Below are 72,089 nucleotides of genomic sequence, written 5' to 3' on the forward strand. Positions count from 1 at the left end.
ACTCTCTATGATGGTTCTAAAATCAATTTCCAACACCGACAATAAATTTTGAAACTAAAAAAACTCCTATCGATCTTGTGAATCTTTGAACGCTTTTTTTTAGGGAGAAAGAGATGGTCTAGATAATTTATTAAAATGCACACTATTTTCTAGGTTTGAATTTTTTATTTTTTATTTTTAACAACCATAATGATCAAGTCAAGATAATCAATGTAAAGGTTTCTCAATGCTTGAATTACGATTTTCAATGATAGGTGAAGTTTTTGTCGTGTCTCTACACTGTTTTATTTTTAATATTTTTTAATATAAATTATTTTCATACCAAATTTTGGACGTCCAATCCTCTATTAATAACGCACTTGTAAAAAATATTAAAATAATATTCCCAATAAAATAAAATAAAATTTTCAAAAGGTTTTTTGGTCATTATATTTTATTAAAAAATTGTTTTAATATCTTTTTATAGTTGCGCGGCAATGAGAAGAGGATACATACCCTATTTTATATTCATACAATTTGTATAAATAAATTAAAAACAAAATACTCTAAAAAGTTGGATATAACATGACACATAGAGTAGCTTACTTGATCAAAATTAAACTGCTGGAGGGTAGGGAAAGCATAGATCTTCTATGCTCGAGGGGAAATATAGAAACTTTTCCCATGAGATTAAACGTATCTGAAAAATTACGTCTAAATTCCATCTTAAAAATTGATCAAGAAGAGGGGCTGCATATCTACATATGAGTATCAGGACTCCTAGAAACCTTGTCCTTCAAAAAACCAGAAATATCGCGATCTTCCTATGATTTCCCTCCTTAGTGCAGACCAGTGATGGCCTTCTACTCTAATTTCAATTCCTTGTTATCCATTTCAGTTCCTTATTCAGGTTTCTCTCTCTACAAAGAATCATTTCTCACTCCACATCCAACTTTCTCTCTATACAAAACCCCGTTTCTCTGCAACTCCATTTCCACCTTCTACCTGCGTAACATCTCTGTTGATAAGACACCAGTTCTCTGTAATTCACTTTCCCTTTTCAATACCTCAAAATGCTCTCTCAAAGAACGATTTTATAAACAAAAGCCTGATAAAAGAGCATATGAGCTGAATTCTGAGGTCTCTCCTCATAGAGCAGGTAGCTTAAATTCTTTGTTTACACTTAATTTATTTCTCTCTGTTCTAGTTCATTGATACTCGTTGTAACTCACTTGTTTCTCGAGTTGGTTTGCTCTCTCTTTCTCTATCTCTGCATTCTATGATTGTTTCTCTCTATCATTTCTTCTATAGTTTCAGCGGTGAGGTTGTTAAGGATAGAGGAAGGGGGTGCTTTTGCAGACCAGTTGGGTTGGAGAGAGAATGAGATGGTGTATGTTGAGAGAACTTTAGGGTTTCGTGTTCGCGAACTTGATGATAGGAACATAAGACTGGTAAAAGAAAATTACTTTCTTTTTCACTGATATGTTTTTAGCTAAATTAAACTTGTACTATTTTTATTGAATCTATCTGGTCATGTAAGAAGACGAAAGCTTTTTGCACCATGTATATAATATGGATTATGTGTAGATTTGTGTGAGAAAGAACACAAATGCACCATTTCTTCTTCTGAAGCTGTTTTGTTCATCTTTTAAATGTAATTTTCAATTTTTTATTTGCAATATTGGACTTTTACCATGGCCTCTGGTCTTCGAAATGAATCACAAATATACGTGCTATTTAAATTTAGATAATCATTATTATTTATGCCTCCTATTTTATTTCTGTTCATTTGGTACAACGAAATTGTCACCTTGTACATTATATAGACATAAACCTTCTTAATGCATAAGCTTGTGTTTCTATCACATGATCCCTTGTAGTGCTTATAAGTGATGCAATCACCAACATATGATTGTTTATAGGTAACTGAAATAGTTGGGGGTGCTGTTAGATGGAGACGCTATTTAGATTTTTTGATAGGTTCGCTGTGCAGCAATGCTGAAACATTTAGAGGGATGGAACCTCTTCTTTTGCAGGTATTTTTACTTCATTCCCCTTTTCTATTAATGGTTTTAGCTTTTAAAAATGAAGTCCAGTAGTTTATCAAGTACCACAATTGTATCATAATTATGTATTTCTTTGTACGCATGTATATACATGCATGCATGCATGCATGCATGCATTTATGGACATATATATATATCTATGCATATGCATGTATCTACGTATGTGCGTGTTTGTGATCAAAGTATAGCAAATTCCTTCGTGTAAACTCTACCCAAGGAAAATAAGTCATTGTTTGTATATCATGGAATATTAGTTTGTTGCGCTTACGCGCTTAGTATTTATGTAGCAGTAAATGAACAAGAAGTTTGGGATAACTTTATGATTGCCCTCAATTTTGTTTGGTTAACCTACAAGAAGTCTTGTTTGTGGTTTTAGATTCTTCGGATCGGTGTGTATGAGATTGTCAAGCTGGAGATGCCACCTTATGCTGTTGTGGATGAGGTAACGACTCCTCAGTGATGAATGACTATTAAAATTTACCTTAGTAATGCAGGGTTTAGACTTTAGAAAAACAAAGGAAGTTATGATTTGATTTCTAACAATTTCATCCTTGGTCTTTTGTTAAGTAGTTGCTGACGTTACTAGATAAAGAACAGTACTAAAATAATTGTGTTTTGCATGCTTTCTATCAGGGATGCTTTTTTCCAGAAAAGACCATGATAACTTTTATTGTGAGAGGTCTAAATCTCTTGTAGTTCTAAACACTGTTTGCCAAATCTTTTCCATTGTATGTTATGTATTTTTTCTATTTCTTTCTTTATTGTTTTTCTTAGTTTCTCAATTATACATGGTATCAACTCCAAAAGTGACAAAACTCCAAAAAATCTCATTTTTTCCTTAGAAACATGCAACTTAGGGGGCTTATCTGTCGTTGACATAGTATCCATGCATAAATTATACACTAAGGACAACAATAGATTGTAACAAATCTGGATTGCCATCTCTAGTGGTACACTCTATCTACTTTTAAACATTCTTGTAAGAATCTTGCTTTGTGGCTTTTTGGGTGTGCTTCAAATGTTTTTCCATTTTTTATGGGTAAGTGTGAAATGGTAATCCATATTCTAGTTTTTTCTGAAACCACTTGTTCCTACCTCCCCGGTTGTCTTGTTAATTATTGGCCTCATGATCGTTTCTTTTTATCGTGCGGATTTTTTCACCATGGCAGAATGTCACTCTGGCAAAGAATGCTCTTAGGCCAGGTGCAGGGAATTTTGTGAATGCTATTCTTCGCAAGCTACTTTCACAAAAGGTTCAAAACTCCGCTATAACATTTCATCAGTTTGCTTTTATTAAGGATCAAATTAAATTGTTCGTCAAAGGTGCATTGTCATTTTTTGTCTTACGATGCAGGAAAGAAATTTACTTCCTGTACCTGAAATTGAAGGTACCGAACGTACTCAAGCACGTGCTCTTGCAACTTTGTATTCCCATCCTGTTGTAAGTTCTTCCCTGCCTTTTAATGGATTCTTTTCAATTAATTTAAGCGAGTTAAGTGGCTAGCAGTAATTATCTGATTGTAATAGTATCATTCTGTTCTTATAATGCAAAAGGAAAATGTCAGGACAATACCTGGAATGCATGATACTTGTCCAGAAACTTGAAATATCAGTGCAGTGCCCATGTTTTTTCCTTTTTTCACGATGATTATTTTACATTCTGATTTTTCCTTTTTGTCCCCATTAAAAATTAGCTAAACCATTCTAAAAATAAAATAAAATAAAATGAAATTTTAAAATGATTTAATGATTCTTGGTACTGTCTTGATATTTCAAGTGGCACCCGCATTATCTATGCAAGTGTTTCAGTTACGGTCCTGATATTTTTCCTGCTGAAACTGGGATGCTCTTTCAAATACTTTCAGACATTAGTTGAATACAATGATCAAGGGGCATCAAAGATATAGCTTGATGATAGTGGAGGCTTAGAGGCTACACTTTAAGCATGATAATCATTATTGATCATTTCGTGAATAGCCTTCACTTTGTTTCATCAGAGCTTAACTTCTATACAATCAATATGGTAGATGATAATGATCAATAAACATCAGTGTTTTTGGTTTTTGTTGTTTTTTGCACCAGTGGATGGTAAGGCGTTGGATAAATCACTTTGGAAAAGAAGAAGCTGTTAGGCTGATGAATTGGAATAACAGTGAACCCAGTTTTAGCCTCAGGTTGTAATTCCCAGTATATTTATATTATACAGTGAGACATGATGGTGTTCTGTATGGATAATTTGTTTCTTATGCTACTCTGTTATCAGAGCCAATGGAAGGAAAGGCATTACAAGGACTGACCTTGTTTTGCGACTTGAAACTTTGAAGGTACGTACTGAAAAAAAAATTGCAGTTACTTCTGTTTGTTCACTTTGTGATCGTGATTCATAAATTTCACGTAAAACTTGCTGATAGCTAACCCAATGAGGGCACATACCTCATTTGTTGTTCACATAGCCCAGTTGTAAAATTCAATCAAGAAAAGCCTAGCAGCAGTTTCAGGGATGTCTCCCAAAAAAGCTTAATATATTCTTTTGGAATTGAACTTTGCCCTTCTAATCTAGAGCAAGATGCTCTTAGGGTTTGGATGGCTTACTGCCTTACCCAATATCTATATTGGTCCTTTCAAGGCCTTTAGATACACTTCTGGAAACAATTTGCTATAGAATAATTACGTGTTCTTGGCAATCCTACATTATTTTTTGATATTACTTCCTAAATTGTTTGCTTTCAGTTGTTTTATGGTAGTGTTTCTGCCTTATGTTCCTCCTTAAATCTGTCTCTCTCATATCTTTGATATCTTTAAATGAGTTTGCCTCCATGCCAGCATCAGTCATTGCCATCACTACTCAAAGCTGTAAATATCGCTACCTCAAACTAGCATTGGCTAATCACATGCATTTAATTCTTCTGCAGGATTTCCTCTTAAAATTTGTTGCCATGTACTACATGTTATCCTAAGGGGCTTTGGATGTGCTTGTTATCATTGATAATTTACTGTTAGGATTAAAATTACTCTTGATAACAAGTTATTTATTGTTTGGTAGAGTCTTCTATAAAATTATTTGAGATAAAGTTGTAGTTGGTTTTACATATCAGTTGATCTTTTTTAAAAGCTATTTTTACATTACTCCTGATAAGTTTATCCAATTGGGGGCCTTTTGTTTTAGTGGATAGTGAAGGAAAAGGTCTCTCTCTCTCTCTCTCAGCCGTACCTGCAATTCTCATGGCTTCTGCGCATCCACAGAAGGAGACAAATATGGCTAGTGAGGATATGATTCTGCTATGGCAACCATTAAAGTGAAGGTTGAAGGTAGCTTGAGATCTAAAAATGGCAAGCATTAACAAAGTTAGTTTTCACCATTAAAGGGAGCTTCACGCTCCATTCACAGTCAAATCAGTGAGAAATTATCCATCAATGAAGAAATCTGCCACCACAATTGCGCGGATTGCGCACCATGAAACTTGAGCTTAAAGCTTCATTCACCTTTCTAAAGAAATCTGCCTTCGCCACATATCAGTCTAAAATCAGGGCAGTCTCCATGTCTCTCTTGCCGGGGGCATACACCATTAGATAGCATGGAGCCTCGATGATTTTTCTCTCTAGTGAATCTATCATTGCTTTTCTCTCTCCAGTTTCTCTCTCTTTTGGAATTTCTCTCTCTAGAAAGTAACTGATGGATGGAGTTTCTCTCTCTGTAAATTAACCATGTTGGCTATCAGTCCAAGTCTCCAAGAAGTGTTTTAAAAATTAGTTATAACATGTGATGATCGAGTAAAAAAAAAAAGATAGGGTTTTGATTGGATTTGTGGCTTTGACATATCACTGTGCTTCTATAGATTTTCTGCTCTGAATGATCATCTGATATGTTATGGAAAGGCAATTACAAAGCTGTTTCAGTGGATTTGGGGTTCCGATTAATCCTTAATTTCTTTACGGAAAGGGAAATTAGGATTGTAGGCTTTTGTATTTCAGAGTTTTCAAATATTATTACTGTGGCAGGCAGGCGAAGGCCGAAGGTAAAACCTAGAGAGAAGAATAACAGAGTGATCTTATGTGATTTCAATTCATGGGTGATAGGTTCCAAAATTATTCAGATGATCAATATCAGAAATTCATATGGTGGCTGCAACCTCAAGCGCTGTTACCTACTCTCAAAGAATTGAGGCTATACCTAGCCAAGAAAAAAGAAAGAAAAGAAAAGAAAAGGAGGAACAAGAAGAAGAGGAAGAAGAGGAAGAGAAACCTGTAGAGGAAGAAGAAGAAGGGGAAGAGGAAGAAGAAGGGGAAGAGGAAGAAGAGGAGAAAGAAGGAGAGAAGGAGAAGAAGAAGAAGAAGGGGAAGAGGAAGAAGAGGAAGAAGAAGGAGAGAAGAAGAAGAAGAAAGTACTAATAAGAAGAAGAAGAAGAAGAAGTAGAAGAAGAAGGATAAGAGGAAGAAGGGCACTCATCAAACACCTAATATCCAGAGTATCTTATTTTAGATAAGATAATTTATTATGAGTAAATTATATGTCATCAAAACTGACCTTAAGTAGTTGAAGGATGGCTAATAGTGGAAATGAAGATCTCTGCATATTTGCAGCCAAATTAGAAATGCTAATCTCGTGACTCTATCTATGTCAAATTTGTTTTTCATGCATAAACCATTAAGCCAATAACTTTATCATAAAAATCTTTACCCCGCCGCCAACTCTTCCTCCAACCCACTTACGGTATCTGCATATTTTCATTGTTGTAGCAAGAAGATTACCTACTTAGTCTGTAACTACGTTTTTTGCTTTTCAGGTGCCACATGAGCCATCTTTGCATATGGATGACTTTGTCCAGGTCAAAACTGGTATGCAGGTATGTATTTTTCCTATATTTCACCATGATAGTTAACGTACTTCTTACTTCTCTTAGCTAAAAATTCTTTTTTATGCTCTTATTATCAGCATATGGATCATATGATCCATTATCTATGCATTACAACATAAATTCTTATTGTTACATAAATCATTTAATTGTTTGGTGCGTAAAACTACCATTCAAGCAGACCAGCATACCAATCCTTCTTATTTTTGGTTCTGAACAGATAGTGATACAAAAAGGATTACTAAAAGATGGTCTTTGTGCTGTTCAGGATGAGAGTGCAGGTCAGTTCTTGTCTGCTAAGGCATGCCAACTATAGACCTAGTTTTAGAAGTGGAATGCTCTTCTTTAAAGAAAGGAAAAAAAAAAATGCTTTGTGCTATATGTGTGTATGTGTGTGTGTGTGTGTGCATATATTTGTTTGTATGTACGTGTCTTTATATGTGTAAATATGCGTTCATAAAGTCAAACTTGGTGGCCATCTTGATCCCTACAAAACCGAGTTAACTTGTCTCTAGTTAAACTAGTTGGATTGAAAAAGCTGGGGGAGTTTTTCAATTTTTCGTAAAGAGTTGATACAAAAAAACATATCCCCTATAGATATGTATCCAGTTTGTTTCCAATTCAAGACCACATCACTACAAATTCAGAAGATATTTAGATTAAAAGATGACACAAACAATTTTATATTGAAAAACTATTTCATAAAGCTGTCACTTTATACATGCGCACCTCAAATCTCGTGGGAGAATGCATTTCCGGAGCAGGAAAAGCTGCAAATCATTCATCTCTATTTCGACAATCATGGATTTGAAAGAAAAAATGGATTTCAAGCCCTAAAAATAGCCTATATTGCTACGCATTTTCTGAACCTTGTATTTCAAGTATTCATAGATGCGCTAGATCTGCTTCACTTGTGGAGTTTTGAATTCAAATTCATGTTGGAAATAGATTTAAAGCTCATCACAAGGTCTTCGGTTGCCATATTTGGTTTTCCGTAGGGTTTCTAAGATGCAGCCCTGCCAAATTCTGTAAAGTTGTGGTTTTACCAAAACCTGGCACGTACACACATAAAATCTAGCACCTACCAAGCTTTTAAATTTCAAAGCTTAGTCAATGGATGAGTCAAGTTGAGTCGGTGAGTTCTTCTTAGTTGAAAATGAGTTTTTATTCACTGGTGTATATATATACACAAAGTCACCAGCACACATGAAATTTACATAATACTTCTCTAAAAGGAAGGCCCAAAAGGACATGGATGGAAGTAGTGAGAAGAGATATGATGATTTGTAGTCTGACTGAGGGTATGGCCTTAGAGCAGAATGATGGGACATGATTTGTGTAGCAGACCTCAAATAATGGGGATAACTTTCGGATGATGATGATTATTTCTCCAAGAGAAAGCCATTTAGAAGGAATCATACATTAAATAGTGAAGAGCATTCTCTTCTCTCTGAGAATATCATCAAGCAGAATTGGTCGCTTTTTCTATTAAAGTATAGGAATCCTTTTACTAACTTTTCAGTTTTTTTGTTTTTATCACACTAATCCTTGGCCATCATCACTATTTCTTAATATTTCTTGATTTTTTTTTTGTTTGGCGAAGTAAGTCTATGGGATCAATATGACAAATTATGATCTTGACATTCATTGTTAAAATTTAATTTTAATCGATGCTTTAATTATAGGTCATTATTAGTATCTTGTTTCTTGACAAATTGCAAAAAATGCAGGATAGAACTAATTGCACAGATTCATTGCCTTCAAAAATCATGTGGTATTTCTGATGCTTTTTCTTTAAGGTTTTCTTAGTCATTTCTACATGCCTTTTGCATTAAGGACTTTGTATTGAATGAACTCCCTATGATTCTAGGACTAGAAAGGACTTCCAGGAGTGTTATGTTATGCAAATGTGACCACATGTATTTGAGCGTTTACTTTTGTGTACCATCTAAATAGCAAAAGTGATGGTTATGTTCTTTGATATTTGCATTTTGGTATCTCAAATAATATGAAACTATAAAGCAGAAGTGGTGCTTCCATTCTGGGGCCTGTCACCTGTTTGTTCTTCTACACTATTGTCTTTCTGGTATCCATCCTTTTGTGGATGTCCCTGCAGGTTTGGTGGTTTCTGTTGTGGATCCTAAACCAGGAGAATCCATTGTGGATTGTTGTGCTGCACCTGGAGGGAAGGCTCTTTTCATGGCATCCTATTTGCAAGGCCAAGGTATCCATGTTGCCTAGTTTTATTGCTTGAAAGGCATGCATTATAGCTATATTAGCAGAATTTCCTCATGTCTTGAACAATTACACCTCAGAAACCAACAAAAAGATAGAAAAATAAAAGAAAGAAAAGCCTTTACAAACAATAGGAAATGATAAGAGAAAAGTTAAAACTTAGAGAGACTCGGAAAGGGCAAACCATAGGAGTCTCATTCCAGTTAGCCAGGCCTTGAGAAAAAAGGATGTAATCTTTAACTTTACATGGTAGTGTGACCGGCATAAAGATCAACTTGTGAGAAGCATGGGCTGCTTGGACAGAACCATGAGCATGAACATTGGGGAGGGGAGATAAACAGGTTTTTGAGGATTGTTTGGTTCAGGAAGGTTGAGCTTTGGTTTCTAAACTCCTTATGTTGTCTTCTCATAGGGATTTGCTTGATAACTTTATTGTTTTCATGGGTCCAGGTTGGAGTTGTCTGGGACTCTCCTGGTTTGAATTCATACTCCAAATATCGGACCTTTCTTTTCTTCTTAATCGATAAGCTCTCATATTGAGATTGTTAGGGTTATGTATGTCAAGGTGGAGAACTGAGTTAGAAATTGGTTTGAAGGTCCTCAATTCATCTAAATCTTGCATGCCTAATCTATGTCAGATGGGCGTGGACTGTACCTGGCGAAGATAAGGTTGATTCCTTCTTATAATCTTAGCTCTTTTTGTTGTGGTTGACCTTGAGTTGGGGAAATGATCATGTGGATCAGAAGTTTATGAATGATATGCCTCGCTATGTTGTATTGTGTAGAGGTGGAAGTGGAACTTTAGTACCATGGGCATCTGTTAAATTTCTGAGATTTGTGAATGTTGATTAGGCTGGTGACTAGAATGGGAAATTAGCATTTTCTTTTTGTTTATTGATATTTAATGGAAAATCCCTTCTAAAACTTGCTTGTTTTCTAGGATGAAGAGGATCATGAAATTTCAAATGCCTACTTCCCCTTTTTAAATGACTTAACAGAACCTAAACTTATTCTAAAAGTTGTTGAACGTCTTTCGCTTCTTTTGCCCTTCTTGATTGTTGGTTGCCTTTTTCTATGGGTAGTTTAGTGGTAGGATTCGAACTTGAGAAGGGTTAAACCGTTGCAGCTTTTCGTCTCCTTAACCAGTCAAGCCCAAGCCTGAATACTTGATTGTTGGTTGCCTTCTTTTCTTATTTTTTATTCACCGCTCTTGAGTTGCCATCTTTGCATGCTAAATTCAACACGCTGACCATCTTTTTAAGCAATCAGCATATTTTCAGTATTTGGTTGTTTAGCATGAAATTTTCAACCAACATCAGAATATGCCATGGACTATCCAAAATTAACTGTAACATTTGCTGAAACAGTGACATTTGCTGATTGTGTGCACCCAGTTAAATGGCTTGACTATCTTATTAAATTTTTTATTGTCTTTCTATGTGGTATAGATTTCTAGGTCTCAATCTCAATTGAAAAGTTGACTATTTTGAAGTTTAATGGATGACCAATGGATGACAGGTAAGGTTATTGCAATCGATATAAACAAAGGCCGCTTGCAAGTTCTATGGGAGGCCGCAAAGTTGCAAGATGTTGATGATGTTATCAGAACTGTTCATGCAGATTTGCGTGACTTTGCTGTGAGTCATTCCCTTTAACAAAACAGAGTTCAGTATGATGATAAGTTGTGTACTCGTTCTTGGATTAAGAAACTGTTATCTTTTATCTGCAGTAGTTTATATTACTTTGTCAATTGAATATTGAATGACATTTTTTATTTGCTTCGTACCGAGTGAAGTTTTTGAATTTGAACAGGCTGAAAATTCTCTCAAGGCTGATAAAGTGCTGTTGGATGCTCCATGTTCTGGACTTGGGGTCCTCTCAAAGGTATTTATTTCCCTGGATACTAATCTACTATAATCCAATGGACTATGGGAAAACCAAACAATAATCCAACATATTATCATCGTCCATTCGAAAATGGTTGGTGATGGAGAGAGCGGCACCCACCATTGGTGTCATGGTATGAGTCATCTTCTATAGAGTCGCATTCTCTCTTAACATCATTATCCATCATTTGGATGGACAGTAAGGACACAATGGACTGTGTTTTCTCCACAATCCATTGGAATGTACTGCTACTTATTTCCATGAATACTTTTCATGGATGTGGCTTAGCAATATTGTGAAAGCATTCCTGATTAACTGGGAGATGAGTGATGCAAACAGAATGCTCTGATGAAGGAAATACTTTCTTTGAATTCTAGCCATGTTTTTTTGTATCCACAAAAGTCAAAATGTATTGCTTACAGCAATGCAAAAATAGCAATGATCCTTCTAGAAACACTATGGCACAAGAAACAAATAATATATTCACAAAATTTACAAATCAACAGATTCTTATTCTACAATTCATATAATGAAAGGAATCCATTTTATTTTGCGAAGAAACTCTGCACAGTTAAGATTTTGTTTATGCTGTTTGATTTGGAGGAATTGGTTTTGCTGAGCAATTCCAATCTCTCTCTCTCTCTCTCTTTCTCTCTCTCGCGCACACACACACACACACATACACACACAAACACACGCACACACAGATACACATGTACACACACATACACCTATACACACGCAAGGCAATGAACTAAGCGATGCAATAAACGTAAAAAGAACCACTGGGTGATCAGACCCCACAAAACTCTACTCGGAGCACACAATCTGATGACATTCCCTGAACACCTCGTTAATTTTATTTCATGCAAAAGCATGAATTACTTGGGATCATTCCACTAAGTACATCATTCTTATGACTTACCCTCTCATTGGCAAACCAATCTTGTAATCCATTCATTACAATAGTTTCATTTTATTTATAGATAACTTATGTGCTGAAAATTGTTGCAATGATATATCTATATATATATATATATATATATATATATATATAGGAAAACGCTTGGGTGAGCCCACTAGCTCACAGGAAAAAATGAGCCCAATGGCCCATATTGAATCTGGGCTGATTTGACAATCACGGATGTTCTGTAGTGTTTGAATTTTAATTTTTTTTTCTACAAATCCAAATCACTTGAAATTTTAGGCGTGTGTTTTTCTCATTAAGACTCACCTGATAAAAATATAAAAAATATAATTCGAGAATTTTTTTTGGCCAAAATACCCTAGAAACTTTTTGGGGGTATTTTGATCAATTTATTTTAATGTAAAATATTTTTTTGATATTTTTCGAAAATTCACCTATTTTTGATGTACACACACTCCAAATTTCAAGTGATTTGGGTTTGTAAAAAAGAAAATTCAAATTCAAACAGAACCGGACATCCGTGATCGTCAGATCGCCCCAGATTCAATCTGGGCCATTGGACTCATTTTTTCCTGTGAGCTAGTGGGCTCACCCTAGCATCTTCCATATATATATATATATATGGGAAAAGATGTTGTGCGCCAAGGTGCGTGGTGCTACAGCCCACGGCCCAGATTGAATCTGGGCCGATCTGACAATCACGGATGTCCGATAGTGTTTGAATTATAATTTTTTTTCTACAAATCCAAATAATTTGAAATTTTAAGCATGTGTTCTTCAAAAATAGGTGAATTTATGAAAAATATCAAAATTTTTTTTTACATAAAATAAATTGATCAAAATACCCTCAAAAAGTTTTGGGAAGTATTTTAGTCAATTGTTTTTTGGTGAATTATTATTTTTTATATTTTTATTAGGTGTGCATTGATGGCAAGAACACACGGCTATAATTTTAAGTGATTTGGATTTGTAGAAAAAAAAATAAAATTTAAACACGATCGGACATTTATGAGCATCAGATCGGCCACAGAATGGCCCAGATTCAATCTGGGCCATTCGCGTATGGGCTTACAACAGTGGCTCCCTATATATATATATATATATATATATATATATATATATATATATATATATATATATATATATATATATATATTACGATAGTCACAGAGGACTGTCTAGATAATACTCAACCGCAACCTAATAATGGAAAAATTTATTAAGAATCTATCAGATAAAGTAAGTAGTTCCACTAATAGTACTCTAAGAGTTAAAATAAAGAAGAAATTATTATAAATGATATAGAAACCCAAATTCAAAATTGGAACATACCAAAGGTTCCAATATCTGATGTATATAAAAAAGGTAAATTTGATCTAAAAATAGGATATGCTATCAAAACAGTCGAACAAACTCTAGCTGTTACAAGTAACCAAGAAGATTTCCAATTATTATCAAATAAAATATTACAAGTCCATAAAACAAACAATTATAAATATCTTCACATAGGATTAATGCAAATCGCAGTTAAACCTTTAACTCGCCTAGGACTTAACAATTCTATCTTAGTATGTTTACGTGATACTAGACATAATAGATTTTCCGACTCATTACTCGGAATGGTTGAATCAAGTTTATGTAGCGGACCTATTTATTTTAATTGTTTTTCTAATTATTCTGTATCACTTACAGATCCAAATATTCTAAACGTCTTATCATTAAACTTGAAAACTCAAGGATTTGATATGCTAATAGGTTCCCAAAATATAGCCATAGTATATCGTCTGTACTACAAAGTAATGAATACTTTATGTCCCAATGTACTGCAAGTAGACACACGAGGACAAACGATATTCTTCCAAACCAATATGGAAAAATCAAATACCATCATCCCAAAGACAATATCTTGGTCAGATATTATCTTACCACAAACATGGTCCATTCATAATGAAAACCAACCATCACAAACATCTATCCAAAACATTCCGGATAAAATTATTGAACATACAGATGGAAATATTGAAATCCAATTCACAAATAATAGATCTTTTCAACCTATAGATGATTCATCCATCTCTAGTATTTCAAGTACTTCTTTCAGGAAACCAGAACCAGCAAGAAAATCTGTTACTACATACAACAGAATTCCTCCAATCATAACCACTCCATCAACGCCTACTACGCTTAGACCACAAATTGATGGACTAATGCGAACAATCAGATAATATTATTATTCCTCAATATAAACAAGCTCAGGAAGAACCTGATGAAGCGGAATTTATTCAAGTCTTACTACTAGAAGAAACATTAGATAATAAATTCATAATCAATGATTATTTATCTCAAGAAAATAAACATATCAGAGAATGGTATGTAGATACTTTTGATCCCAAACTCATTTCTTTATTCCATAAAAAATTCAACAAATGGAGAAAACAAGGCAACAAAAGTACATGTTTCTTTGATTGGTTAAAAGATATCTTACACCAAAAACAAATTCCTATCCCCGATTTTGAAATAAATACACTTGAAACTCAGTATACCATATTCAATACTACAGAAAGAAAAACAATCAAAGCTATACATCCTCCTGAACAAAGTCTTAAAGTATAAGGAATGTCTGATAAAGCCACTACAGGTCCAGACAATAACACTGATGAAACAAATCCTTCAACCCAAATAGTAGTATACGAAACATTAGCTACACCTTATAAATTAAATAACGCTAATCTATCTCGCATGGAATTACTCCCACATATAATTGAACAAAACAATTATACGAGTCTCTATCTTCAAACTATTGGAAAACAAACTATTCGAATAGAAAATTTATTACTTCCTTCCATATCATATAAGGAACCAAAGCAATTATTCTTTAAACCTCCTCCTGAATTAAATAAAGAAAAATTCCATATCGGAGATGATAATAAAACACTCATGGATCAATTAATTTTCAAATTATCCAAATTAGAACTAAAAGAACCCAAAAAGAAACTCTTTATACCCGAAACCAATAGAGGGAAAACAAAAATCCTAGAGCATGATAATATGACTCTCCAAAAAGAAACGATGTTTCAAGAAAATAAAAATATTGAACCTCCAATAAGAAACACAATAACAAATATTCAAAAAGCTTTTTCTGAAGATACTATAAATCGGGTCAATTATAGTAAAAATTGGCAGCCAATAAATGCTCGACCATATTATAAGAGACCAACTCCAGTTGATATCCAATTAGAAGAAGACCTTACAAGTCATACATCTACATACACTGGTCGAACTATTATAGATTGGAACATTGATGGAATTTTCGACCATCGCATACTAGATACATTGAAACATATGACGATGTATGCTTCAGCATGTAAAATGGCTGGTAGCCATGATTAGGAAATTGCAAAAGCCATCGTTTCAGGATTTACTAGATGGCTAAGAGGATGGTGGGATTCCCATCTGAATGATCAAACAAAACAACAAATATTAACAAATACGCGTCAATGGACAGCAAAAAATGAACAAAATCAAGATGTTTTATATACTGAAAGTGATGCTGTCAATTCACTTATTTATACAATTGCCCTTCATTTCATCGGAAATACTGCCATACTCGCAGCACGAACTGCTGATCTTTTATCGAATTTACGTTGTCCCACATTATCCCATTATAAGTGGTATAAAGACGTGTTTTTCTCTCATTTACTTACATGAGAAGATAGTCACCTTGACCATTAGAAAGAAAAATTCGTAGCAGGTCTACCATATCTGTTCGCCGAAAAAGTCAAAGAACGTCTGAAAAATAAACATGGTGGTACAATCAATTACTCTCAATATACGTTAGGCGAATTATCCTCTAAAATATGTGCCGAAGGCCTAGCCTTATACACAGACATGAAACTCAAAAAACAACTCGATAAACAAAACATAAGTGGTAAAAAACAATTAGGTGATTTTTCTGAACAATTTGGCTATCATATTGATAAGAATAAACCACATAAAATACATAAATTCCATAAAAGGAGAAAACATCGAATTGATCGATCTGAGAAAACACCTCAGTCTTCTCCAACCAAATATAAGAAATCTAAGAAGTTTACTAAAAGATTTGCTTCTAAGAAATTCCATCAAAAAGGTAAAAAATTACCTGTTTGCTATAAATGTGGAAAAGTTAGCCATTATAAAAGCCAATGCAAAGTCAAACAAAAATTAGAAGCCATTACATTAGATGAGCAAATCAGAAATAAAATATATGATATCATTCAAATCTATGATTCATCTACTAGGTCAGATACGGACACTACTTCAAGTAGTGACACATCTTTTATAGGAACAATTCATAATGATGATTTTTATTGGTCAACTACAAGTTCTGACACTGATGACGAAATATGTAAATGTCCTATTACAACTTCTAGTATTCATACTCTAACAAACGAAGATAATCTTATTTTAGATTTAATAGAGAAAATTTCTGACCCTGATGAAAAACGATAAATAATTACTCAGTTTATTAATTTGACAAAAACAAAACATATGCCATTAATAAAACCCCCTGATACTTATAACTTTTCTGATATTATGAAGCGTGTAAATCAGCATGAAGCTGCACAAAAAGAGCCTACTATTGCTGAACTCAAAGTCGAAGTAAATACAGTCAAGCTAGAAGTAGCTCAATTAAAAAATAGAATTCAAATTCTTGAACTCCATAACAGAACTTCAGAAATAGACACTGATTCAGATTCCATTGAATTTGATCACTTGCTCAAATCATATCATCCCAATGATTACAAAAATCAAGGCGAATCATCTACTACTAAATCAGTAAATGTATTAAATAAAGTAATCACACAAAAATGGTTTGTTTTAGTAACTATCGTAATAAGCGATGAATACGAATTTCAAACGCTAGCCTTAATTGATTCAGGTGTTGATTTGAATTGCCTTAATGAAGGATTAGTTCCGACAAAATACTTTGATAAAACTACTATAATTCTCAACACTGTTGATGGAAGTAGACTGTTTATTAAATATAAATTATCAAATGCTAAAACTTGTAATGAAGGTCATTGTTTTCCTACTACATTTATTATGGTTAAAGGACTCAGTCAAGCTGTGATCCTTAGTGTACCATTCCTCACTCTGTTATATCCAATTACTATTTTCCATACCGGTATTGAAACAAATATCCATTGTACCCCGATTAAATTTGAATTCCTTGATAAACCAAAACTCAAAGAAATTAATACTGTCAAACATAGTATCAAACAAAAAGAAGATTTTTTAGGATCACTACAACTTGAGATCAAACACAAGATTGTTAGTGAAAAACTTCAAAACAATGATATGATACAAAAAATACAACAACTTAAAAGACTTATTGAAACCGAAATATGTAATGGATTACCAACGGCTTTTTGGAATAGAAAACAACATATTGTTGGATTACCATATGAACCAAATTTTTGTGAAACAAAAATACCAACAAAAGCTAGACCCATTCAAATGAATACGGAATTACTACAAACATGTCATAATGAAATTAAAGATTTACTTCATAAGAAACTCATACGTCTCAGTTTATCTCCCTGGAGCTGCTCTGCGTTTTATGTCAATATAAACGCCGAACAAGAACGAGGAGTTCCACGATTGGTTATCAATTATAAACCTCTAAATAAGGTTTTAGAATGGATTCGATATCCAATTCCAAATAAGAAAGATTTACTCGATAGACTATTACATGCAGTCATCTCCAAATTTGATTTAAAATCTGGCTTTTGGCAAATACAGATAAAAGAAGAAGATAAGTATAAAACAACATTTAATGTCCCCTTTGGACAATATGAATGGAATGTCATGCCTTTTGGTCTTAAAAATGCGCCATCAGAATTCCAGAAAATAATGAACGATGTATTCAACCCTTTTTATAAATTCATGATAGTTTATATTGATGATGTTCTAGTATTCTCTGAATCTCTAGATCAACATTTTAAACATCTTTATACTTTCATACATACAGTTAAAAATGCTGGATTAGTTGTCTCTGCTAAAAAGCTAAACCTTTTCCAAATAAAAATTCGATTTTTAGGACGTAATATACATCAAGGAATAATTCTCCCAATTGATAGATCTATTCTATTTGCTGACAAATTTTCTGATAAAATTTTAGATAAAACGAATTACAACGATTCTTAGGATGCCTTAATTATATAAGTGATTTTTACCAGAATCTAGCTATTGATGCTAAACCCTTATATGACAGGTTAAAAAAGAATCCGCCCCCGTGGACAGAAATCCATATTGTCGCAGTACAGAGGCTTAAAGTAAAAGCCAAGGAATTACCATGTCTAACCTTACCTAATCCTACAGCTTTTAAAATAATCGAATGTGATGCTTCTGAATTAGGTCTTGGTGGTATATTAAAACAATCCGTTGATTGCAAAGAACAATTAATTCGTTTTACTTCTAAAGCTTGGAATCCTACACAACAAAACTATTCTACTGTTAAAAAAGAATTACTTGCTATTATTCATTGTGTTTGTAAATTTCAAAGTGATATTTTTAACCAACACTTTCTTATTCGCACCGATTGTAAAGCCGCCAAAGATATTCTGCAAAAAGATGTTCAAAATCTTGTTTCCAAACAAATCTTTGCCCGTTGGCAGGCGATTTTATCTGCTTTTGATTTCTCTATTGAGCATCTTCACGGTTCTGCTAATTCTTTACCTGACTTTCTTACCCTTGAATTTTTGCAGGGGGACCGTACCTTACCACTACTTCCTAAGAACAATACCATTCCATACGGTTTGCAATTATTTCTTGTTAATAAAAATATCAATATGAATAATCCTCCAAATAAATCTAGAGAGAAACAACCCATGGACTTAGTACCTTATAATATGCTTGGGCCTTTTATGCTCAGCTATCCCTCGTTGACTCTGACACCTATGTCACCTCTCAGATCCACAAACATACCTGAATACTTTATACAAACTCTTCCTCCAAGTCCAATACAAATTGACCTAGATGACTTTCATCTATATTTCATGGCCATTTACCAAATACCTTGGATACTCAAATGGGATTATACCATTTTTGAGAATAATAAGCATAACTATGAGTACATCCCTAAACTTGGCCAAACTATCAAAATTAAATGGTGGGACATCTTCAGTACTGATCCTGCCTCCATTTGCTTTGAAACGAGTACCTCCTTCGAGTAATATACTTCACCCACAAAAACATAATAATACAGTCAGGCTGCCCACATTTTCTGCATACTTGAAAAAAATGAGACTAGCACACTCCAATGCTACTCTCGAAGAATTAGAACAAAATCTTCTCAATATCTTTTCCCTTGATAATACAGCACCTGCCACCTCAGACGAAACGGTACAGTCCGGCAACCCACTGACGGAAGACTTTAGTCAGCGACCCGACCAATAGCCTGACAGTCCGATTCTTCGACAACAAAAGTATAATCAGACCTCACCACAACAAAAAGCATCATAGACATGACTACACCTCCATAAGACGACAACATACCACGATAAAAAGATTCTCTCCTCTTGGATTTGACTCAGTGATGCCATATCAGCCGCATAGTACAGATTCCTTTTGAATACGTGTCACCACTTATCCTTCACACGTATGAGACCTTCACCATCACCGCCACAACCCACCTACCACGTCCTTTTCCTTTGGGACCCTCATGTCCCCTGAATGACCCTTCGTCAGTCGAATATTCTACGGAACCAATATCTGCCAGTCACGTCGTACTCACTCAAGCCCTTCGTCAGTCGAATCTTCTACGGAACTACTATCAGTCAGCTACGTTGCATTCCACTCATCCTACACCGTCACTTCATGACAGCTTCCTCCTGACAGTTGCCTTATCTCCTCGAAGCCAATCGCATCGCTTCTTTCATCACCAAGGCACCTCTTCCTCCAACTATAAATAACCTCTCCTACTTGATGCAAATCAGGCTTTCACAAGGAACTCCTTCAGATCAAGAAGCTCAGCTCAGACTTCTCTCTCTCTTCTTTCTCTTACTCTCTTCTTTCTTTTGCTCTCTTGCTTTCTTTCTATTTCGCTCTTATGACAGTAGCTTAGTACTGTTTAAAACTCTGTAAAGTACCACATCTCAAGTCGGTAACCTCTGCTACTCTTTGCTTTATCTTCATATATGTGTGATTGTAATTTGTCTACTCTGCCTTCTTACTGTCCTCACGAATGACAGTCATTTTCTAGCCTATGTATTTGTAATAATCCGTAAGTGTGTAATTTCTTCAATCAATATATATGTGATTATTATGTTTATCAGAAATGCGATTTAAGATAGTATTTAGCATCAAAATTCGTAATTATACTCATACTTCTTGGATAGTTATAGACATATCCATTATTGCTGCCATCTTTATCATCATAGCATTCTTATACTATGTCAGTATATTACAACAAGTAATAGCTTACCATAGTTTAATCTTTCAGTTCTTAAGATAATAAATGCCGCAAGATCACCCTCTCTAGCACTATCTTAACTTATCTTAAGAACTGGAAGATTAAACTATGGTAAGTTATTACTTGTTGTAATATACTGACATAGTATAAGAATGCTATGATGTTAAAGATGGCCGCAATAATGTATATGTCTATAACTATCCAAGTATGAGTATAATTACGAATTTTGATGCTAAATACTATCTTAAATTGCATTTCTGAGAAACATAATAATCACATATATATTGATTTAGTGGATAAAAGTGCACAATAGAAACAGAACCGGTTTCCATGAGAATGGATTCTTACCATTCTCGAGTCTTAACTCCATGTGATGGATTTAAGTGGTTTACAAAGTAAAGGGGAGCAAGTTTATTTGGGTCAATTTGCACATGATTGTCAGAAATGGGTATATCAGACAAGAATGTTGTTTCAATATAAACGAATTTAGTAGTAGTGGAGGTTTGCTTATTTGGGTATGTTGCCGGTGAGAATGCCGGACTTGGAGTTTGTATTGGACTTGGAGGAGAAGTTTGTATAAAATATTCAGGTAGGTTTGTGGATTTGAGAGGTGACATAGGTGTCAGAGTCAACGAGGGATAGCTGGGCATAAGAGGCCCAGGCATATTACAAGGTACTAAGTCCATGGGTTGTTTCCCTCTAGATTTATTTGGAGGATTATTCATATTGATATTTTTATTAGCAAGAAATAATTGCAAACCGTATGGAATGGTATCGTTCTCAGGAAGTAGTGGTAAGGTACGGTCCCCTTGCAAAAATTCACGGGTAAGAAAGTCAGGTAAAGAATTAGCAGAACCGTGAAGATGCTCAATAGAGAAATCAAAAGCAGATAAAATCGCCTACCAACGGGCAAAGATTTGTTTGGAAACAAGGTTTTGAACATCTTTTTGCAGAATATCTTTGGCGGCTTTACAATCAGTGCAAATAAGAAAGTGTGGTTAAGAATATCATTTTGAAATTTACAAACACAATGAATAATAACAAGTAATTCTTTTTTAACAGTAGAATAGTTTTGTTGTGTAGGATTCCAAGCTTTGGAAGTAAAACGAATTAATTTTTCTTTGGAATCAACGGATTGTTTTAATATGCCACCAAGACCTAATTCAGAAGCATCACATTCGATTATTTTAAAAGCTGTAGGATTAGGTAAGGTTAGACATGGTAATTCCTTGGCTTTTACTTTAAGCCTCTGTACTTCGACAGTATGGATTTCTGTCCATGGGGGCGGATTCTTTTTTAACCTGTCATATAAGGGTTTAGCATCCATAGCTAGATTCTGGTAAAAATCACTTATATAATTAAGGCATCTTAAGAATCGTTGTAATTCCGTTTTATCTAAAATTTTATCAGGAAATTTGTCAGCAAATAGAATAGATCTATCAATTGGGATAAATTTTCCTTGATGTATATTATGGCCTAAAAATCGAATTTTTATTTGGAAAAGGTTTAGCTTTTTAGCGGAGACTACTAATGCAGCATTTTTAACTGTATGTATGAAAGTATAAAGATGTTTAAAATGTTGATCTAGAGATTCAGAGAATACTAGAACATCATCAATATAAACTATCATGAATTTATAAAAAGGGTTGAATACATCGTTCATTATTTTCTGGAATTCTGATGGCGCATTTTTAAGACCAAAAGGCATGACATTCCATTCATATTGTCCAAAGGGGACATTAAATGTTGTTTTATACTTATCTTCTTCTTTTATCTGTATTTGCCAAAAGCCAGATTTTAAATCAAATTTGGAGAAGATGACTGCATGTAATAGTCTATCGAGTAAATCTTTTTTATTTGGAATTGGATATCGAATCCATTTTAAAACCTTATTTAGGGGTTTATAATTGATAACTAATCGTGGAACTCCTCGTTCTTGTTCGGCATTTATATTGACATAAAACGCAGAGCAGCTCCAGGGAGCTAAACTGAGACGTATGAGTTTCTTATGAAGTAAATCTTTAATTTCATTATGATATGTTTGTAGTAATTTCGTATTCATTTGAATGGGTCTAGCTTTTGTTGGTATTTTTGTTTCACTAAAATTTGGTTCATATGGTAATCCAACAATATGTTGTTTTCTATTCCAAAAAGCCGTTGGTAATCCATTACATATTTCGGTTTCAATAAGTCTTTTAAGTTGTTGTATTTTTTGTATCATATCATTGTTTTGAAGTTTTTCACTAACAATCTTGTGTTTGATCTCAAGTTGTAGTGATCATAAAAAATCTTCTTTTTGTTTGATACTATGTTTGACAGTATTAATTTCTTTGAGTTTTGGTTTATCAAGGAATTCAAATTTAATCGGGGTACCATGGATATTTGTTTCAATACCGGTATGAAAAATAGTAATTGGATATAACAGAGTGAGGAATGGTACACCAAGGATCACAGCTTGGCTGAGTCCTTTAACCATAATAAATGTAGTAGGAAAACAATGACCTTCATTACAAGTTTTAGCATTTGATAATTTATATTTAATAAACAGTCTATTTCCATCAACAGTGTTGAGAATTTGAGTAGTTTCATTAAAGTATTTTGTAGGAACTAATCCTTCATTAAGGCAATTCAGATCAACACCTGAATCAACTAAGGCTAGCGTTTGAAATTCGTATTCATCGCTTATTACGATAGTTACTAAAACAAACCATTTTTATGTGATTACTTTATTTAATACATTTACTGATTTAGTAGTAGATGTTTCGCCTTGATTTTTGTAATCATTGGGATGATATGATTTGAGCAAGTGATCAAATTCAATGGAAACTGAATCAGTGTCTATTTCTGAAGTTCTGTTATGGAGTTCAAGAATTTGAATTCTATTTTTTAATTGAGCTACTTCTAGCTTGACTGTATTTACTTCGACTTTGAGTTCAGCAATAGTAGGCTCTTTTTGTGCAGCTTCATGCTGATTTACACGCTTCATAATATCAGAAAAGTTATAAGTATCAGGGGGTTTTATTAATGGCATATGTTTTGTTTTTGTCAAATTAATAAACTGAGTAATTATTTCTCGTTTTTCATCAGGGTCAGAAATTTTCTCTATTAAATCTAAAATAAGATTATCTTCTTTTGTTAGAGTATGAATACCAGAAGTTGTAATAGGACATTTACATATTTCGTCATCAGTGTCAGAACTTGTAGTTGACCAATAAAAATCATCATTATGAATTGTTCCTATAAAAGATGTGTCACTACTTGAAGTAGTGTCCGTATCTGCGCTAGTAGATGAATCATAGATTTGAATGATATCATATATTTTATTTCTGATTTGCTCATCTAATGTAATGGCTTCTAATTTTTGTTTGACTTTGCATTGGCTTTTATAATGGCCAACTTTTCCACATTTATAGCAAACTGGTAATTTTTGACCTTTTTGATGGAATTTCTTAGAAGCAAATCTTTTAGTGAACTTCTTAGATTTCTTATATTTGGTTGGAGAAGATTGAGGTGTTTTCTCAGATCGATCAATTCGATGATTTCTCCTTTTATGGAATTTATGTATTTTATGTGGTTTATTCTTATCAATATGATAGCCAAATTGTTCACAGAAATCACCTAATTCGTTTTTACCACTTATGTTTTGTTTATCGAGTTGTTTTTTGAGTTTCATGTCTGTGCATAAGGCTAGGCCTTCGGCACATATTTCAGAGGATATATATATATGGAAAAAGCTAACAATAGCTGGCCAGCTATAATGAATAGTAATATAGGTGGAATGGGAGCTGTCAGATCTTCATCATGCAGTTCAGAATGTATTTCACTATTTTAATTTTAATTATTTTTCTATAAATCGGATCATAATGAAATTTTAGACATGTGTACTAAAAAATAATGCGCACAAATAAAAAATATTTCTCAAAATATAAAATGATTGAAATACCCTTAAAAAATAACGGGGGTAGTTTGGTCTTTTTAAATTATTGAAAATAATTTTTTTATATTTTTATATGGTGCGCAATAGTGTTAGGTATAAGCAATCAAAATTTCATATTGTCAGATTTACATAAAAAACATTAAAATTAAAATACTGATGTGCATTCTGAACTGCATGATAAAGATATGATGGCTCCTATTCCACCTATATGCTATTCATTAAAGCTGGCCGGCTACTGTAAGGTTTATCATATATATATATATATATATATATATATATATATATATATATAGGGTTTGTCTAGAGTTAACAACCCCTCAAAATACAAAGGTTAAAGTTAGAAGAGGTTGTGATGGGTGTATTTATCAAAAAGATGATTACTTTTTGTTTAAAAAATTATTTTAATAGGTAACTTAACCATTAAGCAAGGACAAGTTTGAAATTTTTACAAAAGTACAATGGCATTTTGGAAGTTAGTGTCTTGCAATTTGATTTGTAGAGTGCCATTGTCTTTTAGTAAAAATTTCAACTTTGCCCTTTATGGAGATGACAAAAGTACCCCTTGTCTTGTCGTGATATTTTACAAAATTGTCCTTATTTAAAGATGAAGATATCACAAAAATAACTTTTTTAAAAAAATAGATTACAAAATTAATAAATCCACCCTTCACAACTCCCTCTATCTTTAACCTTTGTAATTTGAAGGGTTGTGAAGTTTAGATTATCATATATATATATATATATATATATATATACTCCCACACCCATGTGTGTAGGACCCCAAAGGATCACCATTAAATTTGGCACGGATATCTAAAAAAGTCAAGTCCCACATCCATGTGATAACTTTTCTAGAGATCTGTGCTAAATTCAATGGTGATCCTTTGGGGTCCAGCACACATGGGTGTGGGAGGGTCTCATAGGATCATTACTCATATATATATATATATATATATATATATATATAGGAGGAGACTAGAAAACGCCTATGGGGAAAATGAACAGTATTTTCGCCCATAGGCTCAATGCCATCCAGTTTTTTCAAACAGATGGATTAAAGACCGTTACGGACTTAGTATGTCTGTGGTGGTGCGTCATGGACATAGCAAGTCCATGACGGGGTTTTTTTCACGCAAATTTGACGTAAAAAATATGAGGGGACAGCCACGGCTCCTGTAGGTCTGTGGCGGTTTTTAGGCAAAACTGTCACAGACATAGTGTGTCTGTGACAGGGGCGAAACAATGTAGCACTTTGCATATAGGCGTTTTTAAGACTTTTCCATATATATATATATAAAGACTCTTTTGAAGTTGGAAAACCGCCTTAATTGATCATATGGACATCGAGATGTATGAATATGGGGGGAAAAAAAAATGAGAAAGATTTCGAGTCCCAAAAGTGATGCATCTTGCAACACATGATCTGGACTATCTATTTTCAACATTTTCATATGTTTATAGATCAATTTGATTTGAATCACTTTTGGAGTAACATTTTATAAGTAGAGATGAAAATGGATTCTCATGCCATCCTAAGAATTTTTGACACTAAAATTACATCTTATAATAAAATTTGGTGGTACATCTTACTTCGATTGTTTAAGATTGCGACCTTGTGCAAACCATACTATATATATATATATATATTAATAACCGTATGCAAACCACAATATATATACTAATGGTGAACCTAGAATTTAGTACTGTGAAATTATTTACCATAAAATACCCTTACATAACTTTTTATCATAAATATTTTATATACTTTGGAAAGAGTATTTTATAAATATATATGGATGACCCTAGTGTGGCCTAAGAAAGCTGAGGACCTTAATCTTTCCCTTCACCCGTCTAATGCTTGGGTAAAAGGGCTGGTGGGTTGTGTTAGGTAGGTACCATGGTAAAATTTTGCCCATGGTAAAATTTTGCCAAAGCTTATCGTGATGATGGATGACCCTAGTGGTTATCAGTATATCATACTCCATTAACTATAATTAACCTTCCCTCTCTGCATATATTTGAATGAGAAGGCTTTTTTCTTTTTTTGGATAATGTTTGAATGAGAAGACTTATATATGGCCTTTTTATTGTTTCAGAGGGCTGATTTGCGTTGGAACCGAAGATTGGAGGATCTAGAGCAATTGAAGGATTTGCAGGATGAGCTCCTTGATGCTGCTTCCATGTAGGAATAAGAATACTGGAATACTAAGAATTGAATTCTTTTTCCTATTTGGGCTTCTTGTCTCCATTTTCAAAATTCAGTTTCCATAGTAGGACTTGATGATCAACTAGAACTAGAAGTAAATGCTTTGAAGCTATCTTGTTAACAATGCCATTCACTGGTTCTACCTTAGAGAACCTTTTACTGTTTGCTGAAGGGACTTATTACTGTTATGAGAGAGAGAGAGAGAGAGAGAGAGAGATTAGTTTGTGATTTTGAGTATCACAATTATTCAGAGATTGTTTACTTATTATGAAATGATTTATTCTTCTTGTTTTAGGTTGGTAAGACCTGGAGGTGTTCTGGTGTACAGTACTTGTTCTATTGATCCTGAAGAAAATGCAGACCGTGTAGCAGCATTTCTTCTCAGACATCCGGTATGCATTGCCACGTTTTATTCACAATTTAGATTCATCCACCAATTATATCTCTTTTCTTCTCCTTTGAAAAGGAATGTTGATTTTGTCAGAGGGAAATTATATCATTTGCCATCAACATCACTCTGTTCCTGGTGCTGGACGGTTGAGGTTAACCATACTTTGGTGCGTATATTTCGTCTCCACCTTCTAGAATCGGGAACAGAAGGTGAATATCGTGATGGTGTACTACATGCTAACACTATAGAAACTTGTTGATATATGCTGTATTTTCCCTTTGGTCCATAGAGCATTGGCACTGTAAAGGCTTATATGAGATACTTTTACATACTTTTGCTTGTACATTTTCTTCATGGATGATTTCTATTATATTTTTGTTAGTTTTTGTCAAATCCAACATGTGTGCACTTGTTGCAGGAATTTACAGTAAGTCCTGTTGACAAATTTGTTCCAAATGACTTTGTGACTGAGGAAGGGTTCTTCCTCTCGAACCCTGTTCGGCATTCACTTGATGGGTCTTTTGCAGCTCGCCTTATCCACTCTTTCAATTGAGCATAAACATGTGACACAGAAATTTATGTTCCTTTACGCGTGTATATCTTCAGGTTTGAGTTATTTATTTATTCATTCATTTTTTTTTTAATCTCATAAAAGGTCTTTCATAGCATCTGTGTGTGTTTTCTGCACGTGCTTACATGTTCAGAGTGTCATGATTAACAGGAAAATAAGCCCATGCAAATGTGTGTGTGTGTTTTGTGCGTGCGTACATGTTCAGACTGTCATGATTAACAGGAAAATAAGCCCATGCAAATTCAAATTTCTTTGGGTAAATCCAGCAGGTTCGGTTTGCACATGGGGATACAAGGGCTGTTCTAATTCCAGCCTCATGGATCTTGAGGTTGCGACTTGACAATCCCATTATAAGGGATTTCTTGCCAATGAGAGAGAGAGAGAGAGAGAGAGAGAGAGAGAGAACTATTAAAATGGTTCTTTAAAATTTATTGAGCCGTCTAAATCTATCAATAAAGTAGTTACTATAAACAAATTATTTCAAACAAATACATCTTTAACTATTATGTTAAAAATTTCCGAAAATGCCTTTGTTAATATTTCCCAATAAGCGGTCGAAGGCAAATAAAAAATCGTCTTGTTCTATGCCCAAACCAGGAACATGTTTTTTTTAATTGAGAGCCATTGTTTTCGATGCAACTTTAAGTAAGTAGAGGGGTATGTACATTAGGGAAAAGTTTATATAGAGGCGAGGCTCTACACCAATGATATAAAAAATGGATCGGTGATCCGGATCGAGCTTTCAAAAAACCGATTCGAATCGGCGAATCGGCGATCCGGATCAAGAATCGGATGAATCGGTCATAATAAAGTTTAAAAAAAATTCGAAAAAATTATTAAAATTCATTATAAATATTGTTTTTTAGGAATTCAATAAGAAATGAGGGTACTCCATTAAGAATTTTCATGTTTTTGAATGAATATGCGAATATTGATATGTTCTTTCCCTGCATGAATTGCCATTCAGCATTTAATTTACATCACACAAAAGGATAAATTAATGGTTTAAAAAACGGATCGGTGACCCGGATCGGGCTTCCAAAAAATCGATCCGGATCGGCGAATCGGCGATGCGGATCGGGAATCGGGTGAATCGGTCATAATAAAGCTTAAAAAAAATCCGAAAAAATTATTAAAATTCATTATAAATATTGTTTTTTAGGAATTCAATAAGAAATGAGGGTACTCCATTAAGAATTTTCATGTTTTTGAATGAATATGCGAATATTGATATATTCTTTCCCTGCATGAATCGCCATTCAGCATTTAATTTATATCACACAAAAGGATAAAGATATAATTATCATGGAATAAGTATATCAACATACATGGACTATAATAAAGCATAAAATTAGTAACATATGATCTAAAAATAAAATGATAGACGACGTTATTGTTCTTCTTGGTCACGCTGGTGCCATTGATTGAATTCGTTTAACAATTCATTGATTCGATCTAAAAACGAATTATCGATATTAGCAGGCGTCTGACTATTTCCAAATCCTTGAGTGTTAGTGTTTTGTTGTGTTCCCAATTTAAAATCCACGAAGATTGTCCATCCTTCATGTTCACCTGCACTGTCGTGTTCATCCCTACACTGTTGCTGAATAATATGGCTGGGATAGGGTGGCTTCAGAATCATCTCTCTCATTTTCTCTTTGAATAATATGGATTAAAAAAAAAAAAAAAACAAATTTTCAAAAAAATCGATTATGGATTAAAAAAAAAAATCACAAATTTTCAAAAAATTCTATCATGGATTACAAAAAAAAATTCGATCATGGATTAAAAAAAAAAAATCACAAATTTTCAAAAAATTCTACCATGGATTACAAAAAAAAATTCGATCATGGATTACAAAAAAAAACAAACAAAAAATTCAATCGTGGATTACAAAAAAAGAAAAAAACAATTCGATCATGGGTTACAAAAAATTCAATCATGGATTACAAAAAACTCTATCATGAGTTACAAAAAAAGCTAAAAACAAAAAATTCGATCATGGATTACAAAAAAAAAAACAAACATTTCGATCATGGATTACAAAAAAAAAACAAACAATTCGATCATGTATTACAAAACATTCAATCATGGATTACAAAAAATTCTATCATGGGTTACAAAAAAAAAACAAAAAACAAAAAATCGATCATGGATTACAAGAAAAAAAAACAAACATTTCAATCATGGATTACAAAAAATTCGATCATGGATTACAAAAAATTCTATCATGGGTTACAAAAAAAAAAAAACAAAAAATTCGATCATGGATTACAAAAAAAAAAAAACAATTCGATCATGGATTACAAAAAAATCGATCAAGTATTACAAAAAAATCTATCATGGATAACAAAAAAAAAAAAAAAAATTCCGTACAGGACTCGCCGATTCCGTACAGTGAATCGGCGAGTCACTGTACAGAATCATCCGGTTCTCTCTAGAACCGGACGATTCCCGTTTTTTTCGCCGATTCTATCCGTTCATGGCGATTCCCGAGTCGAACCGGGCGAGTCCGGTTCGACTCGGCGTTTTTTTAAACACTGCTCTAAACAATCAAATTAGAGCCTACATAAAAATTTCACAAGAAGAGATTGTTTTAATGTCCTAATATCCACAAATTGGTCATCTCAACCTCAAGATGCATGGACATGAGAAAAAAAAAAATTTCTAGTTTTGGACACGGTGCATTTTGTAATGCATTTTTTGACTGTCAATTTTCAAACAAGTTTTCATAGATGTGTTGATCTACACTATTTTGGAAGCTTTAAACTTTATAAATTAAGAGGAAAATATATTTTAAGGCTATCACAAAGATTTCCGGTGTTGAAACCGCATTTCTCGACACTATTTGAAGGTAGGCTCTAATTTGATTGTTTAGAGCTTAGGCTTTATACAAACTGCACCCCATACATTATTTACCAACTCAAGTAGTCCGAGCTAAATAAAGAAACTATACATGCTTGTTTGGACTCCCAAATTCATAATATATATCTTTTTATTAAGGGTGCAGTTGGCATACGGATGCATCCGTAGGTGTAGAGGTAAGGTACACCTTCAAAAATTTTCATGGTATATAATTTTGATGTAAAATGTTCTTAGGATTATCTCAAAATCTAATTTTATATGTAATTATAGAATTTTAAATTTTAAAAATGGTTAAAATCAAGTAGATCTATAAACATATGAAATTCTTGAAAATGGACGGTGTACATAATAAGTTGTAAAATGCACTATTTTTTAGACTTAAAATCTTTTTATTTTTCATGGTCATACATCTCAATGTCGAGATGATCAATCAAAGGGTTTTTCAACTTTAAAACTACCTTTTTCGATAGATTTTTGAGGTGCATCCGTAGTTCTACATTATAAAGTTGCATCCTTGTAAAAACTTTTTCCTTTTATTATAACATGTTGTTCCCAGTTTGGAATCTAGGGCATTTTGATAATTTTTGGCCCCCTTGTATAACAAGAAGACTTGCTCAAATACCCGTATGTATTTAACAATAAAAACCCTAGAAGCCACATTTTGAGTATTTTATAATAAAATACTCAGGAGATACGTTTAGTAAAATGATCTTGGTAAAGTTGATTGATTTGTCCAACTCTGAATTTCTTATTTTTTTGATGTGTTTAAACCATTTTAGCGAAATTTCTTCTTGAACTTAATAGTAGTGTTTGGTGTAGTCAAAGAAAGGTGTGAGGTTTATACAATGCCGTTACCTTAAGCAATCAAAGTAAGGTACCCTTCAAATTCTATTGGAAGATCTGGATGTTGAAAACTTTACGATGACTTTGAGAGGATGCTAATGTACGCCGATTCGTGTACCGCTACAGTAAACGTCGAACGGTCCTGGTGAAATCTGGGCCTATCTGACGATCACGGATGTTCAGTAGTGTTTTATTTTTCATTTTTTTCTATCAATCGGAATGATCTGAAATTTGGAGGTGTGTTTATAAAAAATAGGTAAATCTACGAAAAATATCAAAAAAATATTTTACATGAAATAAATTAACCAAAATATCTTGAAAAGTTTTAGAGATATTTTGGTCAATATTTTTTACTAATTATTATTTTTATATTTTTATTAGGTGTACATCACTAAGATATACACACACTTCAAATTTCAGATCATTTCGATTTGTAAAAAAAAATTAAAGTTCTAACACTCTCGGACAACCGTGATCGTCAGATCGGCCTAGATTCGATCTGGGCTGTTGGACGTTTACTGTAGCGGTACACACATGGGCATACATGAACGTTTTCCATATATATATATATATATATATATATATATATATATATATATATATATATAATTTCATCTCGCAGTCACATTGTCTAGTAGTATTTTATTTTTCAGTTTTTTTTCTACAAATTAGAATGATATGAAGTTTGGAAGGTATGTATATCTTATTGAGGTGGATCTAATAAAAATATAAAAAATATTATTATAAAAAATAAATTGATCAAAATACCCTCAAAACATTTCAGGGGTATTTTGATCAATATTTTTTTTATAATTTTTTATGATTCCCTTATTTTTTATGAATACATATTCCAAATTTCAAGTCATTCTGATTAGTAGAAAAAAAATAAAAAATGAAACACTACCTGACAATCGTGATCACGTGATGAACTTTTGACGGTAATAGGAATAGGCGAAATCACTGTTCATTTTCGCATGTAGACGTTGCGTAGTGTTTTCCATATATATATATATATATATATATATATATATATATCGAGTTCAAGACGAACAATTAGAAGGTTTTTAGCACCCAAATAACTTTTTTCGGTGGCTTTTTGAAGTGCATCTTATTTTTTTTTTGTTTTTTTATTTTTTTGAGTGAGTTTGTGGGGAAGGGCTTCTACCTTTGGCAGGAATTGAGAAGCATCGAAAATTGTCAAATGCTAACCAATTAACCTTCAACAATATAAGGTAAACACCTTTCATGAACTTTTTCTTTAATGAATTCAGTGGATATATTAATAGTCCAGACTTTATACAAGGCGGTTACCACAAACGATCAAAGTAAAGTGCCCCTTCAAATTATGTTGGAAGACACAACTTCGGGTGTCAAAAACTTATGAAATGAAGAATCTATTTTCAATCATAACTATAAAATTTAAAGTTCCAAAAATGGTGCCGATCAAATAGATCTATAAATTCTTGAAAATATTAAAAAATGAATGATCTAGATAAATATTATATTATGAAATAGTTTTAACAGTTGAAATCCTTCTCTTTCATATCCATATATATCAAGCTGGAGATGATCAATCAGAATGTTTTCTATCGCCAAAATAACCTTTTTTAAGTGCACCGTACTTTTATAACACGAACTTAAAGAGATTCAATAGGATACCTTGATGGTCTTGACTCCAACCGGGACTCTTATAGCAACTAGTAACGGTCCTGCATTAAGATTTCCAATTTGATACTGCTCTCTTGCTATCACCGTGTTTGCATACTGTTACTGTCATACACTCCAACCCAAAGGAATTGACCTTTTCTCTGCCCGCCTCTTTCTTCTCCATTGCTGCTCATTTGCGCGCGCTCTCTCCCCCTCTGGAATGGTACCGAACAGCTGACGAAAATGGCGAACCCATGTAAAAGTAGGGTTTTCGCTCCCCTCTTTGGTAGCTTCCCCTCAAGAAACTTCTTCTCTCACTACTTTTCCACTATCTCTATCAAGAAAGTCACAAGAAACAACTTTACTTCTTCTTTCGAAGAGCTTCGCCACCATGTCAGAGAAGCTGATTTTGTAGCCTTGGATTTGGAGATGAGTGGTATTACCAGTGCTCCATGGAGAGAGTCCTTTGAGTTTGATCATTCGACCATTAGGTATTTGAAGATCAAAGATTCGGCCGAGAAATTTGCCGTTGTTCAGTTTGGGGTTTGCCCTTTTCGCTATGATAATTCAACAAAAACCCTAATTGCTTATCCGTAAGCTCACTTTTTCTCTCTTCGATTGGTTTTTGGTTGATTCTGTTTGTGAGAGAGAGAGAGATGGACATGTACCCACATTCATATTTAGCTTGTTTAATTCCAAGTAATTTATCTCATGTACACTTGATTGCATTTTATCTTCAAATGGGAGATTGTTTCTTTTCTTTTCTCTCCTTGCTTTCATTGATTAACTTGTCTTAAATGTAGCTAAAGGGAGCTATCCCCAATTTGAACTCGTTAACTAGTGACAGTTCAGTATTTAGATTAAAAAATCTTGTCTTGAAATTTGTCAAAGCATTAGCAGAGTATTGATGATCATGCATGGATTGTTAAAAAGAAAAGCCTAGTAAGCTGCCTAGTCTTGTAAGTGTCCAAGTTATAGCTCAAGTACTTGTTAGGATAGAGAGTCCATTTATTTGAACCATCGAAGAATGAATATACTATGATATTATCTGATCTATAAAAGAATGATTATGCTATGAGTTTTAATGAGGTTATAAAACCATTGGTCTATCACTGCTGAGCATCTTCCACTGCATAAATCTAAGAGAAGTTATCTACAGAAACATTGTCTTCAGCCAATTAGCTTGAATTTCTATAAACTAGAAACTTCACTAAGTCCAGTCAATGAACATTAGCAGCAAATAAAATTACATGCAAAGTGAAAAGAGAAAAATTGAGTACACATGTAAATTAAGAGGAAATTAAATAACAAAGAGGGTGTGGGATATCTGTACATTTTGCGGCCATGGATTACAAAGATAAGTCCATTTGATAATATGTGATTGTTGAAATTCTAATAATCCGTCCTATCTATATACACTCAATATATATAGATCGTACTTTTAATGAGTCACTAACTATAACATAAAAGAAAGGATTGGCGCTTTTGTGGCAATCCACAGCTGCAGTGTATGGGGGGCCTGGTGGGAAATGTTCCTTGGATGTGAGTGCCTGCACCTTGGAGGAGGCTAAACCTCTTCATATGGGTATGGCAATTGTGTTGCATTGAGGATTGTTGCCATTCACAGTGCAAGGGGATTATCTCAATGTGATTAATTCGATTCTCATGGAGTACTATAGACCACATGGAGTACTATGGACCACAGAGGGTGATTTAGATAATGGCTGAATTAGATGTTTTATGTTAAATTTTGGATAACTCCTGGTAAAGTTCGAGCATAATCCTAGAAAAGCAAATGAGGGTGGAGGGTGATTGTTTAGACAAAAGGGTGTATCAGATATTTCCATCATTTATTATGTGTATTTTATAGCTTTCTTCAACATCTCAGGGGAACTTATATTTGTTGTACTTTATTTTACTCCTAATAAACTGTCGAGATGTTACCTCAATATAAAACGTGTACAAAGTATTTCCTACATATGCCACCGTGGTTGCATCTGTATGCAACTTGATATATGCCTATCCCTAATTCCTATTGCTTGTCACCCAATTCCCCTAGAAAAAGGTTTAGTTCCCATAGGAGTGGTCTCAATCTTCATCTGTTTTCTCATAAGTTGTATATTTTATGCTCCAAGTTCACTTCCAACAATTGGGATCATCGCCCATAGAAATGTTTTCAATAATTTTTATTGTCGTCACATCATATGATCGAAGCATAGGAACGCTATCAATGACCTGTGGCCCCATCTTTTATGATTATGTTATCCATTTGTGACCTAATTGTACAACCCAAAAATAATTTTGACGAACTATACATGGCGAACCGATCAAAAAGAGAGGGAGGGAGAGACCTATACATAATAGTATGAAACAGGATATGAGATCCGTAATGCATAATCTGTTAGAAGGAGAGTCAACCATGATTTCCAACTCACTGCTATGGCTTATCAAGTGGAAATAGTTAGTACTGTAAGAAAAGTTGCCTTGCCCCAGTGTTCTCAAAATCAGGTGAGTCACTTAGGCCCTGCTGCCTGTCGAGCCCATAACACCCCCAATCCGAAGGGTATATAAAAAATGTGCTTCACTCAGGCGAGATATCAGATTTGACGAGAAAAAAAGAAAAGATCAAATTTGACAAATTTGATAGATCGATTGATTTCGACCCAAGCTTTGCCTGATTTCGTAAAGCTGCAATTTCTTTGCAATGGATGGTGGATCTTTGTTGTTGTTGTTTCCTAAACCTATTTTTAGGTTCTACATCCAACCATAGGCGTGTTTTTCACAAAATCCAGCAAAACTTTTAGGATTTAAGAGATTTACTATTCATCCAATCTCAAGGGCTCAAATCACCAAGATCCAAACTTGAAACCCAAATCTGGTTTGGGGTTTTGATTGGGTTGTTGATGAAGCTTTGAAAGGAAATTCACAATGAGTGCGAAATTAGGTGATCAACCTCAAAATTTTGGGTAAGTTTAATTTTTTTTCAATTTAAATCCATATATTTAATTTGTTTTTTACTTGATCAATTATAATTTGATTTGAATTTATGTTTTATTTTTTATTGCTTTAATATTTTTTTAACTTTTTTCATTTGATCTCAGAAAATGAATTGAATTATTTTCTAAATTTTTTTTATTTTCTCTCAGAAAATGAATTGCATTATTTTCTATTTTTTCCAAAATTTTCTCAGCTTTTGTTTGTTCCGTGTGGACTTGTGCGAGTGGATTGGAAGCTGTCCAAGTCACTTGGCTCACTAGGGGGCGAGTTCCCAGGCCTTGCCGCATATCTCTCATTGATATCTCTATATATAAATCTAAGGAAATAGTTGTGCCTTGTATGATGGAGCTGCAAAAATTGTTTGATTCTTGGGAAATTTATCAAAGTATTTTGCCTTTTTTTTACCCATTTCTTTTGATTTAATTTCAAAATCCCATCAAAATACATATGATCATGATTTGGAATAGGTAAAAATGGGTAAAATGTTAAACAATTGATAAGTTAGGTGTATTTTGATAAATTCCCCATGATTGTTTAACATACCACATGATAGGATATTATTCCTTACCAGCCAACCACAAATGATGCAACATATTATGTGTTTCTTCCAGTAACTTGTTACATGGATTCTTTTGTTTGGGTGTTATACCCATTTTGGACTCATTGGCACACATAGCAGCATAGATGCTTCAGGATTGTTGTTCTTTTAAGTCTGGGCTGTGTCTCAATCCCATTGTGGTGGATCATTTCACTTTCACAATCAGTGTTTTAAAAAACGGACCGCCCACCTCCTGGGCTGCCCGCCTAAGTGGTCCGGAAGGCTTGGGTGCATCGCCCAGGCCTAGGTGGATATCCCTGGGTGCCTGGGAACCTGCCTAGGCGGCAGCCGCTCAAGGCTTGCGCCCCTTTCAGGGGTAGAAATGCCCCTCGTTGGGCATTTTTAGGTCATTTTTTTAATACTAAAGAGGCAAAATTGTGGGTTTTAGGTTCATATCAAACCTAAATCCCATTAGAGCTTATTTTAGAGAGAGAGAGAAAACCCCAAAACAAATTTTTTTCTACTGGGCCGCCCAGGTTCTAGGCGCCCGCCTAGGCGCTGGGCAGCCTGGACCCCTCCGGCCACCTAGCGTTTTTTGAAACACTGTTTACAATTGTCTAAATCATTGATATATGTCGTTGGTCATCTTATCTTAATTGGGTAGGACATGAATTTCAAACATTTGTATGAGTTCGGCTAATTAAGTATATTTGTTTTTTTTTTTTTTTTCTGTGGGCTACTTATATGAAATGGAATATTAGAAGATAATGTTAGTTATATCTTAAAATATCACCTTGCCGCCGAATCTTATTCTTCATGGCATGAGGAATCTGACTTCCCATACCTGTCCATACAACATGGTCTGGTAACTTTGTAGTAACATTGAACCATGTGATATTTCCTTTTGTTTCTTTTGGGATAGCTCAGCATAGGATTCGAACTTGGGACAACTATGTCATGTTTCTTGTCTAATACACTTCTTTGTCTTTTCCATTTATTTTGTTTGCTGCATTATTTTGCAAAGAATTGGTGGTCATTATTTGATTTATGGTATTATACTAAATGTTTAATTTGCTTTTTAGGCACAGTTTCTATATATTTCCCCGTAAAGAGCTTCCGATCGATTTTCCCTCCTGTGAATTTCTCTGCCAAACAACTTCAATTGAGTTTTTGGCCAGACACCAATTTGATTTCAATGCTTGCATACATGAAGGTAAGATAGACCAATATTTTCTCTCTTTCCTGACTAACTGTATGGAGATCAAAATTTCTCTGGCTCCTGTAGTTAACATCATTGTGAAATGTTCTTCTTGCAAATTTGTACTACGTGTACTTATGTTAAGATCACACTTTCAAATTTTCAACTTCAGTGTTGCCTTAGGTGTTTTGTTTCTCACTTTTCATTTTAGTGTCTAAGGATCACATGTTTTTTTTTTGGTTTAACTAGTCTATGTTCTTGTAATATACCTCGTCAGCATACATGGTATACGTACGAGTATTCACATCTCGTGGGTCTTCACAGGAATATCTTATTTGTCCAGAGCACAAGAAGCTGAAGCACTGCATCAGTTAGGTCTAGCAGATGTCGACCATTTACCCTATTCTGAATGTAATCCAAAGGAAACTAGAGAAATGCCCCTGGTGAGTTTTGGTGACATTCTTTTTACCGAGAGGATGAAGATTAAACTTAGTGAATGGCGTGACAGTTTGTTGAGGAACCAAAACTGTGACTACCACTTTGAGGAAAACTCTTCGAACTGCAAGCTACAATTCCGGACTGATTTCTTCAAAATGCGTCCTTCCCTTCTTCTGAGTGGTTTCAGCTCACACCAACTTAGATTGATTCAGCAGGTTTGCATCAATTACTACTCCTCCCCCCCCCCCCCCCCCCCCCCCACACACACAAAAAAAGGAAGAAGAAAAGAACAGATATGGAGAGAGAGAGAGAGAGAGAGAGAGAGAGAGAGAGAGAGAAATAAATGCAAAAGGACAATGGAAAAATAATCGACCATTTTTCATCATCATCCATTGAATTAAATCCACCTTTCCAAGAACTCTTTTGAGATTCCACACACTAAAATCATAATCTATTTTTCATGAAAAAATCGAAGGCCTATGGTGAGGGAGAGAGAGTACAATAAACTCAAAGGACAATAGAAAAATCATAGTCTATCTTTCATCATCATCCATGAAATAAATCCATTCTCCAAGAGCTCTTTTGACATTCCAAGTTCTGGGGCACAACTTGACCTTAAAAAAAGATAAAAAGGTTTGGGACTTTTGACCTAAGAAATTGGGGTTCGAATGAGTTAGTAGAATTTCAATGAGTGATACTGCATTCATGCAGGTCATAAGAAAGCATTTCGATGATCTTGCATTTATCAGGATAAATGATGAAAATTCTCTCAGCCAGAATCGGATTGTGTATACAGACTGGAAGGATGATAGGGCTAAGCTCATGGTACGTATTAAGAACCTTTGTGACTCATCGATTTGCTTATCACTTTTGCTTAAAGGAATAAACTTAGCAAAAAAGGGCGGAAAAATAAATATCGAGCAATTTAGTACTTGATAATGAAGCATAAAGCAATTGTGTTTTGAATCAAATTTACAGGAAGAGGTGAGGAAAGATATGCAAAAGGTGACCAAATCAAAGGTTGATGCTGCAGTGGGGTTCCGGCATGTTATTGACCTTCTATCTTCAGAAGGAAAAGTGATTGTGGGGCACAACTGTTTGTTAGGTATTTCAATTCCTGCCTCTGGTTTCTAGTTTCTGTGGATACCACCGAGCAAAGTTATATAATAACTTCACTGGTTTTAAGATCCGGGAACTACTGTTGCGTATGTTATAACTATGGAAGTCCCACTGATTTATAAAATATCGGGAAATTCATCAAAATACCTGTATGAAATGAAGTATTTGCAACTATTCCAAATCAAGGCCATGTGCTTTTTTATGGGTATTTTAGAACTAAATCAAAATATTGGGTAAATTGTTCACCGCTCATAGGTATTGGCTATTGCCTAAGAAGCCATCCATGAACGACAGAGCATCAAACATGGCTGTGTTGTCAACAAGGATGTTGATATGAGGGAGAGGAAATGTTCCTTCTCTGAGCATGATTTGTTTCAAATGAAAAATTTGGAGTCTTACTACCAAATTCCATCCTTAATTGTTAATGGATACCACAATACAGATCCATTCGGTGCGGTCTGCTCGAATGAAATTTGCTTTCAGTAGCTTTTCCATTTCCACTTTTCTCAGCACAACTTCTGCTTCATAGGTCTTGCACCTGGCTGGGATGTCACTTAAAGAGGGAATTAAGCCTGCCGTGTTGTTGTAGCTACCCCCTTTGTAGTTGTTGGTATGCATTATTCCTATACAACAACAGAGATTGTTTTTTACCATGGAAACCAAAATGTCCAAGGCCATTGATATCCATTGCCCATGGGGATGTAGTGACTCTTGCTACTGATCAAAGAGCTTTTTATTTCACTTATTTTTTCTGATAAGAGAAATTCATGTTGGAATTTCTGCTTTTTCTTTTGTATTTATTTATGCATGCTTTTCTTCTTGTTTTTAGTTTTCTGCCCTTGGTGGCTGGGAGGGAGAGGTGGTGGTCTTTGGCTTGCTTTGGATGTGCACTTTTGCTTTAATAAAATTATAGCATTTCACTTGCGAACAAGAGAGAAAATTATAGTTATTGACAATAAATTGAAAATATGGCTTTTTCATCATGTATCCCAGCACCAAGCGTACATACTGTCATATTCTTCAGCACATAGTAAACATTCAGAATTGTTTGCATTGGATTTGGGAAAATGTAAACCATGATAAGAGAAGATTAGTATGGCCCCTGAGCAAGGATGACATGCACATATTGAGCAATGATCCAAATATTTGTCTTGTCCATGTGGTAGCCTATCTCAACGGGTCCAATGTGTCAGAGATTCAAGCCTCTCAGAATAATATACCATCATCCATAGGATCATACGATAGTGTAGTTCGAGCTACATCCCCAGTCTGTTCCTGCCGTTGGATAGTTGGAGATTAATTCCTAGTGAGGAGAATGGCCACTTCAGGCCCTACTATATTAATTTCGAACCATGCATCAGTTAGAATGGAAGGTGGATATAGGCTTGAAGTGCCATATACGACATACAATTGGATGTATACTGTCCTTTGCATTCAACCTGAGAATTTAACGGTCATCTCAATATTTGAGACTGACTTATGTCTTTCATGATATGCAGATATTGCACACGTACACAGCAAATTCCTTGGGCCTCTTCCTTCAACCCTAGCAGAGTTCGCATCTTCAATTCACAAACTCTTGCCATATATCATCGATACCAAGCGGCTTTTGATATCTGAGCTCGCGATCCAACGGTTGATGAAGAAGACCGGCACATCTTTGTCTTCGGCTTTTTCCTTCTTGTGTTCACAAATGGTTTCTTCTTCTGATACCTCCTCTTCAAATTCTCGCCCATTTTTTAAAGTTGAAGTCTTAACTGATGAAGAAAGGTTTGCTTCTTAATTATCACAAAGTACTCTAAGCTTTGAAAGATTTTATTCCTTTATTGGTATTTCAAGGAAATGCAGCCGTCAGCCCTTTTCTTGTTCATTTTTATTTGGCTATTAATCTGTTATAATATTGGGTTCAGATTCAAATCAATCAAAATTCAGGAACATCATTTTGGTAATCATGGCTTTTTATTTTTAAGCTTTTTTTTAAAACTTTTCATTTGCATGATTGACCAAATTTCTGAAATTATGTATTTTTTTTTTTTTTCTGAAATTTATGTACTTTTTTTTTTCTTTCCTTTTATGAAAAAGTTAATGTTATTTGTGGGGCTAAAATGGAATTGAGTTTCTTGATATGTTCAACCCTGCTAGGTTGTAGATTGAGTGTTCAGCAAATGTTGGTCTTGAATATAATAAGGGTGTGGTTTCTATAAGGTTGCAACCTTAAACATTCCAATTAAGGCGCACCTCCAAATTTTATCATAACATGTAATTTTGTTGTAAAACATTCTTAGGATTATCTTAAAATCTATTTTCATATCTAGTTAGAAAATTTTAAACTTCAAAAAGGGTTAAAACGAAGTAGATCTATAAACATATGAAAATTTTACAAATGGATGGTCTAGATAATGTGTTGCAAGATGCATTATTTCTGGGACTCAAAACTTTTTTTCTTTTCATATTCATACATCTCGATGTCGAGATGATGAATTAGAGGGTTTTTCAACATTAAAACAACCTTTCCGATAGATTTTTGAGGTGCATTTGTAATTCTACATTTTAAGGTTGCAACCTTATCTAAACTTGTTCTATATAATAATGTAGTGGAATGTAATATAGCTGAATTTTGGTTGTGAATTTTTGGAAAAAAAAAAAACCAGAAATTGGTTGTCCATTTTCTTTCTTCTTTCTTTCAGCTTTTTAATATTTACTTCAGATTTAGTCCTGCTGACCAAATCCAGTGGATTTAGGCCAACGTTTTACTATGTTAATTGTCTATTGCCAGTGTTACAAGGCCACTTGACTTATGTGTGTTGAGATGTCTCGATACAATTTGACACAGAGTGGATACATATATATGTGTTGGTAGCAGAATTAATCCAGCATGCGCATCTGACTGCATGTCAATATTTTCGGTTGATGAGACACCTTGTGTCTAATGTGTTTTTATGTAAAAAATGCATTGCAGAAGTAGGAATTTGAGCCCTCAGCCTTTTGAGAGGTGCTAAAACGCTTTATCACTCCCCTACAAGTGACTCTGTTTTTACTGTTGGAAAACCATATTTATTTATGTGTGTCAAAATATGTATTACGAAAACAAAATTGACGCATGGGCACAAACTCTGCTTTAAAATTTCCTTTCAAGAAATCATTTTAATATTATAATTTTATTATTAAAATTCCTATAATGTTTCTATTTTTAATAGTTGATATAAGTAATTTATATGGAATTCTTTACTAAAAGTTACTTGTAGTGACATGTTGGGTTTTTGACCCAACATATTAGACACCTTAGGCACGTTAGGTATCCATGTAACACTGTGCATTTGCATATAATGGCTATTATGCCACTTGTTCTGCTTAGTTTTTAAAACCATGTTCTGTACACTTCAGGGTCCTGATGATATTTAGAAGGCTTCCATATTTAGTTGATATTTCTTGCTGGCATCTAGAGCATGTTATAATCAACTAGGGTTTTCTATTGGTTAGAAGCATGGTGCATTCTCTTGGAGTTTCCCTCTTGTACTATGTTTCCGCTAGTTATCAGAAATTTGTCATTTTTCAATATTCGGAAGCTATTCCAATGAATTAAGGTTTTGATTAGTTTTTAGAAGCATGATATAATGGAGTGGGATTTCCTTGCAGCTCATCCAATCAATCGAACCCTGGTGCGAAGCATGAGGCAGGATACGATGCCTTCATGACTGGCTGCGTATTCGCTCAAATCTGCCATCTTCTAGGCATTGATTTCTCTATCTACAAGGGAAGTGACGTGGTAGAGCACGAGAAGTTGCAAAAACACCTGAACCTTCTCTACTTAGGTTGGAACAGTGGAACTATGGTGGACATGAAAACTGGGCAAGAGATTGCCCATTCGACAGTCACAAACCTTAAAAAGCGATACCCCAAAATTCAATTCTCAAACATTGTTCTGGTTTGGGGTTTTCAAAAGAAATTCAAGCCATGGGAGATGAAAGATATCGTAACTAAGGTCTTGGGTATATCTTCTGTTACTTCTGTATTTTACTTGGATGAAACAGCTGCGTTTGTACAGTTTAGTAAAGAGCAATATGTCCAAGATTTTCTTGTATTGAAGGACACTGTAGAGAGAGAAAGTGGCCCTTTATCAGTTCTCCACCCCTTGGGGAAATTATTGGAAGGAGGGAACACTCGGGCCGCTAAGTATGACATTTATAAGGAGATTTGCAGTTCTCCTCTCTCCAGAGTTTTGTTTGCCGACCAGACGGAAGCCATGGGGATTAAATGGAAAACAAAGGTTGAGATACAAAAACTAGAGCAGGCTGATGTTGGTGAAGGAGGTAGTGATAGGAAGAATGAGGTTGTAGCTGAAAAGAAGATTTTGAGAGACGGGAAACCACATATGGAAGGTTCAGAAGACTGTTTGTCAAGTGAAAGCATCTTGGATGTTTTGTATAGTAGCGGGTCTCTTATTTTTAAGAAGGTGAGAACTTGAATATTTGGTTCTCTTTTGTCGTTATTAAGTTTTGAAAGAGAGAGAGATCCCATTGTTAACTGTATAATTTATAGTTGCGCTGCTTTAATGCAAGGGTATTGTGTTTTTTAATTATGGAGTCCAATGTTTAAAAACTGTAAAAAATGCCGATTTGGATGGAAATTGGCTGATCTAATATGGGAATCTTCAATGCTGAACTGGTTCACGTCAAATATCGAGAACTTGCCAGTTTCCCCCATGACACGATCGGTTCGGGCTAGTTCTTTGACTGAACTGTGTCATTCAGCTAGGGTATGGAAAATCGAAAATATCGAAAATCCAGAGTGGTGATGCAGAACCGTGGTTGTAAACCTTGTTTGGACAATTGTTCATTCTCTTTCTCAGTTGTACTTCTCATTCAGCTAGGGTATGGACTCAGCCTGCAGGACTGTGATGTGCCTTATCCAAACGAGGCTCCTCTTGCAATGTTATGATCCTTATGATTTTTAGGTTCTGGTTTTCTTATACGTTTGGTCTTTTATTGAACGAAATACTCTACAGAAGCATGAAAGGTATATCTCAAAAAACCCATTGAAAAGAGTCGTTCTTATGCTGGAGCACCTTCTTATAGGATTACTTTGATCTCGAGATGTATGGATATGAAAAAAAGATTTTAACTTTTAAAAACAATACATCTCGTAGATGGCATCTAGATTATCCAATTTCACCATTTTCCAAGTATTTGTAAATCTATTTAATCCGTATTATTTTTGGAGCTTTTAAATTTTGTAACTAGGGATAAAAATAAACTTTCTGGCCTATGGAGTCCTGGCATCAATTGCAACTTTCAACAAGGTTTGAAGGTGTCTTATTTTAGTTGTTTAAGATAGACCCCTTGTACAAACTGAATTGTTTCGTAAGCGACGGTTTCTAGTTTGGGTGTGTGGTGAACTTATAATTGGGCTGGATGGTTTTTCAGTTTCGACATAGTGAGCATGCATGACATGGTCCCATAGGAGCACTTTGTACGCTTACTCCCTTGCATGAAAGAAGCCGTTGGGGGAATTTTTTTGATATGAAGTATTGTGATCTACTTAGACGATTGACTTAAGAAAACAATTGGATTCAGTGGATTTTGACAATTAGAGATGTCAGTCCAAAAATGAAATGATCTCTCCATTCTTAGCATTTAAAACTTTTTAAGACTAAGAAAAAGTGTATCATTCTCTGTGTAAAAGCAAGCCTTTCCCATTCGCTTCGAGAATAGAAGAGAAAGTGTATTCTCTTTCCGACCCCTGCAAGGGAGAGAGCACACGGCCGAATTCTAGAGCGAGAGAGAGGATGCTAGTTTTTTTTTTTTTCATTTTTTTTGTCAGCTCGTGATTCATATTTCTAGACAGAGAGAGAGAGAGGGAGAGAGCACGTGAAAAATTGCTCCCAATTTAATGAAAGTGAATCCTTTCTGTACTCCCACTGTTATATAACGCCTGCAACCCGTGAATGTCAGTTACATTCTCGTAACAGCCGAACTCTCGTCCTCCCTTCTCTCAGAAAATTACGTCACCCCACCGTGAAACAGCGTCACTACACTGTGAAATCATCTTCGCCTCCTATCCCTCCTCAAATTCTATATTTGCCCTCGACCTCACCACCGGCTCCCTCCTTGCCCCGTCTCCTCACTGTCTCCTCCCTCTTGCAGGAGAACCACTCTTAGTAGCCGCCTCTTCACCTGAAACTGCTCATATCTTTGTCTGGTCATTGCCTTCTCCCGCTCCTTCCTTCTCTTTTCCCACTCCACAGCAGGTACTCTCTGTGGCTGGCATTTCCGATATTCAGTACCTCTTCTCCGGTGGCTTCTCTGGCCAAATCCACTCCTTTATCACCAGAAAACCACTTGATATCTCCGGAAAACTGCTCCGCTCCTTTTCTGCTCATCGCTCTTCTGTAACCCACCTCGCTGTCTCGCATGATGTCTCTTTGCTTGTCTCAGCGGACAAGGATGGTTCGGTTGATCCGTGCTCTTGATTTCTCATGCGACTCTTCTTTTTCTGGGGAGTCTCTATCAGGTGATCAAGGGTGTTTCCCGGTAATATTTGGTGGTTTGCCGACGAGAATGACGGAAGTTTCCGGCCTATCGGTGGGAACCGGATCCTTGGCCATCACGTCAACGGCCGATGGCGCGTGCGTGCCCAACGTGGAACATGACGGACTCTTCGTGCTTGCATGCACAGCCACGTGTCCAGCAGCAGAGCCACGGGACACATGTTCTACACCGGCGGCCCCCAACGCACGTGGGGCATTGCTGGCAGTGGGCCCATGCGCGCTGCTGATGTGTCGGCGGTGGGGAGCGCGCTCGATGCTGACATGGCCGCTTTGGTGGTGGGGCCCAAGGGGAGCCTCTTTTGCGGGTCCCGCGATGGGAGGGTAAGGGTTTTGTTTTGACCCTTGGGAATGGGGCGGAGTGGGCCCGCCATGAGCCCCGTTGCTGCGGCCTCAGATTCACGTCAGGTATTAGGCGGGCTAAAGCAATTTTCCGGCCATGCCCAGTGACAGAAGGAGATTTTCCGGGGTAGTTAGTGGAGATGGAAGAGTGGTTGAAGGTGGTGGAGGATGATAGGCGGTGGGGGTTCGATTTCTTGGCAGAAGCAACTGGAACGTACGTATGAAAGGCTGCCTTCTCAATCTTTTCTTGAAAGAAGCCTTCTCTTCTCCCAAATGACGCAATTGAAAGGAAGGAGTAATACCATTTTTCTTTGTTAGGGCCCAAAAGATTTTTCTTGAACTACTTCAAAAATTTCACATCTCATCTTGTATGAAATTTCCATGGGTCATAGAAATTCTTCTCTTTGTTAAAACTTGGATACTAGCTGTGGAGGTTACATCCCAAAATTTAGGATCTTGGCAAACTCGTACCTGTGACAGTGCTTGGAGGCCTTTGTTCGGGAAATGATTATTTGCTTATGCTAGATCAACTGCCTATTGCTCCTTGCCGTAAAAGCTAGGAGTGTTTTTGGGACCTTAAATTTTTGGCGATATAATATCTTGAACCTAGTGCCTAATCTCCAAAAAAAGTAAAAAATAAAAAAAGAGGAGAAAAAATATAAATGAAACACTCCATATGGCTGAAATGAATAAAATTTCCAAGATTTATGTCCAATTTTTAGAGGGCAATATCCAGTGTTGAAAAACTCAAAAATCTATATATATATATATATATATTATAACATAATCATCTAATGATTCTTAGATGAACCTTAAATTAAAGGTTAACAAAATTATTCCAAATCCTCTTTTGCCCGAAGGAGTTCGTATATAGTATGTTCCCAAGGGACCAAAGAAAAAAGAACATGAGTGTAATAGGAAGCATATTGGAATCCACAGAACACAACATCGTCCAACGAATTCAATCGACGATGAAGACCACAGCTTTAAAATATTTAATATAACATTTACAAGTTAGATGTTGTTTTGCTGATGATGTTAATAATTTGTTTCATAGTTTGGACAACAACAACAAATAAAACCCAGGATTCTGTAAGATCATTTATTTTTTATACAAGGTGGTCAGAATTACTTTCAACAATTTTATATGAAATTTGATAGCTTGGATGTGTCTGAAAGTTCAAAAAAATATCTTTTGAAGTTTGAATTTGGTCGATGGAATAATTGCAGTCACCCAATTTCACATCTAATGGTCAAGATTAATGTGACCACCTTGTATCAAAGATAAACGTTTTCATTATATATTTTCCCATAAAACCTTGAATCGTAAATCATGCCATATCGAAACAAAAATAATACATTTAGTCGTTTGGAAACATGAACCGACCTAATATTTGTGAATACTGATACGAACAATTGCATCACTAAAAAGAGGAGACGTTTGCTTGTTTGAGCTTTTTGAGCCAAACATCAAGCGTTTGAACCCTCGACCTCCTCCCAAACTAATATGTCTACCACTAAGCGAAGCCTGAGGGTCGGAAAATTACATCAGTCACTTTCACTTAAACAAGCCAAGTCCATCAAACTGTTCTTTTATCATATGGACTTGCTGCTCTTGACTGCAGCACAAGCAAATGAATGCCAAAATATACCCTGATCTTTCAGATACCACAATCAAAACTCTAGAAAAACCTAGCCACACATCGGATGTAAAGGAAAAATTAGTGGGGAAGGGCCTTTCCAAAAGAACAAAATATGAAGCCCAAGTTGGTCTCAGTTGTTTTCTTTTTTCACTTCTGCATTCTTCTCCTTCTGAATGGTCTTAGTAAGTTCCTGAATTTTTGGCTCTCTGAAACGCGATAATTGTTCCAGTTCACAGTACACATATCTAAATGTGAGGTTGATCCTGAGTCCATTTGCTTTAGTGCGCTTTGGAACTGAGTGAGCCCAGTCTCGCTGGGTGTAACCTCGCATTACCAGTAGAGAGCCATGCTTCAATATGAAAGAATGCTGCTCTTTGTTTGCTGAACGCGTGCATGATGGCTTCTCTGCACAAGAATGATCTCAAACTTCAGAAGCCAAGTGATTTTCACAGGGCATTAGAGAAAAAGATTAATAGTAACATGCATTTTGCAAATAAAATACTTCTTTTGGGGATACAAAAATTCATGTGTGTGTGCATGCGCACACATGCAAGGCGACTGTAAACACAGAAGCTGGTTCTCACGCCAATGGACCAAAGCCCAAGAAGTATTTCAAGAAAATAAGTTTTCTTTGATAATAACCATGCCCTATGAGGTTTTTTCAACATTTCCCTTGAAAAATGACCACCCAAACATGAGGATGGGTGGCATTTTGCAACTAAAAATTCAGAATAACATATTGTATTATAAAGTTAACGACCCCAAATGTTTTGGGATAAGGCTCGAATGATGATGATGATAATGATACTGTATTACTAAATTAAGAATCCTATTTCTATGTGCGATCGTTACCCTAAGACATATACCATAAGAAATCATAGTCTATATAAATGTAAGAAGCCTTGGCTTACCTGGAACAAGCCCTATAAAGCTAACCTAGGATTTATCAATTATGCATTGCGTATTAACCCGAGTTCAAATATCGATGAAAACTTCTCTTTTTCCAAGTCTTTGAGTGTCGTATTGGTTGGCTCATCCAGATTTTCCATGTCGGGTTCAATTATTTTCATTTATTTACCTAAAAAACAGTATGCATTGCATACAATGTGTGGGAAATGGATCTCTTCTTATATTTCTTGTGAGTTATTATTATAAATTTGGCAAAATGGATAGTCATCTCAAAGAAAATATTAAGTTTGTTTGATTACTGGGGTTAGTTAACTTGGGATCACTTCGGTTGCTGAGGCTCAGGTGTCGAGCCCAAAACTCAGGGATATATAAGTGATACACAAATAGTTACATTTTTCTAATAATTTATTTATTTTTTGAATAAATCAGTCGTCGTCGACTTTACCTAATTTGTTTGTACCTTTTTATGGCCTTATGTTTTAGTTATTTTTTCTCATTTTTATGGAAAGATGACTTTAAACCAGTTTTCTTTTTCTTTAGTTTGGTTTTTTTTTTTTATTATGTTATTAGGCTGTGGCTTGGACCTTGATGAGTGGACTCGGGCTTGCTCAAGTAACTCTGGCCGAGTTCTGAGAAAGAACCAACTAGTCCAACACTGGTTGAGACTGTATTCTCTTAGCAAGATGCTGCCCCATACACGGGGGACCATTCCTGCTAAAAATCCATTTCTCCAAATGCAGAACTAGTGAAACCTTCACCAACCTCATATCACTGCTTTATGTGATACTGAGAATTATTGTTGGCATTGTAGTGACATCCGACCCGAGAGCTGGAGTACTAATGCATCTCGGGGCTAATGTCAGCCCCAGGTTTATGTATTAATTTTGGTTCTACTCTTATCAGCCCCAGGTTTATGTATTAATTTTGGTTCTACTCTTATCAGCCCCAGGTTTATGTATTAATTTTGGTTCTGCTCTTAGACAATGATGGACAGTACCTCTGCCTAAAATTTAGGTGATATAGGTGGTAGGGATCAAGGTTTTAAAACCTGAGGCAAGTTCCTTGTACAAAATAGGGTGTAGAAATTTTTTTATTATAAAAATTACATAGTTTTTTACTAAATCACTAATAAATCATGTATAAATATGTCTATATAAAATTTGATTTTTTTTTTTATGATGATTTTTGAGTTTTTCTTATCATATGCAATATTTTTCTATTTTTTAAATTGCTTCAAGCCACATAACAAAATTTTCCATATTCCATTTCCTATATACTTTTTTCCATCATACGTACAATAAATGATGCACACTTACAAGGGCCGAGCTACTCAGGCAAGTGCACTCGAAATCTTACTTGAGTTACTAGGCTCGAGCAAGGGCCGAGTCCCGAGTCCCAAGCCCGACGAGTTTTTAATATTGGTAGGGATATGTTATATCCAAAAAATTGTGGCGTAATAGACCTCTTGCTAGAGGAAAGTTTCAAAAGATTTAACTGGACCTCTTGATATTCTTCGTATTTTTTTCCTTAGCAAGAACTCGCGCTCACATCCAAAAGAAATTGAAGCAATCACCGGAGTGTCACCATACAACTTCTCATCATCCGAGTGCCAACCGACGTAGTCGTTGCCACTTTTGTATTTGTTCAAGAGCAGGCTGTTGAAAGTGCTCCCAGGAAGGGCTTCATGAACCTATGAAATCAACAATAATCATCAACTGTAATCAAATAGGCTATGGATTACATGGTGATGGAGAAACAGATTCACCAGAACAGGAAATGACTCCAACGGTGGATCCCTCCCGGGCACCAACACTGTCCATTATAGCGGATGGCAATGACAACAATGAATATTGGTTTTGGATTATGTTAGTTATTATAGTAATACACATTTCGCTATGAAATGTCAAAAGCAAGGCTTACAAAATTGCTGATTAGGATCAGATTCAATATCAATGGGTCGATCCCCTCCCAGAATCAGGAATTGGCCCTAGTCTCTCTAATTTGCATCATTCCCCATCAATATGTTTGATGATATAAATCATTAAAAAAAGCATAGTATAAATGGGGAAGATAGCTAATTGCAACCTTTTTTTCCTTTGTTTTGCAATTTGTATTTTTCTTTATTTTTCGATTTCCTACTCCGCATATCTGGATCGCCTGAATCAGCCAATCTGGAACAATACAGTGGAGAGCCAATCCAACACGCGGTTTTGGGTTTTAAAACAGTGGTTGGAAGAAAGTAATCATAAACTGTTTAAACATTTAAAAACCAAAAAAGGGGAAAACAAGCAAACTTTCGAAGATTTGCCAAAAGAAAATCAAAGCACCTTCTTAGATTGTGCATAGATTTATATAACATAAGAAAGGTGTTTTTACTTTGTATTAAAAGTGAGGATATCCAGATCATAATAACCCACAGTAATCATTTGCTTTAGAAGAATGTGTAACAGAGCAATGTTCTTACAGCATTCAATATGAGTTTGAGAGGAGGATAATCATTCCATGAATGGGTTGGTGGCCGATATCCACTGTATTTGTATTCTGGCAACCCTTCACTTGCAACATAGCATGTGTCCCTAGGCTGCGAATTTGTAATTTATGAGACTATAAACATAAAAAAATAAATAAACACAAAATGAATAAGAGAATAAAAGTACAACAGAAACCATATGTTTATATTTAAATGATCGATGGAAAAAAGCTTAAAGGCATTATGTTCTCATCACAAACTGGAAAACTAGCCTCATGATCTACAAACCAAGATTTTGAATGAAAATAAGAATAGTCACCTTCTTAAATCATCAAAACTGTAATTGAAAATAACATTCAAGTATGTACTGCAATATGACTGATAGTTTCATCTCCCCCAAAAGAACAAATAAGTTAAAAACATAATCAAGAGATAGAGATTAGGCAGAATTTATCCATAACATAGACAGAGCAAAACACATAAAATGTGAAAAATGAAAGTAAAATTTCAGGAAAACATAAAAAACGGGTATAGTAAATTGGCTTCTAAGAAGCAATCCATTCTACTGATTTCTGCACAAACAATCTTGACTTGTAAGTGTTTTAACAGTCGTTCCCACCACGACAAGAAAAAAATTACATCTGCATGCACAAATGCATGTGAGAGAGTGAGAGAGCTGCATACACAAATGCATGTGCGTGCGTGTGTGTGTGTGAGAGAGACAGAGAAAGAGAGAGAGAGAGAGAGATGCACGTACTCATGCATATGTGTGTATCATTATGCGTGCTTATAAGCATCTCAAGCACTCACTTTCCATGTGCATGTGTGCACATACTATGTCCACACACCTCCTAAGAAGTTACAATCACAGCCCATGCATACAAACTTGCCGAAGTTCAGAATAGACGAGCACACATGCATAAATACATGCATGCACATATACATACATACACAAAAACATATACAGATAAATTCACACACAATTTACACATTGCATACACAGATAAACCCATAAGCATATGCATGAATGCATAACAATTGCATTATAGACAACAATCTACAAACACATGGCAGGCAAAAGGAAGAGTTGTTTTCCTGATAGATTGTTTATTGGGAGAGAGAATGCCTAATTAATTGCAACTAACTGGAAATTGCTACATGTCTTAACCCACTGCCAAATTGAAGAAATATAAATGAATCATACAGCGAAAAAGATCACTTTCACATTGGATATGCATTTAACATTGTTACAATTATAAACAAACAAAATGCAAATAAGACATTTAATTAAGGGTGTGGTTTCCATAAGTTTGACATAAATAATTTTGATATAAATAATTTGTTTGAGAATCGATTTTCATCTCTAGTTATAAAGTTTTAAACTCTAAAAATAGTTCAAGGTAGATCTATAAACATATGAAAATATTGAAAGCGGACAGTCCTGACCATGTGTGGCAAGATATACTATTTTGCGGTCTCAAAATTGTTTTTCCTTTTCTTATTCATACATTTCGAACTCATCCAAACAATCTTTTATGTCCACCTTCGATTCTACATTTTAAGGTTACACCCTAATATAAACTTTTTCCAAGCAATAACTACGATAAAAAAAAAAAAAATCCAAGCAATAACTAGACAGAGAATATAGCAATAAAATAAACAAATCAACAGATAACTAATAAATTCATTAAAAAAACGAATATAAATCCCAAAAAATAAACAAAATGTAAATAACGAAACCCATTTGAAGCCCCCTACACCCCAATAGACCAAATTCAATTATACCATCAAATAAAAAAATTGGTTATTTTATAAAGGGTGCGGTTTGTATAGAGCAGAGGCTCTAAACAATCAAATTAATGCCATATTTTTGAGAGGAGAAAACTTCATTTTCTTCAAATTTGCGAACTGGGTAATTAAAAAAAAAAAAAACCATTAACAAAAAAGAAGATCTCAGAAATGAAATTCAAAGATAGAAAAAAGGAAATGCATGAATATAGTGCCTTTGAGAGAGGAAAGTGTATTTACTTGGGGGCAGTGGCGTCCAAATACAAAGATATTTGGCCTCGTCCAAGGGATATTTTCGTCAAGATATTTCAGCCACTCCGATGATTTATTTGCTTTGAAGAAATTAGGAAAATAAATAATTTGGCTTCCATTTCCAAGTTCTGTAACCAGTTTTTTTCCTGCATTTTCACTCGTATACATGGCTTTCTTCTGTGAAAATGATGACCCTCTACCCTGTTCGGGGAAGACACCTCACCTTAAAAAAAGAAAAAGAAAAAGAAAAAGTAAAAAAAAGATAGAAAAAAGAGCAAGTTTTAGTTTCTGCACCCATGTAGACCCCCGGTGGCTGGAGCCATATAGATTCTTAGCCTATGTATTCGGTGCTAGGGCTAAAAACTCGAGAGAATTTGTAGAGCCTTCCTAAAAACAACAAAAAAAATGATTCGATAGAGCTGAGGCGATACAAAAATAAGTAACGGCTCACCTCATAACTCATTGAAAAGTGCAATTTAAGTATTATAAAACTTTTACGTCATCATTTTGACGAGAAAATTATGATTGCGAAAATTTTTTTTTTTTAAAAATAATATAAATTTTAACAAATTATCTAGATGATCTATTTCACCTTAAAAATAAGTATTAATAGATATACAATATCTGTCTTATTTTTTGAATTTCTAATTTCATTATTGGTGTTACAAAGTGATTTGACAACCATCTAGCATATTTCCATTGCCGAATTTTTTTTTCAAATGAGGATTTGAGATGAAGATTTATTTTGTTTTCATAAAGTCTAGGCTTTATAAAAACTCTATTTACAAAAAAAAAAAAAAGAAAAAAAAAAAGAAGGCATTTTCAAAACTTCTTTTTTAAGAAATTAGACATCGAACATATTTTCGTTTTAATTTAGCTCTCCACTTTTATAATTACCCCTCTTTTAAAAGAAAAATATTAAAAATTTATCTTACATCATCTCTCACTCTTTTTATCAATTTTTTTTAGTGATACTTTTTGCCATAGTTTCTTCACTTCTGTCATATTTTTGCTTTGAAAACCAGGCACATTCTTTCCTCATCTCTCATTCTCTCTCTAAAAATTCAAGCCATTCTTTTTTTCTTTCACATTCTCTCCTTAAAAACCAGCCCATCTCTTCTCCTATTACATCCTTTAGAAATATTACCTATTTATACATCCTCTCATTTTCTTTCTAGAAAACTGAAATTATAGAAGAAGAGAGTGAAACCAAAGATAAAGAAGATATTATATTATATACCTTTTGAAACCCAAGAATGTGATTTCCCTCTCTTCTTTAATTCTCATCTCCTTCAATTTTTCTCTCTTTTTCTCATTTGAATTTAATTTTAGAGAGAGAACACGGAGTACACAAGGAAAAGATTGGGTTCTAAAAAGAAAATGTGAAAGTTGAGAAAAAATGGTTTAGGTGTTTAGAGAGAAAAGGTAAGAGAATGAATAGTGAATTGTATTTTTAGAGACAATATGAAAGAGATAAAACTTAAGGATTGATTTTTAGAGAGAGATAAAGAGGAAGACACTATACAGAAAAAAAATAAAAAAAAAAGATGAGGGAAAAAGACACATGATTTTGTCTTTAGAAGAGGGGCAAAACAATCAATTTACCATTTTGTGGTTTTTTTTTAAAAAAACTTGATAAGTAAAAATCATTAATTATTTTCACTCATGGATGTAGTCACCTATATAATGAACCACGAAAAATCTTAGTGTTTTTTTTGCATTATTTCTTTCTTGATTGTTTGTTTTTTGCTGGTTGCCGGATGTATTATTCCTCACCTTTTTATTTGCCAAAAATTAAGTTTCCACACGCAACACTTATATCATTAAGATGATGCATGCAAATGTTTGTTTCAATTTTTGTAAAATTCGTAAACAATGCTTACTCTACTATCATGGCATACAACATTGAAAAAATAAAAAAATAAAAAATGAAGGAACAACATCGGCAATTAACAAGAGTTGAAACCCAACGTATAGGGTTGCTGTTAGAAGGAAAAAAAAAGAAAAAGAAATTAAGTTTCCACAACTCTAGTATCATTAAGATGACACATGACAATTTTTTGTAAAATACGTAAACAATGTTTACTCTACTATCATGGCATATAACATTGAAAAAATTAGAAAAATAATAAACGAAGGAACTATATCGACAATTAACAAGCGTTGTTAGAAGGAAATAAAAGAAAAATATAATTGTTTTGCTCGCGTTTTTTAATGCACATTTTTTAAGGGAATATGTTGGTTTATTTTTTTGTTAAATCTAGATTCCTAATTTAGTTTTATTTTTGATGTCCTTATCTCTAAACCAATATTCAAAAATATCAAATTGATGAAGAGATTTTTCAAAACTCAAATGTTTGAATGGATTTTACGAACTAAGAGAATTTTCAAAAAAATCTTGCTTTAAGTTGGACTATGCTAAGAATTTTATTGCACGTTATTTCTACTCTTGAAAAGTGAAATAATTTATGCCGTTGTCGGAGCCTATTGTTCAATTGCTTTTTCATATACATGCCAAAATCATGGTGCTCTTAGGATCACAAAGTTTGGGGATATAATCTTTATTTAATCTAGCGACAACCCCAAAAACACTAAAAAATTTCAAAGTGCATATAGTCACATACTACGTGCCAAGAAAACAAAGTTGCAAAATTGAACAAAGACCGTCTAAGTTTTGGAGGGCAATAGTAAGTATGTAACGTATTCAAAATCCAAATTTTTATTATTCGGAAATAGTCATAGGGTCGGTAAAGTAGAGTTGTGTAACTGAAATTTTATGTGATTGCCGTATACCAATAAAGTTGAAAAATAAGTTTTATAGGGTGGAATGTTGGTGCAGGTACCATTGAAGATCTTATATTTATCGTATATAAAAAATGTATATTTCATAGGTATAATTACTTATTGTAATTCATCTTGCCGTGAAAGTTAACTTGTCATCTTTTCGAAAAGCCTCTTTTATTACTTTTCAATTGTTAAATCAACAAAGTCATCTGCTACTTTCTTACCAGATTTCTCAGATGCCAATACTACTGATAAGTCATTACAGATTTTGGTGAATCAGCAATATAGAAAACAAAATGACTCTACACCTCCTCCATTTCACCAATTAGAGCAAGGTCAGACTTCTATACTACATATAAGTGATTATCTTTCCTCCTCCTTTATTTCTAAATTTTGTTTCTTTTGATAGCTCTACCAAGTTACGACGTTCTTTATATGTGATTTACCCACTTGACTAATATAGTTTTTTTCTTGATAATTTTGACTTTTCACTACAACCTAGAACTTTGTTTATATACTGTTGAGATTCTTTCCAACCACTCAGATATTTGTTTATTTTTTAGATCATTGTTTGCCCCCTTAGATTCAATTGATATTTACCAACAACCCTTGACTATGTTATATTGGAAGGAGGCTATGGATACAGAAATAAGTGCCTTGTTGGAAAATAATACTTGAGATCTTGTACATTGTAATGAATATATTTGGGGGAATTTATTTGTGGCACCAATAGACGATAAGATGAGAGAAAGTGGATTTAGGTAGGCTGACCATGTGTGGTGCCTACCTAGTATAACACCGGTTAGGAGGTGTGAGTTAATTTGACTAGAAGGCTAAAAAACGACAAAGTGTAGGCTTAAAAGGACATGATTGGAAGTAATGAGAAAGAATATGGGAACTTATGGTCTCACTGAAGGTATCACATCTAATAGAGCAGAATAGCAGAACGAGATTCATGTAGCCAACTCCAATTAATTGAAAAAAAACTTTGATGACGATGATAAAAATAGTCATAGGGTGATTCTCATATGAATTCCAAAATTTGAAATAAGAAAATTCTCCTAAGGTGATCTTTTGTCTAGTTAATGTAGTCCTTTCACTTTAAAAAATGCAGTGTCACTATTTTTTTTCTTTTTTGTTTTTTTTGCACAAAGTTACTCATAACTAATAATAATAATGATAATGATACACACATAATGATAAGAGGTAACGTCTGAAATATCATTTGGAAGTTGTACCAAACTCAGAACATGGGTATTCTCTCTCTCATCTTTTTGCACATTCTTCACAAAGAAAGCCAAAAAAAACAAAAGTGCGAAGTGCATATATACTATGAGTAAAGCTAAAGAAACGAATAATGGGTATTCTTGAGTAAAGCCAAAGCACGTTGTTGTAAAAAGAAAGCAGGGCATATATATATATATATTCTCATATAAAAATGCAATTTTTTAAAAAATTCTTAAAAGATCTCCATACATTGTAAAAAATGATAAAATTTTACATGTATTGTTTTTAATATTGTCATATAAAAAACGCAAAACAAAAATATATTATAAGCACAATTGAGTTTAAGAAAAAAAAAAATTAAGCACACCTGAAGCAACTGCCCTAACAATTAGAAAGAGATGGAGAGATAGAGGGATGAGAGAGAGGGATGGAAAGAGAGAGGTGAGAGAAAAAGAGAGGTGAGAGAGAGGTTGGGGCAATCCCCTCCCAACAGTTCCACAGAAAGAGATAGAAAGAGAGAGAGTTAGAGAGAGTGACAACAGTTAGAGAGAGAGAAAGATAATTTAAAAGAGAGAGAAAGAGAACCTAAGAGAGAGAAGTTGGGGCAGTCCCCTTTCTCAACAGTTAGAGAGAGAGTGAAGCGTGTGTGAGAGAGGTGAGAGAGGGAGAGAGAGAGGTTGGGGCAGTAGAGAGAGAGAGAGAAAACCCAACAGAGAGAGTGAGAGAGAGGTTGGGAATTTCGTTGCCCCAACCGTTCCAGAAAGAGAGTGAGTGAGACGTTAGGCTAGGCCCGTCCCAACATTTAGAGAGAGAGAGGTGAGAGAGAAGTTGGGGCAATCCCCTGCCCCAGCAGTGAGAGAGAGTGAGAAAGACGTTAGGGTAGGCCTGCCCCAACCTTTAGAGAGAGAGAAGTTGGGGCAATCCCCTGCCCCAACAGTTAGAAAGAGAGAAAAAGATGCAGAGAGAGGGGACCTGTCCCAACCTATCAATAAGGAGAGAGAGGGAGAAAGAGAGCGTGTGAAGATATATATTTTGACAAAAAGGTCTCTGTGACAGTACACAAATCAGGCGATTTTTACAACAAATTCGTCCATTAATGCATTAATTGATTGATTTGTGCTATTAGTGCCCATCAATTCAATAAATCCGTCGATTAGTGCATTAAAAAAAAAAAAATTCAAAATACACGACCGTTGGAATTTGGACAATTCGGGATCGTCTGGTGACCGATCCCGATTTAGTCGGCCGATTTTTTAAAAATCGACCGATGTTTTAAACTATGATTGCCAGAGAGATTTAATGAATTTTTTAATATTTAATTAAAAGTAATATATATACTTTTTTTCTCGTAATGCTATTTTTATAGCTTTGTAATTAATATATAAATTTTTAAATTTATTTTTTAGGTATTTTCAGATAAATTTCATACTATTATAGAAATCATTTTTTCCCATATTTATATTTTTGTTGGATTTATTTTCTCCTAGTTATTTTTCTTGAATAGTTTATTTTTTAAATCAAGTTTTGGATAAAAAATTATAGAAATTTCCAATAACAAAGGGTAGAATTTTTTTTGGCAACTTTAAGCAAGTAATGAGAGTTGATAAAAATAGGTGTTGCGATTTTCAGAAGTCTAGAAAGAAAAAGAGCATCCTTGAAAAATTTAAGAGCCGCATTTTTGCTTGTTCTCATTCATATTCGACCTTATAGCCTGCCAATTCATCAGCCTTTTAGATTCACCAATTCATAGCAATGATACAAACAGAAGAGTAAAGGGTAACGTCGTGTGTGTGGAATATGATTTGGAAGTAAAACCAAACTTAGAACATGGGTATTCTCTCTCTCTGTATCTTTTTTTTGCCCATTCTTCAATAAAGAACGCCAAGCCAAAAAAAACCAAGTGTGTACTCTAATGAGTAAAGCTAAAGAAATGAATAAGGGGTATTCTTAAGTAAAGTTAAAGCACGTTGTTGCGCAAATAATGCTTAAAAAGAAAGCAGAGCTTATATACTCTAATAAGAAAGCTAAAGCAAAGAATTACGGGCAGGACAGAGCGGCTAGCTCTGATAAGAGGCACTCCAGTGAAAAAAGGAACCATACCATAGAGAGATCTGTGAGTGCATAAGAGAGAAAGCACTGAGTGCAGTGGAAAGATTGGAAATGGAGGATGTAGCTGTTAGCATCTTGGAAACATTAACCAAAGCACTAGTAAGGGAAGCGATTTTCCTGTACGGAATAAGGGACCAAGTAGATGGGCTCGCGGTTGAGCTAAGGCGGATGCAGGCCTTCCTCAGAGACACAGATCGAATAAGAGACAGTGGTCACATAACAGAAAATTTGGTGCAAGAAATACGAGATCTTGCATGCGAAGCTGAGGACATCATCGAAACATTTGTCCTTCACGCTTTGCAACGAAAGAGAAGGGGATTTATGGGTCGTTTGACCAATTATGCCTATTTGCTTTTGCAGCTGAGAGGACGCCACGAGGTGGGCAGGAGGATTGAAGGTATCAGCAACCAGATCGGTGATATTGCAAGGAGGAGGGCTGTCTATGATCTACCACAGAGCAGCCACCGGGACGAAACCGCAAGTTCTAGAGTCCAAAGGCTGAGAGAGATGAGGAGAACATCACCTCTAGAAGTGGAAAGGGATTTAGTAGGTATTGAAGAAAAGACGAATTCTCTAAAGCAGTCATTGATGGATGGGAAGGGAGAGTTCAGCGTGGTTTCTGTGGTTGGGATGGGTGGAGTTGGCAAGACAACTCTCATCAAGAAAGTCTATAATGAAGATGATATTAAGCTACATTTCAATTATTTTGATTGGGTTTGCGTATCTCAAACTTACAGCATGATTCAGCTGCTTTGTGACATGATCATTAAGGTTGTTGGGTCAACTGTGGACTTACAAAACAAGAGTGAACAATTGTTGAAGGAGGATCTGCATAAAAATTTGAGCAGAAGGAGGTATTTAATAGTATTGGATGATATGTGGGATATCAGTGCTTGGGTTTGTATAAGAGAAGCGCTGCCAGATGTGAAGAATGGCAGTAGGGTTGTAATAACAACCAGGAATGAGGATTTGGCTAAAATGGTGGAGAGGAACACCATCCATGTTCTCAAACCATTGCCATACAAAGAGGGCTGGGAGTTGTTTTGCAAAAAGGCTTTTGTGAAGAACAATGGAAGTTGTCCAGAATATTTGAGAGAAACCGGCCATGGCATTGTGGAAAGGTGTGGAGGGTTACCATTGGCACTTGTAGTAATCGGTGGTCTACTGTCCACGAAGCTAGTGTCAGAGGATATAAAGAGAGCATCAGAATGGAAGAAAACGCTCGATGGGTTCAGCCATTATCAAGACAGAGGTGAGGTCAGAATCTCTGAGATACTATCACTGAGTTATTTCGATTTACCGAACTACCTCAAGCCATGTTTTTTATATTTGTCTGCTTACCCTGAAGATTTCAAAATTAGCCGAACAAGAATAGTACAATTATGGGTGTCTGAAGGGTTTATTGAAAAGAGGGGAGACGAGATATTGGAGGATGTGGCGGAGGACTACCTCGAAGAATTGGCAAGCCGGAGTATGATACAAGTGGAAAGCGTGAGTTTGACTGGACGCATCAAATCTTGCGTTGTGCATGATCTTATGCGTGACATGTGCTTAAAAAAAGCAGGGGAGCACAACTTCTTGGGTATGGTTGCCGGTGAAGAGAACATACCCTCTCAAAAGACTCGACGTCTTGCCTTTCATCAAGGTATGGATGTCCACGTCGTTTCATCTCCTTCAAAAATTCGTTCATTCCTTTTCTTTTCAAAATCCATACGCCCATCTGTCTCCAAACGCTGTTTACACGATGCTAAGCTAGTTCGGGTATTGTTGCTTGAGAACATTGTTCTTAAATGTCCACTAAATGAAGTGGGAAGCTTGGTTCTTCTCAGATGCTTGAGTTTTCGAGGAAGCAGCATTCACGGTGAGATTCCAAAGTCCATAAGAGCCCTTCAACATTTGGAAGTGTTTGACATGAGGCCTGGACATTTCACTTATGATACGATTTGTAAAAGCTTAAAATCAAGTTGGGGTCTAGAGTTACCCAGTCTGAGACACTTTTACGCAAATGCGCTACTTGAATCCGTGCAACCGATGCATTTGAAGGCAGGGACTTCGAGAAGCCTCCAAACGTTGTGGGGTGTATGGTCTGGCATCACACGAGAGCCACTGGGCAATTTCTCTCAACTCAGGAAAGTTGGCATTAAAGATGAGGATGGTGAGATCAACGAAATCTACGGGTCGATTGGGGAGGTACAATGCCTGCGTTTTCTATCTCTGTGGTCAAATGTTGGAGTAGTGCACAATTTGGAAGCAGTTTCAAGGCCACCCTTGGCTCTTGAGAAATTGTTGTTACGTGGGAAGTTAGGGAGGGCGCCAAGCTGGTTTGGGAGGCTTCCAAACCTGACCAAGTTGTTATTATGGTGGAGTGAATTGGATGAGGAGGGGTTCTCAAAGCTCCAAGAGTTGCCGCAACTCAAATTCCTAGAGTTACGATATCGTGCATATGTGGGGAAGGAGATGCATTGCATTGTTGGGGGCTTTCCTCGACTGCAACACTTGGAAATTTGGGGTTTAGAAGAATTAGAAGAGTGGAGGGGATTGGAGGAAGGATCCATGCCTTGCCTTCAACTTCTGGAGATTTATCGGTGTGACAAATTGAGGATGCTTCCGCAAGGGTTGGAGCACATTCCTACCCTCCAACGAGTGAAATGTGGTGGTTTTGGAGAAGAATTTAGTGGGAGAGTATTAGATGATGCACCCCATCTTTGGCGAAAAACCATAAGCGATGATCATAGTCATGAGTGGAAACGTGTAGCCCTTTGATTCCTAATTTCTTCAAATGCTACCTGCCTAGTGTTTTATGCAAGCAATTAATTTCCATGTTCTATGACTTTGAATGTGGTCTTTGGTTTTGTACTGTAATTTGGCGTGAAAACAAAGTTGGATGCATCAAATTTCTTAACCAGGCCTTCAATACTTTTAAATTAGGAATTTGTGTCCTCGTCTTATTTTTGCCATGTGGAAGTCTCTATCCACATCGTGTCGGTAGAGGAAGGGTGCACAACCACACTCCAATTGGTTCAGATAAATACGGCCACATTCAACAGTTAAAAAAAAAGCGTTCTTTTTTTTTTGAATAATATTTATTTAAAATTTGCGTTATATATGAATTTTTAGGTTATACACCAAATAAAAATAATAAAACCTATTCTTGACAAGTGAGTTGGCCAAAATACCCCTCAATTGTTTCAAGGGGTCTTACGTCAACTTTTTTTATTAAAAATATTTTGTAGAGCAAATTATATACGTACACTATTTGAGGGGCTGTTTTTACTGTATGGTGATATTGTTCCCATTTATTACGAGGACCACCACAGAACCACCCTTCGATGAACTTTTTATTCCCCCAAGTTGCCCTAATGTGCGGTAATGAAAGCATTGAACACCAGGGCTATTATTTCCGTAATCACCAAGAGCTATCAGGCGTTTGCATTACGAGACAGCTCGTGTCGTTTAAGTTTCTTATTCTTTGCTGTCTGGTGCTCGAAATAACAAACATCTCTTTTGATTCTACAAAACCCAACAAGCCGTCTCTTCCCGTCATTTCCCTTCTCCATCTCGCTCTCTCTTTCCTCCGGTTATATTGGAACCACTGGGGCCCTGCGTCTAGTTAGGGTCAGTTTTGATTGTATAGTAACCAAGGGTACATTCTCCTAAAATGTCAAGCCCAAAACCGGCTGGTTAGGAGTCGAACCGGTCTTGTTTTTGTCTAACCGGCCAGTTGATATTGGGTGTTATTTACAAATAACGGTTATGTGACTTTAACTGGCGTTATTTTGAAATAGTGGCCGTTACATGTAGTAGCCACCCGTTTTTAATTGTATAGCACCTTTTTATTTTCATTTTCGTGCCATTTTTTGGCTTTTTTCATGCATTATTGTTGTGAATCACTTTCTAGTGTCTATAAAACAAGAAATTTCGATTAAAACATCGAAAAAAAGAGCTGTTTCTTTATATTGAAATGGTGGTTTTCACAAGTCTTGAAAATTTTTGCCATTCTTTCAATAATCTCTTCAATACTGAATGGTTCTTGATGAATTTTGGGGGGTTTGATAGATAATTGAAGCACTACCAGATCTGTGTTTCAATTTGTTCAAACAACGAAAGATTGTGGGTTGATTTTAGCCCGAAACGTTGCTGCTCAAAGAACCTGTGTTCGATCCAAAAATGCAGGTTTTTTCTTATCAATTTATTGGTACTTTTTTAATCAAATTGAGTTGTGGATTTTGATCATCAAGGCCTCATCTCTCAAATAAAATAGGTATGTTTATTTATGATTGAATATATTTTTTTAATATGGATTTTTTTCATGCACGATGTCATGAAAATTGCATAGATCTGAAATTTCTACCATTTTTCATTTAAATAAAAAATGCCGAATATTTTTTTATGAGATTTGATGTATTTGAAAGATGATCGAACCTTTACAATGCATGAATGTTGATTTGTTCGATTATCTGAACATTGAAAGTCATTTTTTGCTCGAAATATTGCTCGATTTTGAGGGGTTTTTGAGAAATCGAATTTTCTAAAACAAGATAACTATTTTGCTTAATAAAATTATGTGTCTTGATGAATATGAGAAGTGTTTTTCTATTTTCTTAATAAAATTATTTTTTATTAAAATTATTATTTTTGTCAATATGACAAGAAAATCGATCTTTTTTTAATGTTATATTTTTTTAAAAAAATTAAAATAAGTGCATGATAATGTCGTTCGATCTCTTGCTTGATTTTTTTTAATTATATATTTTTAAGTGCATGATATAGTTCTATTTATAATAATGGAAATAGGACAGTTTTAAGTGCATAAAAAAGTTTTGGTTGCCTTTTGTTTAATGAAACATTACACTATTGTCTTGTATGTGCTTGTTCTCAAAATTTTTTTCTTAAGATAAATGTAGGTAATAAGATAATATAAACTAAATCTTTTTTTTTTTTTTTTTTTTTTTTTTTTGGGAATTTTGACCCATTTAAAATAAAAAATCTACCGTAACAGTTAGTCCGATTAACCGCCAGGTTAGTTCGCTCTCGGTTTAACTTCTCCTGTCCCCATGTCTGGTTAACTTTTCCCGTTCGATTTTCAAACATTGCATTTATCTTTATCCCTTTGCAACCTTTGACCCCTCTTTCTCTGCGGAGCAGCCATATGCAGCTACAACCGTGCATATTTGGCCCGCTAATCAAGTAGGTTTAACATCCGCATCTTTTACATTTCATGTTGTTAAATTATTTTGATAGGCTTTCATTCATTTCTTATGGAGGTTTCCATCATTTTTTTTTTTTTTTGGTTGGGCCAATAATCAAGAAAATATTATATGCGTAATGTTATTAAAAAAACCTTAAAAATATGTAATGGTTGTGTATTAATTAAGGGAAAAATATGATTAATGGTAGATTGGAGTATTGGAGCTAAAAAGATGTAATCTTTGGATCATAAAACCACTTGAATGATAATATATATATACATTTCCATAGGGTTTTACTAGTGGAATGAATTAGGAGTATTTTGGAATAAATTTGAAGATTTTTTGTTGAGATGTAAAGTAGAACTAGAAATGATGGCGGATTGGGGGTTTTTATGCGTTTGTTTTAGTATTTTTTTGACATGTGAAATTTCAATCTAATTGTTGGCTTATATTTTTTGTTACTGTTTTCAATGATAATATTAAGTATTGATTTAAGAATGAGACGAACTCATGAAATTCAACCAACGTCCATAGCCTAGCTTTCTTATCTGCACTCTTACTATACTTAATGCAGATACCGGAATAATTGCATGAGTAATTGGAAATTTATGGATTACAGAAAGTAATATCTTGTACATGGTATTTGACATGTTGATTGTTTTTCTTGTCATTATTTTTCTGAATGAATATTTCACATGAAATAAGAAATCTATATCAATTATGTGGAACTTATTGATGTTATATTCTTCACTAGAGTGATTCATGGCCACTAACGGAGTGCGATTATTGGTTCGTCACGGTGGTTATTTTGAGCCTAACTAGAATGACAAACGGATATATTACAAAAATGGGAACTTAAAAGCTGCACTATATAATAAGGGAAACTTGCTACCACAACTAAGGCTCATATAGGGGTCTATATTGAGCCTTGTTCCAAGCAGTATGAAAATTACGTATCAAGAAAAGGACCAGGTAATGTATCAAGAAAAGGACCAGGCAATGGATTTAGTTCATTTTATAGATGATGGGGCTATAATGTATATGCTGATGGTGGCTTGTAATGTATATGTAAGTGTTGCAAACCAGACATCACAACCAAATCCAATGGAGCATCAGTCTTTTGATCATACATCTTCTCTGTCACCAAGAGATAGGTTTGTGTGAGAGAAGACCTTCAATTTTGCACAACTATCTTAGTACTTACTGAATGTATTTCAATTATATTTGAATTACATGTAGATCGATACCTATTAAATACTCAAAATATTTTATCATAACTGCCCTACGATACAAGTGAATGAGCCTGGAATGAGTAACATATAGCAGGAGTTTGAATCCGAGGACGAGCCACATACAGAACGTGCTGCAAACGACATTGAGCTCTTAGAGACTCCATACAGATCAACACGTCTGCGAGTGGACTTAATTGTAGGACAAGATTTTGATACTGTTGTGGATTTACGCAATCACTTAGTTGATTATGTGATATATCATAACTTTAAAATTATCTAAAACACTATATGAGCTACCTCCCCAATTACTTCCTCCTTGTTAAATTTCTCTCCCATCTCCCCCTCCCCCCGCCAATGTTAGTAGGGCTCATCTCTGGTTAATATTGTGGATTGTGTCCATAGAATCATTTATCATTATATCCATCAAACAAACAGTCTGGGGTCGCTTTTGGAAGGGGTACCAATTCCCATATTTTTTTAAGGAAAAGTCATTCATGAGTCAGCGAGTGGACATTGTAAAAAACTCACGGGCCAAAATGCACTTAGGCGGTGCAGAAATTTTTTCTAAAAAAAATCACATTTTAAATATTAAAAATCTTATTTTATTTTTCATATTCATAATCACCTTAATCATGAATCTCTAAAATTTTGAATTAAAAATTCACTTTTAAGATAGGTTTAAGTGGGGCCAGAATATGAATCGGCTTACTCATAGAAATCCCATCATTTTTTATAGCTCCTTTTTGTATTTAAATAGACATTAATTGAGGAATAAAACTAATTTGGGAGTTTTTCATGAAACAAATCCCCCGGAAAAATTTCTTTCGCTAGGGGGACCAAAGGTACAATTTGCTACTCAATTGCCACAAAATCTTTCCCCTTTATAAAAGGTACATGGCATGAAGCCTATTTGGATGCGCTCGTTATAATTGATAATTTACTGTTTTAATGAAATTAATGATATTAGGAACTATCTTTCGTTTGACAGAGTCAATCATAAAGTTATCTAAGATACATTTAAAGTTATCTAAGATACATTCATAGGCAAGTTTACACATAAGTTAAAAATTTGTTTTTACTTTATTCACAATAATTTTTTGAAAATCATATGATTTTAGCTTGCAATAGTTAAAACTAAATGAAATCATTAAAATATTAAATAATTATATAATGTTACATAATAAAAAAGAAATGTATACGATGAAAATATTTACATTTGATACAAAGAAGTCACAATCATCATTGAGCAATCAATTCTAAACCAGCAATAGACAGGTAATGTTTGAGTTATTTATAAGTGGCTCAAGTAGGTCAAATTATCAGAAGATGCTCACATTCTGATGTTACAAACTTAAATATGAGCAATTTGAGTGTTTTTAAAAACATTTATAGGAAGACACATAATGAAAAGAAATTTAAAAATAGCCTTAAATAAAACACTTCTTTCACCAATATTGGAAAATTCAACTCATGCTTACTATTCAGCCCATGGCCCCAGCTGAGTACTCTCCTGAGTAACTCGGCTTGAGTAGATCTAAGTAATGTAGTATTTGAAAATTATTAAAAAATAAAAAATATAAAAACCCAAAAATAAGAAAAATATAGTCAAGGTTAAATTTAACAAAACACAACTTACCGTGTCAAAAAAAACCGTAGCAAAAAAATAGGTTTTTAAAAATGAGGTTGTGACTGGGGGTATTTTTGAAATTTTTTAAAAAAGATGGAAAGTACAAAATAAGTATTCATAACCAAACACTTTAAATCTTTGCCAAAATGATAAAATATATATATAAAAAAAACAATAGTGAAAAAATATATTTTAAAATTTTTTTTGTGATTGGGGGTATTTTTGAAATTTTCTAAAAAAATGGAAAAAATATGAAAATAAGTATTCATAGCCAAAACACTTTTCAATCTTTAGAAAAATGATAAAAAAATATAAATAAACATGTTACAAATATCTTTTTTATATTTTAAGAGTTTTATATTTTTTGAATTTGTTTTTAAGATCCCCAAGTTGAATCTCCAACTTAGGACAACTCACGCTTTGCACAAGACCAAGTAACTCGGCTGAATTTTTTAAAGCAGTCTTTCACAACCTCTTTATCTTTTTCTAAGTGGTACGGCCAATCTAATAATGGAACTCTGTGCTGTAAGACCATTCACCTTCAGTTCAAAGTCACATTCACTCATAGTTGTTACATATAAATCCCGTTAACTTAGGTAGTCAGTAGGTTTAGAAATTTTACATAAAAAAACGAATGAAAGAATGGTGCTTCATGTACAGTTAAGATGAAGTCACACACAATTCTATCCTAAAATGCATTTTAGTCTCTTATTCCTGTTCATTGATGTATTACTATTCATATCAAATATATTTGGGGTGTCAATGTTTTAAGGAGGGTTATTGGAAGGCTTGTCTCATCACGTAGCATAGGACAACAATATAGGTGCATTAAAAATACCAGTGCATCTAATGTTTGTCTTTGTGTCCTCGTCTAATAATTTCATCTGAGTTTGTATCTTACAAAATGTGATTCTATTGTACAATAAAGTTACAATCATTTTTAACTGTTGGATATCAATCTAAAATATTCTCGCATATGTAGAGCTTACTTGATAGATACCCCAAGTTCACTGATTTCACGTTTGACGGCCTAGGGATAAAACATTAGACCATGAATAAGATAAACCATGGTCAAATGGGCCTTTGATATATCGGAGAATCCTTTTTGCGATTCTCAAGTACGATGTATTTGGAGTGTCTATGTACCGGTTAACCAAATTGAATCCATAGAGAATATCCGATCTTGTACATATTAGGTATCGGAAGCTTCCTACTAGACTTTTGAAAAATGTAGGATCAACCTTTTTTTTATCACCTTCTTTTCTCGATTTTACGCCATTCTCTACCGGTGTATTTACCGGATTACAATTCTCTATTTTTAATTCTTGAGAATTTCTTTTACTTAAGATTTTTGTGACTCAAAAATTCCATAATCCTTTTGTTTAACTTCAATGCCAAGAAAATAAGACATGAGCCCAATGTCGGTCATTTCAAACTCCTTAATCATGGATTCTTTGAATTCTTAAAACATGCCCAGATTATTCCGTATATATCGAGTCATCAACATATAAACAAACATGCAAAATAACTCCATTTTCATTTTTCTTTATGTATAAGGCAAGTTCATATGGGCACCTAGTATCAATTCTACTATTCCATGCCCTAGGTACTTGTTTTAAGCCATACAAAGCTTTTTTCAATTTGTAAAATTTAGTTTCTTGCCTTTTTTCACATAACCAAATGGTTGTTTAACACACACATATTCTTCAAAAACACCATTCAAGAATGCGGATTTCATATCCATTTGATAAATTTTCCATTTATTTTGGGCTATAATAAAAATGACTAATATAATAGTTTCCAAACGAGCAACAGGGGCAAGCACCCCATTAACATTGCCCTTTTGTCTTGTAGATCCATTGGATACCAATGACTTTGTGGCCCTTAGGAAGTGTTGTAAACTCCCATATGTCATTCCTCTCAATTGCTTCAATTTCTTCATCGATGGCCTTTTTCCACACTTTGCTTTGGCATGCTTCATCAAAACATCTAGGATCCAAATCTGCATAAAGACAAAGCAATGTGAGATCTTCATTTGCAATATCAAGACTACGAGTAACCCGAATAAATTTCTTGAAGGGTTTTTATTTTCAGAGGCCTACGAGATTAGTTATTTGTTAAAGACGTAGATTGGCCACTAGAATAAGAATTATGAAAAGGACTCAAAGAACCTTCTTGATGCTCAACTTTTCCATCATCTTCCACTTTATCAACCGAAATGGTTTTCTTTTCTTAATTATTTCTTCAATCCCATACTCTATTTTTTTCAAAGATCACATCTCTACTCATAAATACTTTTTTAGCGATGGAATTGTATAACTTATAGCCCTTTCTATTTTCTCCATAGCTTATGAATATATATTTTCCCCCCTTCTCATCAAGTTTTACCTTTTTCTATATGGGAATTTTAGCGAAGGCTACACCCCAAGATTCTTAGATGCTCTACATTTGGCTTATAGGAGCTCAAGCTTCTTTGGGTATCTTATACCATAAACCTTTTATAGGATAGCTATTCAACAATATATCACACAAGCAACGGCTTTGGCCCAAAATTCCTTTGGCATTTTTTTTTCTTTTAACATGTATTTTGTCATATTCAAAATAGTTCTATTTTTTCTTTTCGCCATACCATTTTGTTGTGGTGTGTAGGATGTGGTCATTCGGTGGAAAATTCTATATTCTTTACAATATTTTGGAAAGCATTAGAAGTTTATTTTCCAATTCTATCCGATTTTATCACTTTAATTTGAAAACCACTTCATTTCTCAACAAAAGCTTTGAGTTCCTTTAATACTTCAAAAACTTCAGCTTTTTCTCTAAGAAAGTAAACCCCTGTTTTGCTACTATAATCATCAATAAAGGTTAGAAAATACCGATTTTTTTCAACGAGATGGGCTCAAGTGATACACATACATCTGTATGCCTGAGTTGGAGAGGTTTTTATGTTTTCCTTGATTTTCCACTCCTGAAGTTTTCTTGATGTTGCTTTCCTACAATGTACCCTTCACATACACCATTGGGTTGCTTTATCCATAGCAAACCATTCACTATTTTTGCTTTTGACAACAATTTCAGGCCACTAATAAGATGCCCAAAACGGAAATGCCATAACCATGAATCATCATTCAAAATAAATCTGAGGCATTTCACATTTTTACTTTTGATATTTTTTGGAAACATTCTATTATTAGTCATAATCACTTTGACAGTCAAATTGTTTCTTTAGTCCCTTAAAGTAAAGGCTGCCAGTTTTCAAAAAGTAATATAGCCTTTTCCTAATAATTGCCCCACACTCAAAATGTTATCTTTCATGCCCAGCATATAATATACATCGGAAATAAATTGATAACCATCATTTTTCACTTGAATCAAAATTTTACCTTTGCCTTTAAGGGTTTATTTGATAAGTCTCCAAAATATACATGTCCAAGACTTAATTCATTCAATTCCACAAACAGCATGTGATTACTTGCACCAGTGTCAAGATACCAAGTATCCATTTGATTCTCAGTATTATCATTATAAGCTAATAACAATGTTGGTTCTTCTTCATCATTTTTCTTTTCAACAAAATTAGCTTTTTCAAATGCATCATTTTGAGAACGGTATCTACACTCGAAACTCTAATGGCCATATTTTTTGCAATTGTAATATTGAATAGTAGATTTTTCATACCTTGAATAATTATATGGTTTTGAAAAAATTACTTCTTCCTCGTCTTCTTTGAGCTTGGGTTTTGATCTTTCACACCTCCATTGTTAAATTGCCTCTTCCACATCGCCTGCTTCCATAGCCACGACCTCTTTGACCTCTTTCTCCACGAGATTCTTCATTCTTTTCCTTCATTGTAGGCTTTGTTTGTAGTGCATGCTTCAGATAGTTTTGAGTTCTTTTTTGCAAACTTTGTTTATGGGCATGCAAGGAACTCATGAGTTTATCAATAATCATAGTTTAAATCTTCGATGGGAGCATAAGGGTTTTGAACATTGGGAATGGGAGCATTCAATTGGGAGTGGGGCCCGCCATGGGCCATGTTGCTGACCTGGTAGTGGCCTTGTATTCAAGGCAGTTTTTAGGTAGGTTAAAGCAATTTTCTGGCCACGCTGAGCGGTTTCCCAGTGATAGAAGGCAGTTTTCTGGGGAGGTGGTGGAGATGAAAGAAGGTGGTGGAGGATGATAGGCGGAGGGGGTTGGATTGTTTGGAGAAAGCGATTGGAACGTATGAGAGGCTTTTCAATCTTTTCTTGAAAGAAGCCTCCTCTTCTTAAAAGGAAGGTAAATACCATTTATCTTTGTTACGGGTCAAAAGATTTTTCATGAAGTACATCAATAAATAAAAAATTTCACTTCTGATAGATAGGTGATTGTCATCATGTTGTGAAGGTGTATACATTTGCATTTTACAAAAGTGTATTTTATGCCGTTTCTCGCTTTTTATTACTTTAGCGTTGGAAATGGCTTGTCGGCCTAGCCCTAAAAAGTAGACACTCCAACTAGGACCTGGGCCCGGGCCACATTAGGGCTGACCCGGGCAAGCCCTATGTTTATTATTTTTAACGTTAAATAGTAATTTGATTAACAATAGGTGTACAAAGCACCTGAAAAAATAATACTAGGCTGGGAATATTAATTTGAGCAAGCTTTTTATGCTTTTTAAATTTTTTCTATAAGCTATTTTGACACTAAATTTTGGACGTCCAATCCTCTATTAAACTCGCACTAGAAAAAAATGTAAAAAAACATTTTCAATAAAATAAAATGACCAAAATACCCCTGAAAAATTCAAGGGGTATTTTGGTCATTATGTTTTATTAAAAAAT

The 72,089-nt window shown here is 34.7% G+C and overlaps 4 protein-coding genes and 1 non-coding gene across 22 annotated transcripts; 4 read left to right on the forward strand and 1 right to left on the reverse strand.

Annotated features, from left to right (window-relative positions):
- The first annotated feature begins 578 nt into the window (after window positions 1-578).
- On the forward strand, window positions 579-27,591 carry LOC18447626 (NOL1/NOP2/sun family protein / antitermination NusB domain-containing protein). Of its 15 annotated transcripts, none has more exons than XR_016042196.1 (17): window positions 579-1,138; window positions 1,291-1,430; window positions 1,902-2,015; window positions 2,422-2,487; window positions 3,215-3,298; window positions 3,400-3,486; window positions 4,128-4,219; window positions 4,309-4,369; window positions 6,830-6,889; window positions 7,119-7,179; window positions 9,015-9,122; window positions 10,652-10,770; window positions 10,929-11,017; window positions 26,437-26,522; window positions 26,842-26,938; window positions 27,031-27,146; window positions 27,356-27,591. XR_016042196.1 is itself a non-coding variant. In XM_011629974.3 (17 exons), the coding sequence occupies exons 1-16, from the start codon at window positions 835-837 to the stop codon at window positions 27,085-27,087; spliced, it is 1,608 nt and encodes a 535-aa protein (XP_011628276.1). In that variant the 5' UTR covers window positions 579-834; the 3' UTR covers window positions 27,088-27,103; window positions 27,356-27,591. The 15 variants fall into 15 exon arrangements, 9 of the variants coding, with proteins under 9 accessions (XP_011628276.1, XP_006857782.1, XP_088705180.1 ...); XR_016042195.1 differs by having other exon boundaries at window positions 27,031-27,103; XR_002283289.2 differs by having other exon boundaries at window positions 10,946-11,017.
- Window positions 27,592-32,792: 5,201 nt separating this feature from the next.
- AHG2 (Polynucleotidyl transferase, ribonuclease H-like superfamily protein) lies at window positions 32,793-43,729 on the forward strand. 3 transcript variants are annotated; one of them, XM_006857719.4, is made up of 7 exons: window positions 32,793-33,456; window positions 37,481-37,611; window positions 37,921-38,249; window positions 38,746-38,859; window positions 39,013-39,139; window positions 40,653-40,923; window positions 42,790-43,729. In XM_006857719.4, the coding sequence occupies exons 1-7, from the start codon at window positions 33,107-33,109 to the stop codon at window positions 43,616-43,618; spliced, it is 2,151 nt and encodes a 716-aa protein (XP_006857781.1). In that variant the 5' UTR covers window positions 32,793-33,106; the 3' UTR covers window positions 43,619-43,729. The 3 variants fall into 3 exon arrangements, with proteins under 3 accessions (XP_006857781.1, XP_020531176.1, XP_088705179.1); XM_020675517.2 differs by having other exon boundaries at window positions 32,802-33,456; window positions 37,487-37,611; XM_088849053.1 differs by lacking the exons at window positions 32,793-33,456; window positions 37,481-37,611 and having other exon boundaries at window positions 38,211-38,249; window positions 38,784-38,859.
- LOC148780242 (U6 spliceosomal RNA) lies at window positions 40,194-40,301 on the forward strand. The gene has a single exon (XR_016043471.1). It is a non-coding gene; the product is annotated as a U6 spliceosomal RNA (small nuclear RNA).
- A 3,629-nt stretch (window positions 43,730-47,358) lies between the features above and the next one.
- On the reverse strand, window positions 47,359-53,558 carry ALKBH2 (oxidoreductase, 2OG-Fe(II) oxygenase family protein). 2 transcript variants are annotated; one of them, XM_011629973.3, is made up of 4 exons: window positions 53,090-53,558; window positions 51,056-51,172; window positions 50,092-50,281; window positions 47,359-48,087 (listed from the first exon to the last, which is right to left on the reverse strand). In XM_011629973.3, the coding sequence occupies exons 1-4, from the start codon at window positions 53,267-53,269 to the stop codon at window positions 47,813-47,815; spliced, it is 762 nt and encodes a 253-aa protein (XP_011628275.1). In that variant the 5' UTR covers window positions 53,270-53,558; the 3' UTR covers window positions 47,359-47,812. The 2 variants fall into 2 exon arrangements, with proteins under 2 accessions (XP_011628275.1, XP_088705186.1); XM_088849060.1 differs by lacking the exon at window positions 53,090-53,558 and adding an exon at window positions 52,508-52,636.
- A 5,574-nt stretch (window positions 53,559-59,132) lies between these two features.
- LOC18447623 (putative disease resistance protein At1g50180) lies at window positions 59,133-62,123 on the forward strand. Its single transcript, XM_006857717.3, has one exon. The coding sequence runs from the start codon at window positions 59,273-59,275 to the stop codon at window positions 61,982-61,984; it is 2,712 nt and encodes a 903-aa protein (XP_006857779.1). The 5' UTR covers window positions 59,133-59,272; the 3' UTR covers window positions 61,985-62,123.
- The last annotated feature ends 9,966 nt before the right edge of the window (window positions 62,124-72,089 follow it).

The sequence above is a fragment of the Amborella trichopoda genome, chromosome 10, assembly GCF_054954075.1.
Source record: "Amborella trichopoda isolate Santa Cruz 75 chromosome 10, AtrichopodaSantaCruz75HAP2 v2.0, whole genome shotgun sequence".
NCBI classification, from domain to species: Eukaryota; Viridiplantae; Streptophyta; class Magnoliopsida; order Amborellales; family Amborellaceae; genus Amborella; species Amborella trichopoda.

Coding starts and splice junctions, on each gene's coding strand:
- LOC18447626 (XM_020675518.2), top strand. CDS start 835: ATGGCCTTCTACTCTAATTTCAATTCCTTGTTATCCATTTCAGTTCCT. Junction 4,370..6,829: donor TGCGACTTGAAACTTTGAAG/GTACGTACTGAA, acceptor TTTGCTTTTCAG/GTGCCACATGAGCCATCTTT. Junction 7,180..9,014: donor TGTTCAGGATGAGAGTGCAG/GTCAGTTCTTGT, acceptor ATGTCCCTGCAG/GTTTGGTGGTTTCTGTTGTG.
- AHG2 (XM_006857719.4), top strand. CDS start 33,107: ATGGCGAACCCATGTAAAAGTAGGGTTTTCGCTCCCCTCTTTGGTAGC. Junction 38,250..38,745: donor AACTTAGATTGATTCAGCAG/GTTTGCATCAAT, acceptor GCATTCATGCAG/GTCATAAGAAAGCATTTCGA. Junction 39,140..40,652: donor GGGGCACAACTGTTTGTTAG/GTATTTCAATTC, acceptor CATGATATGCAG/ATATTGCACACGTACACAGC.
- ALKBH2 (XM_011629973.3), bottom strand. CDS start 53,269: ATGTATACGAGTGAAAATGCAGGAAAAAAACTGGTTACAGAACTTGGA. Junction 51,173..53,089: donor TTGGACGCCACTGCCCCCAA/GTAAATACACTT, acceptor ACAAATTCGCAG/CCTAGGGACACATGCTATGT. Junction 48,088..50,091: donor AATACGAAGAATATCAAGAG/GTCCAGTTAAAT, acceptor ATTCTTGTGCAG/AGAAGCCATCATGCACGCGT.
- LOC18447623 (XM_006857717.3), top strand. CDS start 59,273: ATGGAGGATGTAGCTGTTAGCATCTTGGAAACATTAACCAAAGCACTA.